Source organism: Solanum stenotomum, chromosome 3, assembly GCF_019186545.1.
Source record: "Solanum stenotomum isolate F172 chromosome 3, ASM1918654v1, whole genome shotgun sequence".
Taxonomy (NCBI): Eukaryota; Viridiplantae; Streptophyta; class Magnoliopsida; order Solanales; family Solanaceae; genus Solanum; species Solanum stenotomum.
Genome location: NC_064284.1, coordinates 61731059 through 61803147, shown reverse-complemented (window position 1 = coordinate 61803147; position 72089 = coordinate 61731059). Strand labels below are relative to the sequence as shown.

The 72089-nt window shown below is 32.4% G+C and overlaps 5 protein-coding genes and 1 pseudogene across 6 annotated transcripts in view; 2 read left to right on the top strand and 4 right to left on the bottom strand.

Moving 5' to 3' along the window:
* LOC125860253 (protein HYPER-SENSITIVITY-RELATED 4-like) overlaps window positions 1-278 on the bottom strand; it is an 889-nt gene extending 611 nt beyond the window's left edge. Inside the window, exon 1 of the mRNA XM_049540182.1 lies at window positions 1-278. This exon is cut by the window's left edge and continues 611 nt beyond it. The gene's annotated coding sequence lies outside the window, so the exon portion shown is untranslated.
* A 3767-nt stretch (window positions 279-4045) lies between these two features.
* On the top strand, window positions 4046-10878 carry LOC125860246 (protein HYPER-SENSITIVITY-RELATED 4-like; annotated as a pseudogene).
* Window positions 10879-23015: 12137 nt separating this feature from the next.
* Window positions 23016-25921, bottom strand: LOC125859141 (protein HYPER-SENSITIVITY-RELATED 4-like). The gene is made up of 3 exons (XM_049538857.1): window positions 25390-25921; window positions 23874-24551; window positions 23016-23453 (listed from the first exon to the last, which is right to left on the bottom strand). The coding sequence occupies exons 1-3, from the start codon at window positions 25732-25734 to the stop codon at window positions 23016-23018; spliced, it is 1461 nt and encodes a 486-aa protein (XP_049394814.1). The 5' UTR covers window positions 25735-25921.
* Window positions 25922-31275: 5354 nt separating this feature from the next.
* LOC125860243 (AAA-ATPase At3g50940-like) lies at window positions 31276-33855 on the bottom strand. The gene is made up of 3 exons (XM_049540171.1): window positions 33511-33855; window positions 32366-33040; window positions 31276-31842 (listed from the first exon to the last, which is right to left on the bottom strand). Exons 1-3 carry the CDS (start codon window positions 33853-33855, stop codon window positions 31360-31362), a joined length of 1503 nt encoding a protein of 500 aa, XP_049396128.1. The 3' UTR covers window positions 31276-31359.
* Window positions 33856-44610: 10755 nt separating this feature from the next.
* LOC125860249 (syntaxin-81-like) lies at window positions 44611-56818 on the top strand. 2 transcript variants are annotated; one of them, XM_049540179.1, is made up of 8 exons: window positions 44611-44758; window positions 48129-48208; window positions 48633-48716; window positions 48825-48929; window positions 54328-54471; window positions 55465-55731; window positions 55846-55977; window positions 56657-56818. In XM_049540179.1, exons 2-8 carry the CDS (start codon window positions 48131-48133, stop codon window positions 56798-56800), a joined length of 954 nt encoding a protein of 317 aa, XP_049396136.1. In that variant the 5' UTR covers window positions 44611-44758; window positions 48129-48130; the 3' UTR covers window positions 56801-56818. The 2 variants fall into 2 exon arrangements, with proteins under 2 accessions (XP_049396136.1, XP_049396135.1); XM_049540178.1 differs by having other exon boundaries at window positions 48008-48208.
* Window positions 56819-61638: 4820 nt separating this feature from the next.
* On the bottom strand, window positions 61639-62418 carry LOC125859140 (uncharacterized). Its single transcript, XM_049538856.1, has one exon. The coding sequence runs from the start codon at window positions 62416-62418 to the stop codon at window positions 61639-61641; it is 780 nt and encodes a 259-aa protein (XP_049394813.1).
* Between the last annotated feature and the right edge of the window lie 9671 nt (window positions 62419-72089).

Below are 72089 nucleotides of genomic sequence, written 5' to 3'. Positions count from 1 at the left end.
CTGGGGTTGTAGAAGTGTTTAGACTCTGTTTGTCTATAGAGCCAAATCCACTTGAATGTCTGTCCATTATAAACATCTATCACCTATTGGAATAGAACCGCAAGATTAAAGAAAAAACATCATCTTCACAAGATCTATTATGTTAAATTATTACGAAGGTAAATTAAATGTGGAAACTTACCTGAGCACTCATGAATATAGAACAATTTTTCAAATCAAGACTTTGATTTTAAGAAAAGTGATTTTCACTTTTCTAATGGTGGACTATTAGAAAAATGTCATAGGTCTGATATGGAGACCATAACCTTATTTATAATTACACATAGTTTGTTTCTATTTTTTCTTGTTTATCATTAAATCAGATGTTGTATGTCTGATCTGGAAACCACAACCCTATTTATAATTACACTTAGTTTGTTTGTTTCTAATTTGTCTAGTTTGTCATTAAATTAGAAGTTGTATCAGCATATCTAAACACAATAACACATATTTTATGATGTTTTTTACGAACATTTAACTTTAAGCATTAAGTTGACTGCCTGCCTACTTCTATTCTATGTTGCTTGGACCCTCAAAAATGTGTTCATACACGTGTCAGATTCTTCAAAAGTGCATAGCTTTAGAAGAATCCGACATACACACGACAATCAACTTAAATTTGCTGGAAATTTTATTGCTAAATAGCTCATAGCTAACACAATATTTTTTATAATCTGTAGTGACAAATATTTTTGTTTACCCATAAAATTAGTCCACTCTAGTCTATGTATTCTTAGTGGTAAATATATTTGAAGAGTCCAAGCAATACAACTTTTAGTTTGGTCTTAAACTTTTATGATAACAAATACCATAACATGCAATTACCATTATATATATAGATGTGTGTGCACACACAAAACATTACCTCTTCATTACGCTCCATGGCGATGTTGAAATTTTTCTCCTTCTCAGTCTTATTGATTTTAAGTCTATGGATGTGAGGGGACAACTTGTTGGCCAAATAGATTGCTGCAACTTCATAAATTTTGTTGTTGACCAGGCCATCAAATTCGTCAATCACCATCGTTAGCTGTTTTGAGAACTTGGTGAACATGTTTTTGAGTCCAAAGAAGAGATATGCATGGAGTTCCCTGGGAATGTAGTTCTGGATTATCGTCTGAACCAACATGCCTGTTGCAACAATTGAGCCTACTCTCGATAAAACCCTCTTTGCTAGAGCCATTTTCAACTTTGCTGATGAAGAGAACGTGCTACTTAAGGGCTTTTTGGCTAGTGGGTGTGTAACAACTAATTTTTTGTTCCTGAAAAAAGAATAATCAACACAAGAAAATAGCGACAAGTATTTAATATTTGATTCCAATAATGTGCGGGGATTACAATGCTAATGAAATCTTATATAGAAAGTTGTAATCCTCTAATTCTTATCATCACGACCATCAACTATTGGTCTTTGGTTGTTCTTGAGTTGATGAATCATTTGTTATTGATTTTAACACGAATATGGAGCTAGGGTTTGATCATATATATGAAGGTATAGAAATTTACGACTCACCACCAAAGATGAAGAACTTGCAGACCACCCCTAGAGTATGTAGTTCTCTCCTATTCTTCAGATGATCTTCCGATTGCAGATGCCTTCTCTCCAATTCCTTGAATGTCCCCCTTGAGAGGTATGTAACACCCCTATTTATAGTTGTAGAAGTTAGATAATTTAAGTGTAGATGAACACTCTTGCTTGATTTTGATTGGCTCATTTGATAAGGTCACATTTAACTGGCCAAGACATGTCAGTTGGAACATTTGTCTACATTTGATTGGTGTTTATTATGACTAGGAGTGCCACGTCATTTGAATACGTAATATCATTTTATTTGTTCTGTTATTTAACTTGGTGCGTCATATCATTTGACACGTGGAATGGGCCTTGGGCTAATCGAGCGGGCTCATTATTTGAAGACCAACTCAATGGACTAGCTCATGTGAAATTGAACTTTTCTTTAAATCCATATCTTGGAATTAAATAATTTGATCTTAATTTGGATATCATATTCTTGAATTATCCAAATTTAATCTAGATTTAATTCCATAAACTCGTAAGTCTACTAATGCTACAAAATTTGCTTTAATGTTATGTGCCTAACGTGTGATAAAATAGTAACCAATATATTGATTATCAATTTTTTTTTGCGATCTACAAGAAGGTAAGGGGAAATAGGGGGTGGAAAACAAGAGGGGGTGGACTACGAAGATCTAACCACCACTCTGCAAAACTTACCTTTTAAGTTTAGGTAATACCTTCTTATCACACAATACTTTAGCAGCAAGCCTTCATTTCATCCATACTGCCCCAATGTGATGTATGACATCATCCTCGATGTCCCCACTATTCTAGAGTATGAACCCAAGATACTTACAACTCCCTCTTGGAAATAGTGTGTGTGGCAAGCTTCACTTCCATGTCCCTCTGGATTTTGACTCCAAATACTCCATTTTACTCCTGCTCAACTTGAACCCTTTGGGTTCTAAAGTATGTTTCCAAATCTTCAACCTAGCATTAACACTGCCACATGTCTAATCAACGAACAATATGTCATCAACAAATAAAATATACCAAGGAAACTCCTCTTAAATAGACCATGTCAACTCATCCATCACCAAAGCAAATAAGAAAGGGTTAAGAATTGATCCTTGATGTAGCCCCATCTCAACTAGGAAATTCAACAAGTCTCCTTTGATTGTTCTAACCCGAGCTTTAGCTTCATCATTCATGTTCGCCGTAATATATACCATCAGGACACCTTAGCCTTGAAACACCTCCAGAGAACATCCTTTGGGACTTTGTCATAAGCCCTTTTAAGGTCAATGAACACCATATGAAGATTCCTTTTTTTTTCCCTATACTCCATTAGTCTCCGCACAAGGTGGATATTTTAAGTAGTCGAACACCCTAGCATGCATCAAAATTGATTCCAGGAAATGGACACCCTTATCCTCACCCTCATATCTACCACTCTCCCAAACCTTTATTGTGTGGCTAACAATTTGATGCCCCTGTAATTGTTACAATTTTAAATATCACCCTTGTTCTTGTACAATGGAACCATTGTACTCCACCTCCATTCGTTGGGCATTTTTGTCATCTTAAAAATAGCATTAAAAAAATACGAAAATAGTAAACTAATAAAACATTACTAATTCTACTAACTGGAGAAACCAAATGCAAAACTAATTACTTTTATTCTTCTACCTGAATCCTGGCCCTCCACACCCTTCTATCGGGGTCATGTTGAGTTCCTCGATTAGCTGAATGTTTGTCACCTCCCCTAGTACTTATTAACTTACCCTTACCTCTCCTAAGCTCTACAACTCCAATTTCTCACACATCATCACTAGGGCGTTTGTGTATCTCCACTTGACATATCTATCTCACATCTTGTTCACCACGGAGGTCACTTCCACCTTGGCCCAAATGTTTTCATTTATGACCATAACTTTCATTGTAAGCCCACATATCCATCTTAACATCCTCATTTCTGCAACTTTCATCTTCTGGACATATGAGTTCTTGACTAGACAACACTCCACTCCATACAATATAGTCGATTTGACTACTGCTCCATATCACTTATATTTAAGTACAGTGTCACCTTTTTATCACACTCCAGAAGCTAGCCCCCATTTCAACCACCCTGCACCAATACGATGTTTGACTTCCTTGTCAATCTTTCTGTTGTCTTGGATAATAGTCCCCGAGTACTTGAAACTCCCTTTCTTAGAGGTGACTTGAGAATCTAACATGACTTTAACGTTTGCTATATGAGGCACATTATTGAACTTGTGCTCCACGTACTCTCGGGGGGTACCCTTGGCGAAGGGGTGTCAAGTGACACTTGTATGTTCAAGCCCAACTAGCCTTGTTATTATTATTTTTACTATAAATTTAGCATTTTCCTCACTCGTAATTGCATCAACATATTGGTTACTATTTTTGTCACACATTTGGTGCATAACACTAACATCCACTAATCAAAAAGCCCTTAAAAATATGTCCTCTTCATCAGCAAAATCGAAAATGGCTTTATCCATTACTGTTTTATCAACAGTAGGTTCTGTTGCTGCGACAACCATGTTCGTTCATTCGATAATCCATGACTACATCCCCCGAGAACTCCATGAATATCTCTTCTTTGGACTTAGAAACATGTTCACCAAGTTCTCGAATCAGCTAACAACGGTGATTGACGAATTTAATGGCCTTGTCAACAACGAAATTTATGAAGCTGCTGAGACCTATTTTGGAAACAAGTTATCACCTAACATCCATCAACTTAAAATCAGTAAGCCTGAAAAGGAGAAGAATTTCAACATCGCTATGGAACGTTATGAGGAGGTAATGCCTTGCACATATAAAACTGCATGTCATGTTATTTGTTATCATAAAAGGCTTGGTCTAAACTAGAAGTTATGATACATGGACTCTTCAAAAATATTGACTTGTGTGTCAGATCCTTTATGGTTTTTCTAAGGATACAACATAAGTGCAACAACATTTTTGAGGGCCTGTTCCACATAGACTAGAAGTAGTCTGATGTGGAGGCCTCCACATCAGACATATGACTCTTTTTCCTAATAATCCACCATCGGAAAAGTGAAATTAGTCGCCTTTCTTTAAAATTCATACTTCTTGATTTGAAGAACGATTGTATTTACGTGTTCAAGTAAGCCTCCTTCCGCGTTCAAATTTACCTTAGTGATAATTTAATGTAATAGATCGCATGAAGACAATGTTTTTTTTAAAATCTCAAGGTTTTATTCCAACAGGTGACAGATGTTTCTAATGGACAGAATTTCAAGCGGATTTGCCTCTGTAGACAAACAAAGTCTACAAACTTCAATAATTCCAGGGACATGAATTCCACTCTAAAATCTGAAATCAGGCCCTTTGAGGTCACATTTCACAAGAAAAATAGGGACATTAATGTCGTTAAATCATATTTGCCTCACATCATGAAAGAAGCAAAATTACAAAAACACGTAAACAAGACGATCAAGATTCACACTGTGGATTGTGAGAGAATGTAAAATTTACACGAAATGTGGAAGCCGGTGAATCTTAATCATCCGGTCACTTTTGAGACATTCGCAATGGAATCAGATCAAAAAGACATGATCTTGAAGGATTTGGAGAGATTCGTGAAGAGGAAATATTATTATAGGAAAGTTAGCAACGAATGGAAAAGAGGGTATTTGTTGTTTGGTCCTCCAGGGACCGAAAAATCTGGTTTGATTGTTGCAATGGCGAATTATTTGAACTTTGATATATATGATTTGGAATTGACTTCGCTGAGGAGAAACTTGGAGTTACAGAGGTTGTTGGTTGCCACAACCAATAAGTCCATTTTGGTGGTGGAGGACATTGATTGTACCATTGACTTGCAAGATAACTCGGCTAATCGAGCTACTGTTGTTCATTCAATTAATGGTTTTGGTATGCAAGAAAGCAAGGTAAATTAGTCTTTTATTTTCCATTTCCTATCTTACTATTCCTACTAGTTGTATACACAATAAAAAATTTGCGCTATGTATCATATTAAATTAAAAGTAGGAAGCCTCCAAGTCTAAAGTTGAATTACGAAAATGTCCATACAAATTTTTATTAACAATTTTGTTCTACACAAAAAAATATAAAAAAAAAAAAAACAAAACAAAAAACTTCTAAACAGAAAACCATTCATTTTTTACATTAAATTTGAATGTAGAATATTGTTCCATCTTCCCACAATTATTAAATGTTTGAGTTTCTTAGTTATCACCAGCAATTATTTCAATCTTAATGTTTTGTTTCTTTCATCGTCCATGGTAGTAATAAATTTTACATATTCTTTACAACATTCTATAAATTTGCATAGAAACATATATACATTGATCAATCAAATTATCACTCAAACATCTAAGTTCTTCACAAAAATAGTGTTGGAAAAACAATCATAAGACAATTTTATATATTTGTTTCTTTAAGCATAGAGAATTGCTCTTCTCCTTCACTTCTCAGCAATCCTTTTAGATTTGGAATCCTTTTCAGAAGTGTCCGTTTTGGTGCCAAACTCCTTTCCATAGCAAGTCGTTCCAAGTATGAGAACATTGGGGCAAAAAATATTATGCTTCTTCGGGTTTTGATAATTGTATGAAACTTTATTTGGGTATTAGAAATACGCAGGTTGTAATCACATAATTTATGTATTGTTAATTACTTTTTGGGTTTATATGATACTTCTTTTAGGATGGGTTGTAATAATAATTGTGTTCTATACATTTTTTACTAATATTCCTTACAATTGTCTTGCTGAAAGTCCCTTCCTTTTTCCTTTTGTATAACTTAGCCCTTTATTTTCTCACTTTTTATTTTATGATAAATAGATTTGTTAGGTTGCCATGATTTTTATCTTTTGATAGGCTTTTGGTGATAATCTTTTGAATTATCTTTCAAGAGTTTTCCTTTTTGTAATTTTGCACTTTGATAGAGAAGATGTGGGATTAAATTATGAATTAGAAATTCTTTATAGTAGTGTTTCATATGCTTTTAGATATGTTGCGTGAAGGATGATGACTCAAAAATTGTATTCACAGAGTTCTACTATGAAGTAAAGTCGTAAGTCTCACTTTGACTTTGTTGTTTATTTGATACAAATAATCAATAAATAAGAGTAAAACAAGATACAATAATAAATAAGATTAAAATTCCAATGAGTGAAGAAAGTTATTGTTGATACTCTTCTCTTAAGGTCTCTGTAGCTTCTCATGTTAAATTTTTTATTTCATCTTGTTTGAATTGTTAAAACTATGTATGTTAAGTTTCATTATGCTTCAAATTGTAAAATTGGATTATCATTTTACCTCTATGCTAAATTAAATATCTAAATAATTAAACAGTAAACAATATCATATATATTATACTAAAAGTGAAAAGGTGTTAGAGTCAAAAATTGAATCAACCTTTAACTGCAATAAAATGAGAAAAACATTAAGAAAGATGAAAATGAAAAAATCATGGTTTCAGGACTCTTCATTTTTACAAATCAAAATTTTAAAACTCATATCTTTTCATTCTCTCATATTGAAAGAAGGAAAAAGTTGGACTTGCAAACTATAAATTAAGCATTGTACAATATCCTATAAATCATAAGAAATGATAGTAATTAATTATTGATTTCAAAATCTTTTCTTTTATTTGATTCCATCTTCATCTATGTATTACCATATTTAATTGTGTTTATGTGTCATTTTTTCCTTCTCTCAATTTTGATGGCATCATATAAATCATAAATATAGGACAAGATATAGTGTATAACTATAATTATATGTGATAAGTTCAATGATTAACTATATTTGTTTGGTAAGAATCTCTTATTTCTTTATAACAAATTTTTTATGTTGAACAATATCAATTTCTGAACTTTTAAAATTTGTTGATAGCATGAAAAATATGAGATGAATACATTATTGTATGGAATAAATATGCAACACACGTTCCCAGAAACTAGTTTTAGTAAAATAGTGTAATACATACAGGCATATACTCAAATTCAGTTAACAAGTAAGCACTTCAACTTTGGTAGTGCACATTGTCACGCCTTGAGCCTATACCCTGGGCAGGACTGGCACTCGAGAACCATTGTTGTCCCCAAGCGAACCATTTGTCTGGCTTACTTACTCAGCGGAAGACTTTAAGCACTAAGAAAAGAACTCAAATGCAAGATAACTCAACTATCTCAAACTAAACTCATAATGTTTTAGAAATAAACATTTAACTTAGCCAAAGTGACAACTCAATTATGAACAAAAGCCAATAACAAAGTAAAGACAAACGAACTAACTGACTGTCTATTTATCTATGAAGCCTCTAATAACTGAGATGGATGTAGGGACAAGACTCACGACATCCTAATGAACTAAATATATTGAAATCAATAAAAAGGGATCTTCCGAAAAGCAAGGAGTCTCACTACAGATTCTGAGTGCTCAACTGGATCAATGATGTGTTGGATGTTGATCTTAGTTACATGCGTCTGCATCATAATAAGATGCAGGTCAAATGACATTAGTACATTGAATGTACGAGTATGCGAGGGGAATACTAAAACAAGACATAAGCTTGAAAGGAACTGAAGAAACAAACATGGTCTCAACTGAACTGAACTGAACTGATTTCAATCTAAAGCAGTGTAAATAAATGCAGTATAAGAAAAAGCTTTAAAACATGGTTTTCAACTTTGTGTATTTAAAAATACAATAATAACTCTGTATGTATGCAAAGATACAATATGAACTCTATTTGTATATGAAAATACAAATATCTCTAATGTATATGAAAATACAAAATACTGTTGTGGGAGTTTATTTAACCGACAACCATCACTTAAGAGCTATCATGATGATACAACGTTTTGCCTCATGCTGCCAGGGTCGTCCTATACCTTGCCATAAGTATAGAACCTGAACTACTAAGTGGATCCACTAGTCTATGCTAAAAAGCACTAAGAAATCATCTAAAAAGTATGACCCTTTTTCTACCCATGGTGGCTACATGGTTTATGGGGGCTGTGAGTTGTCTGAACTCTCCCCCATATCGGTGCTCAATACTACTCCCAAAATATAATACTAGCTCTTATGTTTAAAACCATACTTCTTTCTGTGATTTGAGATAATTCTCAAAAACTTAGCTCGAAGGCAATCTTGAAAATCAAAGTTTCCTCTATTGCTTAATTGTGAAAACACTTGCTCTTTTTTGAAAACTAGCTCAAAGGCTCTTTGGAAATCACGGTTTCCTTTCTTCTTTAAATGTGAAAACATTTTACTCTTTGGGAATACATTATCCCGATATACTCTTTTGAAGAAATGAACTTCAAACTTTACTCTTTACTCAACTCAAAACTCAAGTCTTAAAACAAAGTTAAAACATTTGTAAAAGACTCTTGGAAGACTCTATGAACTTCTCTTGACTTGACCCTTAGCTTCTCTTAACTTCTCTTGACTTGACTCTTAACTGATCCTTGAATTGAATTATATATTCAAGGATAGAGATTTGTGATAGGAAAGATCTCATGATGTTTGGGAGTGTTTTTAGATAGTTAAAAAGATCAAGAATTCACTGCCTGGAAGCAAGTTCGCAACGCGGAGATGCATTTAATTATTTGGTCGCGAAATAAATTTTGAGGCAGAACGGTCTGTGACCGTTCCGTTTCGCGAAGAAAATTTGGCAATCCTGAGGAACAGGTCCGCGACGCGGACCTGGTACCCAGATTTGCCCAACTTGTTCCTTCTTTGTTTTCTGACCCCAATTCGCCTAAACTCAGTTCTTTTTCTTAAATTCCCTTTAGATTCAGATACCCNTTGAGGCAGAACGGTCTGTGACCGTTCCGTTTCGCGAAGAAAATTTGGCAATCCTGAGGAACAGGTCCGCGACGCGGACCTGGTACCCAGATTTGCCCGACTTGTTCCTTCTTTGTTTTCTGACCCCAATTAGCCTAAACTCGGTTCTTTTTCTTAAATTCCCTTTAGATTCAGATACCCAGCATATGTACATAAGAATCTTATCAAACACAACTCTAAAATCGACCTTAAACTCTCAAGAACTCCTCAATCTCATCTCAAATTCAAGAACGAAAGCATTTCAAGAATACAACTCAAGAACATCAAAGTCTCAATCTTTTAAGACGAAAATCATACTGAAATAAACATGTTTGGCGTGTGGGTGAACGAACCCAACGCTATGTGAACTCACATACCTCGTAGGGATCACCCCTTGACGAAATCCACGATCAAACTAGAACGATCTTGACAAATCTTGCTTCTTCTCCTCTTTTCTCCTCTTCTTTTCTCTTCTCTCAAAACCCTAACTCTTTTTGGAAAAGCGTAAACTGACCAAGTTCAGTTTAGACCCCAATTAAACTCCTAAAAATGAATTAAAATAATTGAGAAAGGAAAAGACTAAAATACCCTTCTAAAATCCAGATTAGATTTTCCTTAATTGAACAACCCAACTTCGAATGGTCATACCTCACTCATACGAACTCGGAATCACGCAAACTTGGCGGCGTTGGAAAGATTATTCCAAGATATTTTATACGATATCTGGAAACACACCTAAATCATCCTGAGCTAGGAGTTATGGTCATTTGAAGTTGATCAAAATCCAACTTAACATACTTAACAAATTTTCCAGATTTTTATATTCTTTCCAAAAATGACTATTTCCACTTTTTAACTTCTTTCTAGTTACGGGGTGTTACACACATCTAGACACTTCAACTTGACACAAATTTCTTGGAGGTGTTTGGATGATGATTTTGTAAGTTGGAGTCTTCTACTTTTATGGTGGAGACAAGTTGAGGCGTCTAGATGTGCATTACTCAATGTTGGAGTATGTACTTATCTTCTAAGGTCACGCTTGGTGTCAGTGTATTGTGATAATTTCCCTTACTAGGCCACTTTGTTTTGCAGGTGACCTTATCAGGCTTACTGAATTTTATTGATGGATTATGGTCGAGTTGCGCAGACGAAAGAATCATAATTTTCACTACAAATCACATAAAGAAACTTGACCCTGCATTGTTGCGACCTGGTAGACTGGACATGCACATTCACATGACATATTGCACACCTTGTGGCTTCAAACTTCTTGCTACCAATTACTTAGGGATTAAAGATCATAAATTGTTCAAAGAAATTGAGGAATTGATTGGCATAACCAATGTGACACCAACAGAAGTGGCAGAGCAATTGTTGAAGGAAGATGAAGTTGACAATTCACTTAAAGGGTTGATTAATTTTTTTCACAAAAAGATTAAAGAGAATGAAGAGGAAAAGGCTAAAAAATGATTGTTTTTTAAAATTTGAAATATTTTCCACAAATATATATATATCTTTTAAAAAAAGTTGACGGGGGCGGCCCTAGATGGGGGTAGTGGGGGTTAAGGGGTGGTTTGGGGGTAGGCAGTTGGTTCGGGGGTAGGGTGAAAATAATATTTGAAATTTAAAAAATAAGATAATTTAATTTATTTTTTTTGGATGGGGAGGGCTGCGTAAGGGGTATGAGGTAGGGTACGAAAAAAACTATTGTAATTTGAGGATGAAATAAATTTTGGAAAATGCTTTCCTTAATTTTCGAAGGGAAGTCATTTTCCTTAAATTTGAAGAAAATGAGTTGATTTGGAAATATCTTTTAAAACATTTAAGCCAACCAAACATGGAAAAATTGGAAAAACATTTTACCAAACACACCCTTAAAGTAAAATCATAAATATGAGCAATTAACTCTCCTGAAATTATCACCTAGAAGATGTAAATGAAGGGTAAAAATGGAAAAAAATTCCAACAACTCTCTTGAACTTTGAACAATTCACTTATTTAGAATTATGAAAAAACTCAACAATTCACTTATTTTAAAATGGAGTGAATAATAATTAGACAATAACCCTAAAGAATATATATATAGGGTAAAAATCAAACTGGACAAATCAAGAGAGAACACGTGATAAAAAAGGACAGGTCGGACAAGATCAACAACAATAACATATTTAGTGAAATTCCTCAAGTGGGGAGGGTAGACTATACATAGCATTTCCAAAGGACCTCGGCTCGAGTATAACACAGAATAATGAAAAGGGGAAATGATGGTGGAGAAACAAAACAACTAATAAAGAAACAAACAACCACAAAATAATGCGGTAATCTAAACACAATCAATAACAAGTAATAGTGGAATCAAAAGCAGGACTCTATAAAAAAAATTGGCAATACCCCTCAAAAATCAAGATAATACATATGGGTCGTTTGGTAGAGTGTGTTAGGAATATAATGCATGCATTAGATGTGTGTATTAACAATACTTTGTGTGGTACACTTTTTCATGCCATGTATAACTAATGCAACCATTAGTTATACACTCTATTGTGTATTAAGTTGTGTATTACTAATACCAAGGAATTCTAGGTATTAGTAATACATAGCATTTTAACACTTGTATTAGATTAAATAATTACAAAACTACCCTTAAAGTCTTTTCATTTTCTTTGTTGTCATAAGTTTTTAATTTTATTTTTATTTGTTTTTTAGTATCTTTTAAATTTATTGGTGTCTTAATAGGCTTTATGGCCTCTTAAATATCTTTTTTTAAAAATATAATTTAATCAAAAATTTTACTATTGTGACGATGAAATTTAAGCAGGCCACTGCCTCAGCCCAACTTATTAACTCAAAAAAACAAAACTTATTCTTTTTTCACATCCATTATGCTTTTCTTAATTAGTAGTACATAAATTCATCCTTAAAATATGATTAAAAAAAATGAAGGTAGAATTTTTTTGTTGCAAAAGAATCTGATCTTAGTTGATTTAGTCATAATTAGATGTGAACAAGTAAATTACTATCTTTTTCTTGAGTTGATTGCATTACTTTCATGTATTTTATTAGTATTTGATGACAACCTAAATGCTTGTTTTTAATGTTGACAAAAAAAAATTCTTTGCCAATTTTTTACAAAAATATTTTGACTCAATAGTATAACTATTTAATATTATTTTTGAAAAAAGAAAAAGAAGAATGAAGAGTTAATGATGTTTTAGCAAAGAAATATTGTTTTGATGTTTTAGCAAATAACTTTGTTGCAAAGGAAGTGTACAAATAAATAAAGTGTGAAGGATATTTTTGTAAACATATATTTTTTAATAGAAATTATGCAAGATTTATTATTTTAAATACATCAAACCAAACAATGTATAAGAAATAATGCTTGCATAACTAATGCAGACATTACTAATGCAAAACACTACTAATGCAAACATTACTAATGCACCATATTTTGCATTATTCTTATACACTCTACCAAACGACCCCTATATTTACTAACTTTTTACCATAATACGAGACCTCCACATCCTTCTATCTAAAGTCATGCCCTCAATAATCTAGAGTTACGTCATGTCCTATCTAATCACCTATTTTTGGCTTACCCTACCTGTCCTCTTAGGCTCTTACCCATTATATACCGCCCTCACATCTCCTCACTAGGCATCTATGCATCTCCTTTTCACATGTCCAAATAATCTTAATCTTGTTTTTTTTCCATCTTGTCCGCCATAGGCACATGATTTTTTTTTTTCAAAAAAAGAAAAATAATACTTGAATAATTTTCTTGGAGGTGCCACATCATAATGGGAAAAGACATAAATTTCTCCCTGAACTTGTATCGAAAAGTCAGTTACACGCTCAAATTATTATGGCGACCTATTACACACCTAATCTTGTTCAAAGTCATATTAATACCCCCTTAGAACGTGACATGGCAAAGAAAGTGTTTTCACCTTTCTTAAGGTGCGTGAGAAGAAAAAAATATATGTTAAAATGATAAATTTGAACACATGACACTAATTTATTGGTCATTATATAATTATGTATTATAATTTTTAATATATTAATTATTTCAATTTTCTTTATTTTTTAATCTTTTTATTGGTGGCCCCAATTTCTTTAAAGCATTTACATTTTTCTTTATTTTGAGTTCTTCTTCTTAAGGAATCACAACATTTGTAACCATTGATTGTTTGATAAATGCACATCCAACACTCTTCCCTTAAAGAGGAACTCTAAAAAGAAATAGAAAGGAGTGAAGAATATGATGACTTCCATAGAAAAGTTAATAATTTTCAACTTGAAATTCATGATTTTTCCGTACGAACTCGCGGAAGGATTCACCGCAGAAGATTATCGAAAAATAATCATGAGAAAGATAATGATTTCTATTGAAAATCCTATAACATTAATGCATAAAATTCTTGATTAGATTGCCTAAATTTATCAAAAGTTCATCGAAGAAAATGATTTCTCCATCTTTGTCTTCTCTATTCTTGTCGGAGCACTACTTACAACCACCAATTTATTTTATGCCACAAATCATCAATAGCATATTTGATTAATCATTACACACAAAGAATACTAATGAAATGCTTGATTTACATACGTAGTTATTAAGATTTTTAAAGAATTTTACAGATCTGAAAATTTTATTTGTTTCACCGGCAACAATGGTGTTGCTCATTGCCTATTGCTGACGCCAACATCTCTATACTTCATAATCGACTTATTGACTCCTATTTTCTCTTCAGATTTTTATATTTTCCTTAAATTTATGAACATTGGAGAAGAAGAAGAAGAAATAGATTTTAAAAAGAGAAATTTATAGTGAGAGGAGGAAGATACCCAATTTTTTAGGGAAAATGCATAAGTACCCCCCAGCCTATGCCCAAAATCCCTGAGACACACCTAACCTTTACAAAGGTCCTATTACCCCCCCCCCCCCACCCCCCCGAACTTATTTATTAATTAATTTTTTACCACTTTTTGACCTACGTGGCAATATAAACCAAATAGGTTGAGAACTTTGTTCAACACGCGCTGGGCCCCACTTTTTCAACTATCACAGTTATATACCATCATATTTGTTGTAGTGAATACAACAACATACAGCCCACCAACAATACAATATTTCTCCAATAAACCCAAACCCATTTACTTTCCAGTGTACAACAACAATAAACCCGATAGCCGACCTATGTCCTTCTTCTCCAACGGGAAAAACTAGAAAAAGAAACATGCCAACCCAGGAACGGGTGCTACTAGAACCAAACGACCCCACCCCCGTACTTGCCCTCGTCTTCTTCACAGGAAATCATCCAGAAAACTCGAAAAAAGTACAACTCCAACCCGTCAACATCAGCAACGGTGCCAACAGTGTCCGCCGTACGCATCGTCCTCCTTTTCTGCAGTAGACACATCCCCATCCCCCTTTCCCCTTTTTTAGAAATTGCTCATCCTTTCACTGTTGGCCTTTGAAAAGAGACAAGAAATTCAAATTTTTCTTTGAATTTTCACTTGATTTCCCCCCCTAATCTGCTCCAATTTTTCCCTATACATACTTCCCTCCTTCAACGTTTAAAGGACACTGATTTATTACCGAAAAATAGTCAAAAGAAAGAGGTTGGGAACAAAAAAAAATACAGTGATATGGATTCATAAAAAGAAATCAATTTCTGTAGTTACTAAGTTAAGAGTTTCGAGTCTAGGAGTCTTGTTTTTGAAACTTTTCGTCGGAACTTTTCAAAGCAAGAAGCAATTTACCTTGAATGATAATGGAGATTTTTTTTCCAAAGTTGAAGAACATTGATAAAGAAGAAGACAACTAGTTAATGTTTATTTTTTTTCAAGTTTATTTTAACACGTGGCCAATTTTTATTGGTCAGTGTTGTCTAAAAATTGCACTCACGCGCCTAACATAGGTGAAGTCACGGACTCAGCCACGTAGGCCAAAAAGGGGTAAAAAATTAATTAAAAAATAAGTTTGGGGGTGTAATAGGACCTTAGTAAAGGTTAGGTGTGTCTCATGGATTTTGGGCATAGGTTGGGGAGGTACTTACGCATTTTCCCAAATTTTTATTTTTTTGTAAAAGTTTAAGAAAATATCAAGAGATAAAGGTTTTTAAAAATTAAAATAATACTCCCTCTGTCCACTTTTATTTGTCATGTTGCGCTTTTCGAAAGTCAATTTGACTAATTTTTAAAGTTAAATTAGATTACATAAATTCGATATTTTTTAAAAAAAAATTAGATATTCAAAAACTATACGAAAAGTACTATAAGTTGCAATTTTTTGCATATCAATATGATGAAAATATACATCGTAAAATGTTGGTCAAAGTTCTTATTGTTTGACTCTAAAAAAGGAAACCATGACAATTAATTGTGGACGGAGGGAGTACTATTTAGATATGAAAACGCGTGTACACACACAAAACTGAGGTTGTCTTCGGAACGAGGTTAATATCACTTTGAATAAAATTAAGTGTGTAATAGATCGCTACAATACTTTGAGCGTATAACTGACTTTTTGACATTAGTTCAAGAGGAGTTTTATGTGTTTATTGATTAGGTTTTTTCTTTCACATTCAAAGGCACACCGGAATTGTTATAGCGAGTTGGATTTGGGCTGCAAATGTAGAATTCCGATTCATTTCCAATTCCGTTGTCCGGCTGGAGTTGATAATTGTCTCCACCGGCGGCGAATTGGCCATTGATGAAACAGAAGACCTGCTAACCGGCAGCACCAGAAAATTGATTAAAAAATGCACAGAATCGGCGGCATCCATTATTGTCCGATTTGGCTCCGTTCAGCTATTGATTTTCCGACCGACTGATTTGAGTGAGGTAATTTTTCCCTAAAACTCCGTCTTATATGATCTGTAAATTGAGTTATAGTGCTTTGACTCTGCTCTCGCACAATAATGATAGCCCTAACTTCAATCTCTCCTTCTCTCTGCGATTTGGTTATCTCAATGGATGTGTGTTTTGATACAAAGGACGGATAGTTTAGGTAAGTAAAGAGAACCATTCACGGTTGAGCCTTGAGGTGTGAAACTTACGAAAAAGTGATGCTTTAGGTGTTTTTTTTTTGCCATTAATTCAATAAAAATGGAGTATTAGTAATCAAAATTTGAAACTTTCTACAATAGTTATCATTTTCAAAGTGCTTGGATTGACATATAGTTGATTCATTGATTTTCCTACTATACAAAGCAGCGTATTTACCGCCCGGGATCTAAGCAATTGAATTCTATTAAGTTTCTAAATCCAAATCAGTCCATCCACAACGGGTAAGAGTAAAGTTAATATCATTTCTTAGAAGAAATAAGGATTAGTATATTAGAGAATTTCTTCCGTATGTTCTTTAATATGTGTTACTTAAGTTGGGGGGTTTTCGGAAACAATCTCTCTACTCCTATGAGGTAAGGGCAAGGTCTGGGTACACTATTCCCTGCCCACACGCCACCTATGAGGTAGGGGCAGGGTCCGTTGTTTATATAAGAGAACGTGACAACTAACATCCCCAACTGTAGGTATAGTTTCTGTTTTCTGATTATAGTTAAGTTGTTAAAGATGAGATTGGCACTTGCTAATTTCATTTTCTTGTAGAGTTTTATTTGGGGAAGAAGAACATCTTTAGTTTTATGCTGGAATATACCAAATATTTATGTACCATTGAAATTGTATCATTTGATTGGGAGAAATCTTCATATTTTTCTCTTGCAATTTGAAGGAATCTCAAAAGTTAGAGACAAAACGGAGATGTTGCATGTTGATTAGCATTGCCATTGTGATCTGATGAGGTACATTAACTTATTCAGCTCATTGCTTTTCGTTATTTTGGACAATTTTATTACATAGCGTGTTTGGTCATCTCAGTTCGTGTGTTGAAATCATGAAACAAAGTAACTTTACTAATTTATAAAATAGTGTCAATATTTTGGGACTCTAAAACCAAAAGATTCATATATGCTCCCTCCGTTCACTTTTACTAGTTTACTTTGGATTTGCATGTCCCTTAAGAAATAATGGTTGATATGCGTATTTTACCACAATGCCAATATTTATTGATGAATACTTTTCGGTCTTGGGAAATGATTTGTGAAATAAGTAACTAATGTTGACGTTAAATATATCTTTTTTTTGTCTATTCTTGATATGTTAACAAGTGATAAGTAAAAGAAATCTACTTTTGGAATAGTAGACAGTTAAAAATCAACAGAGGTAATAAGGTAATAATATATACTGACTAAACTAGCTGTTGATGTCATGCTTAATTAGAAACTAACATCACACATATAGTATAAGAGCAACGTTTATAAGAGTGTGAAGAAGTAATTATGGACATGGTTACAGAAAGCATGAAGAATCCGTAAATAAAATGTAGGAAATTGTTGTAGAATTATTTTCTCCTATTCAAGTTTTAAATGGAATAGGAGATCATTTTCTCATCTGAACTACACATAAACCAAATACAATAATAGCAATACGAAATTCCAGTTAATTCTGTTTGTTCATCAATCAATATAATAGTACTCTTAAGGGGGACATACTACTTGATCGTTTACATCAGATCAACGAATACAAAATTATATAAACTATCGTCTAATCATGATTAATTGAAAATGTAATAATCAAGACAAGAAAATAGCGACAAATATTTAATATTTGATTAATAATGTGTGTGGATCACAATCTTATGAAATCTTAAATAGAAAGACGTAATCCTTTTATTGTTATCATCATGACCAGTATTTTGGATGGCGAAAGACGATATAAGGCGACAAGGGTCTGCCTCGCCATAAGGCGAGGCGAGCGGCGAGCGGCGAGCGGCGAGGTGCTCGCCTTTTTAAAGTGCGGCACCATTTAATATCAAAAAATTTAAATATTTAATTGCATATGTGAATAATCAAAATCTCAATAGCAATAACATATTAGCAAATATGTCAATTCAAAAACTGAAAATAGATAACACATACTAAAATAGAACTTGAATGAGAAAAAAAACATAACAAAAGTCAAAACAAAGGTAGAAGTGACTCTAAAGTCTGAAGAAGAAGGAAAAAGAAACAGAGGAAGAAGAGGAAGAAGAAATATGAAGATGAAGAGAAGAAGTATGTATTGGTTAGACTTTGGAGTCGCCAGAAAAGTCTGGCTAGTCGCCGGAGGAGTCTAGTCAAAAACCCTAAAAGTACCTTTTAACTTTTGAAATCATAAATTGTTCGCCTTTTTTAAGAAAATACAAATTGTGACACTTTTCTCGCCTCTTGCCTCTCGCCTTTTGTCATCATGGCATTGCATTTTGAAGATCGCCTCGCCACAAAGCTAAAAGGATTTTGAAGATCGCCTCGCCTCTCGCCATTGGTGACGAGGCGATCGCCTTGAACAACACTGATCACAACCATCAACTCAAGGTTTTTGCTTGTTCTTGAGTTGATGAATCATTTGTTATTTAAAATTTTGTACGAATATAGAGCTAGACTTTGATCACACATATGGAGTTATAGAAACTTACGGATCACCACCAGAGATGAAGAACTTGTAGATCGCTGCTAGAGAGATGCATGTAGTTCTCTCTTCTTCTTCAGATGATCTGCTGGTTACGGATGCCTTCCCCCAATTCTTTTGAGTGTCTCCCTTGAGAGGTATGTAACACCCCTATTTATAGTTGTAGAAGGTAGACTATTTAAGTGTAGCTTAACTCTCTTGCTTGATTTTGATTGGCTCATTTGATGAGGTCACATTTAATTGGCCTAGACATGTCAATTGGAACATTTGTCTGCCTTTGGTTGGTGTTTAATATGACTAGGAGTGCCACATCATTTGAATACATGTCATCATTTTATTTATCCTTTATTTGACTTGATGCGTCATGTCATTTGACACATGGCATGGGCCTTGGCGTAATCGAGCGGGCTCACTATTTGAAGACCAACTCAATGAACTAGCTCACGTGAAATTGGACTTCGCTTTAAATCCATATCTTGGAATTAAAAAATTTAATCTTGATTTGGGTTTGATATTTATTGAATTTATAAAGTTATCTAAATTTAATCTAGATTTATTTCCATAAACTCCTAAGTCTACTAATTCTTCAAGATTTTGCTCTAGTGTTATGTGCTAGAGCAAGAGTGAACTTGTAGAAAGAAAGAGTGACTTGTAGACATCCTTGACTCATTGGTTTAGATTAGTTTTAAGCTAGAAGAGGTCTTGGGTTCAATACTACTTAACCACAATTTTTTTTTATGAGTATATTGTATTTTTCAAAACAAAGTTTAGTTTGAGGTTTGAACCCCCGACTTCAAACACCAAAAGCGGACAGTAAACCAACATGCAATTAGTTTATCCGTATCAAGTAACATCATTTTGTTTTACATATAGCTTTATACATAGTATTAATAAATATATTTTGTAAAATTTTCGACGAAGCGGTGTCGCTTGACACCCCTCCGCTAAACGTAAGTCTGCCCTGTTGAGCTCCCCTATTCTTCATATTTGCAAAGAAATAAGCAGAACTAGAATCCTCTAATTGGAGCCACCGGACTCTAGATTTCAGCCTATTTATGCTCTCCTCAATCATGCTCCATTTTTCTAGTTTCAATTTCGATGACTTTTCCTGCTCAAACAATATAGGGCCGTGCCTATGATCCCTCATTTGTTCTTGATGATCAGTTAGATCTTTCCTGCATTGGACTACCTTCTTATCTGCTTGAAGGAGTTTATTAGGGGAAATAAGGTGAGTTTCATAGCAATATTGGAACACAAGGTGAAAGATAATAAAGTCAGCAATGTTATAAAGAAGATAGCCCCAGGATGGGAATGTCAAGCAAACTAAGCTCAAAGACTAGAAATAAAATTTGGATTTTGTGGAATCTCCAACTATAGTGAAGTACACTATGCTTAATATAGGAAAGTACCCTTCGGGGTGGCCCAATGGTTTGGGCTTGGGACTTCCATGTTGGAGGTCTCAAGTTCGAAATCCCTTGCCAGTGAAAGCAAGGAGTTAGCCTTCTGGGTCGAACTTTTCGCATCGGGTTCGCCTAGTGCGGGTTACATCTCCTATGTTGTTTGCGAGCTATTGTATAGGAGCGGAGGCTTTACCCTGTGCACACCCAAAGGATAGCGGTTGCGGGTTTCCCTTGTCATAAAAAATATAATATAGGAAAGTTTCAAAGTCATAGTCAATACCAACTATTACTATTGTTAGTCTTAGTACAATTTTTCCTATTTACTTTGGACAATTTCTCACTTTATTTGTTTTTCTTTCTTCACATGATTTTACTATAAATTTACCATTTTCCTCAATTGCAATTGCATCAATATATTGGTTACTATTTTTATTTACACATTTGGTGCATAACACTAACATCCACTAGCCAAAAGAACCCTTAAAAAGTATGTCCTCTTCATCAGCAGAATCAAAAATGGCCTTGGCCAAGATTGTTTTATCAACAGTAGGCTCTATTGTTGTGACAACCATGTTGGTTCGTTCGATAATCCATGACTACATCCCCTTGGAACTCCATGAATATCTCTTCTTTGGACTCAAAAACATGTTCACTAAGTTCTCAAATCAGCTAACGATGGTGATTGCCGAATTTGATGACCTTATCAACAACGAAATTTATTAAGTTGCTGAAATTTATTTGGGCAACAAGTTGTCACCTAACATCCATCGCCTTAAAATTAGTATGCCTGAGAAGGAGAAGAATTTCAACATCACCATGGAACGTAATGAAGAGGTAATGTATTGCACACACAGACACACATCTATGTATATATATAATGACAATTGCATGTTATGGTATTTGTTATCATAAAATTTTTAGACTAAACTAAAAATTATGTTGCTCGACTCTTAAAAGATATTTACTAGTAAGAATACATGGATTAGTGGTGGAAAATTGTTGTAGCTAAACAACAATATCCGTCACTAAATATTATCAGAAAATTGTGCTAGATATGAGTTATTTAGCAACAAATTTCAATTTTTTTTGTAATGATTGTCGAGTTATGTTGGTACTTTCTAAAGCAATGCACTTTTGAAGAATCTGACACACGTATGACCACATTTTTTAGGGTCCGAGCAACATAGAATAAAGTAGTCAAGTGGTCAACTTAATGCTTAAAGTTAAATGTTCGTAAGAAGCATCATAACATCCACTAACCAAAAATAAAAAATATGTCCTCTTCATCAGCAGAATCAAAAATGGTCTTGGCCAAGATTGTTTTATCGACAGTAGGCTCTATTGTTGTGACAACCATGCTGGTTTGTTCGATAATCCACGACTACATCCCCTTGGAACTCCATGAATATCTCTTCTTTGGACTAAAAAACATGTTCACTAAGTTCTCAAATCAGCTAACGATGACGATAGACGAATTTGATGGCCTTGTCAACAACGGAATTTATGAAGCTGCTGAAATTTATTTGGGCAAGAAGTTGTCACCTAACATCCATCAACTTAAAATTAGTAAGCCTGGGAAGGAGAAGAATTTCAACATCGCCATGGAACGTAATGAGGAGGTAATGTCTTACACACATCTCTCTCTCTCTATATATATATATAATGATACATGTTATGGTATTTGTTATCTTAAAATTTTTAGACTAAACTAAAAATTATGTTGCTTGGACTCTTAAAAGATATTTACTACTAAGAATACATGGATTAGTGGTGGAAAAATTTTGTAGCTAAACAACAATATTTGTCACTACATATTGTTAGAAAATTGTGCTAGCTATGAGCTATTTAGCAACAAATTTCAGTTTTTTTGTAATGATTGTCGAGTTATGTCGGTCCCTTCTAAACCTATGCACTTTTGAAGAATCTGACACATGTATGACCACATTTTTAGGGTCCGAGCAACATAGAATAGAAGTAGTCAGGTGGTCAACTTAACGCTTAATGTTAAATGTTCGTAAGAAGCATCATAAAATATGTGTTTTTAATGATAAACAAACAAACTATGTGTAATTATAAATAGGGTTATGGTCTCCAAATCAGACATATGACTTTTTTCTAATAGTCCACCATTAGAAAAGTGAATTAATTCCTGGGTTGTTTCTTGAATTTATCTAAATTTAATTCCATAAACTCCTAATTCTACTAATGCTTCAAGATTTTGCTTTAGTGTTATGCGCCTAATGTGTGATAAAATAGTAACCAATATATTGATTCTTGAATTATTATTTTTCTTCCGATCTACAAGAAGGAAAGGGGAAATAGGGTGCAATGGCAATTGAGGAAAATGCAAAATTTATTGGAAAATCATTTGGAATAGTAGAACAGAGGGAATAATTTATATACAGACTAAACTAGCTGTTTGAGGGCATGCTTGCATAGCTTAGAAACTAACATCACATACAGAGTCTGCGAGAAAAAGTTTATAAGAGCATGAAGAAGCAATTAAATAAAATGCAGGAAATATTCTTATCTGAAGCACTCATAAACCAAATACAGTAATAGCAATACGAAATTCCATCTATCGATATAATAGTACTCTTAAGGGGGGGCATACTACTTGATCGCTTACATCAGATTAACGATAACAAAATTATATAAACTAATCTTCTAATCATGATTAAGTGATATGGATTATTACTCTTTTTCTTTAATCCCATTTCCATTACTTTCTTTCTTCTCATCAACAGACTCCATTTGAGTTATTTCCATGGCCTCTTCCTTCTCTTTCATCTTTTGGTGAAGAAAATTAATAAACCCTTTAAGTGAATCTTCAACTTCATGTTCCTTCAACAACTGCTCTGCCACTTCTGCTGGTGTCACATTGGCTATGTCAATCAATTCCTCAATTTCATTGAAAAGTTTATGATCTTTAATCCCCAAGTAATTTGCAGCAAGAAGTTTGAAGCCGCAAGGTGTGCAATATGCCATGTGAATGTGCACATCCATTCTGCCAGGTCGCAGCAGTGCAGGGTCGAGTTTTTCTATGTGATTTGTTGTGAAAATTATGATTCTTTCGTCTCCACAGCTCGACCATAGCCCGTCAATAAAATTTAGTAAACCTGACAAGGTGATCTGCAATAGTAAGGTAAAGTATTACACACAACACGATACACTAATACCAAATCCAAAATTTCCCAATAATTGACACTTAATTTATTCATGAAAATCACAAATTAATGGAAGGTGAAATTATGGCAAGTAAGAATTAAGGACGCATTATAACAATTGTTCTGAACCCCTTCATGCTCTTGTCATGTCGAAATACTGCACAAGAAAAGGCCAACATATCCTATCCAATTTATGGTAATTAATCAGTTTCCTAAAAACCCATTATCTTCCACTTGATCATTCCCCTGACTACAGATTTCATACTACCCCATAAATTAAAATACATAGCCCCAACTTTTTCTATTTAATCATTTGGTATATATCAGAGTTCGTACCTAGTAGGAATAGTAAAGATAGGAAATAGAAAATAAAAGACTAAGTTACCATGCTTTCTGACTGATGAAAATCATTTGAACGAACATGCATAGCTCGATTAACCAAATTAGCTTTCAAGTTGATGGTACAATCAATGTCCTCAATCACCAAAATTGACTTATTGGTTGTGGCAACCAACAACTTCCTTAAATCTGAATTCCTCGTCACTGCAGTCAACTCCAAATCATATATATCGAAGTTTAAATAATTCGCTATTGCAGCAATCAAACTAGTTTTCCCAGTTCCCGGAGGACCAAACAACAAATACCCTCTTTTCCATGCCTTCCCTACTTTCCTGTAATACTCTTTCCTCCTCATGAATCTCTCCAAATCCTTCAAGATCATGTCTTTCTGGTCTGATTTCATTGCGATTGTCTCAAAAGTGGCGGGATGATCAAAATTCACCGGCTTCCACATGTCATGTAAATTGGACATCCTTTCGTAACCCACAGTATGAATCTTGATCGTCTTGTTTTTGTGTTTTTGCAATATTGCTTCTTCCATGATGTATGGCAAGTAAGAATTAAGGACAAGGTCCTTGTTTTTCTTGTGAAATGTCAGCTCAAAGGACCTTATTACAGATTTCTCAGCGGAATCCATGTCTCTGGGGTTGTAGAAGTGTTTAGACTCTGATTGTCTGCAGAGCCAAATCCACTTGAATGTCTGTCCATTATAAACATCTATCACCTGCTGGAATAAAACCGTAAGATTAAAAAAAAAACATCATCTTCACAAGATCTATTATGTTAAATTATTACGAAGGTAAATTAAATGTGGAAACTTACCTAAGCACTCATGAATATAGAACAATTTTTCAAATCAAGACTTTAATTTCAAGAAAAGTGATTTTCACTTTTCTAATGGTGGACTGTTAGAAAAATGTCATATGTCTGAATCTGATATAGAGACCATAACCCTATTTATAATTACACATAGTTTGTTTGTTTCTAATTTATCTTGTTATCATTAAATTAGATGTTGTATCATCATATGTCTGATCTAGAAACCACAACCCTATTTATAATTACACTTAGTTTGTTTGTTTCTAATTTGCCTGGTTAATAATTAAATTAGAAGTTGTATCAGCATATCTACACATAATAACACATATCTTATGATGCTTCTTATCTTTACATTTAACTTTAAGCATTAAGTTGATTGTTTGACTAATTCTATTTTATGTTGCTCGGACCCTATAAAGGTGGTCATACACATGTCAGATTCTTCAAAAGTGCATAGCTTTAGAAGAATCCGACAATCACTACAAAAACAACTAAAATTTGCTGGAAATTTTATTGCTAAATAGATCATAGCTAACATAATATTTTTTATAATCTATAGTGACAGATATGTTTGTTTACCCACAAAATTAGTCCACTCTAGTCTATGTATTGTTAGTTGTAAATATATTTCAAGAGTCCAAGCAATACAACTTTTAGTTTGGTCTAGAACTTTTATGATAACAAATACCATAACACACAATATCATTATATATATAGATGTGTGTGTGCGCGCAAAACATTACCTCCTCATTACGTTCCATGGTGATGTTGAAATTTTTCTCCTTCTCAGTCCTACTTATTTTAAGTCTACGGATGTGAGGGGACAACTTGTTGGCCAAATAGATTGTTGCAGCTTCATAAATTTTGTTGTTGACCAGGCCATCAAATTCCTCAATCACCATCGTTAGCTGTTTTGAGAACTTGGTGAACATGTTTTTGAACCCAAAGAAGAGATATGCATGGAGTTCCCTGGGGATGTAGTTGTGGATTATCGTATGAACCAACATGACTGTTGCAGCAATTGAGCCTACTCTCGATAAAACCCTCTTGGCTAGGGCCATTTTCAATTTTGTCGATGAAGAGGACATGCTTCTTAAGGGCTTTTTGGCTAGTGGGTGTGTAACAACTAAATTTTTCTTCCTGATAAACAAATAATCAACACAAGAAAATAGTGTCAAGTCTTTAATATTTGATTCCAATGATGTGCGGGGATTACAATGCTTATAAAATCTTATATAGAAAGGCGTAATCCTCTAATTCTTATCATCACGACCATCAGCTTTGCTTGTTCTTGAATTGATGAATTATTTGTTATTGAAATTTTAGCACGAATATGGAGCTAGGGTTTGATCACACATACGAAGGTATAGAAACTTACGACTCACCACAAGAGATGAAGAACTTGCAGATCGCCACTAGAGTATGTAGTTCTCTCCTGTTCTTCGGATGATCTTCCGATTGCAGATGCCTTCTCTCCAATTCCTTGAATGTCCCCCTTGAGAGGTATGTACACCCCTATTTATAGTTGTAGAAGATAGACAATTTAAGTGTAGATGAACTCTCTTGCTTAATTTTGATTGGCTCATTTGAAAAGGTCACATTTAATTGGCCAAGACATGTCAGTTGGAACATTTGTCTGTGTTTGATTGGTGTTTAATATGACTATGAGTGCCACATCATTGGAATACGTGTCATCATTTTATTTGTTGTTTTATTTGACTTGGTGCGTCATATCATTTGACACGTGGAATGGGCCTTGGGCTAATTGATCGGGATCATTATTTGAAGACCAACTCAATGGACTAGCTCACGTGAAATTGAACTTTTCTTTAAATCCATATCTTGGAATTAAATAATTTGATCTTAATTTGGGTATGATATTCTTGAATTAATGAATTTATCTAAATTTAATCTAGATTTAATTCCATAAAGTCGTAAGTCTACTAAAGCTTCAAAATTCTACTTTAATGTTATGTGCCTAACGTGTGATAAAATAGTAATCAATATATTGATTCTCGAATTATTTTAATGTTTTTCCGATCTACAAGAAGGTAAAGGGAAATAGGGGGTGGACAACAAGAGGGGGTGTACTACGAAGATCTAACCACCACTCTGCAAAACTTACCTTTTAAGTTTATGTGATACCTTCTTATCCCACAATACTTTAGCGGCAAGCCTTCATTAAATCCATACCGCCCCAATGTGATGTATGACATCATCCTCGATGTCCCTATTATTCTAGAGTACGGACCCAAGATACTTACAACTACCTCTTGGAAATAGTCTGTGTGGCAAGCTTCACTTCCATGTCCCCAACACTGGATTTGCACTCCAAATACTCCATTTTAGTCCTGCTCAACTTGAACCCTTTGGACTCTAAGTATGTCTTCAAATCTTCAACGTAGCATTAACTTTGTCACATGTCTTATCAACGAACAATATGTCGTCTGCAAACAACATATACCAAGGAACCTCCTTTTGAATAGACCATGTCAACTCATCCATCACCAAAGCAAATAGGAAAGGGTCAAGAATTGATCCCTAATGTAGCCCCATCTCAACTAGAAAGTTCTCCAAGTCTCCTTTGCCCGTTCTAACCCGAGTCTTAGCTCTATCATTCATATCATTTATCGCCCTAATATATACCATCAGGACACCTTAGCCTCGAAACACCTGCAAAGAACATCCCTTGGGACTTTGTCATAAGCCTTTTTAAGGTCAATAAACACCATATGACCTCTTCTTTTTCCTATACTTCTCCAGTAGTCTCTGCACAAGCTGGATATTTTCAGTAGTCGAACACCCTAGCATGCATCCAAATTGCTTCCTAGAAATAGACACCCCTATCCTGCCCTCATCTCTACGACACTCTCCCAAACCTTTATTGTGTGGCTCAACAATTTGATACCCCAGTAATTGTTACAGTTTTGGATTGTTCTTGTACAATAGAACCATTGTACTCCACCTCCATTCGTTGAGCATTTTTGTCATCTTAAAAATAGCATTAAATAAAAAAATATGGAAATAGTAAACTAATAAAACATTATTAATTCTATTGATCGGAGAAACCAAATGCAAAACTAATTACTTCTAGTCTTCTACCCGAATCCTTGACCTCCACACCCTTCTATCGGGGTCATGTCCTCGATTAGTTGAATGCTTGTCACCTCCCCTAGTACTTTTTAACCTACCCTTACCTCTCCTAAGCTCTACAACGCCTATCTCTTATATATCCTCACTAGGGCGTTTGTGTATCTCCTTTTGACATATCCGAACTATCTCACATCTTGTTCACCACGGAGGTCACTTACACCTTGGCCCAAATGTTTTCATTTCTGACCATATTTTTCCTTGTAAGCCCACAAATCTATCTTAACATCCTCATTTCCGCAACTTTCACCTTCTGGATAAAGGAGTTCTTGACTGGCGAACACTCCACCCCATACAATAAAGTCGGTTTGACTATTGCTCTATATCACTTACATTAAAGTATAGTGGCACTTTTTATCACACTCCAGAAGCTAGCCTCCATTTTAACCACCCTGCACCAATGCGATATATGACTTCCTCGTCAATCTTTCTGTTGTCTTGGATAATAGTCCCCGGGTACTTGAAACTCCCTTTCTTAGAGATGACTTGAGAATCCAACCTGACTTTAACATTCGCTATATGAGGCACATCATTGAACTTATGCTCCACGTACTCTTGGGGGGTGGGGGGGGACCTACCCTTGGCGAAGGGGTGTCAAGTGACACTTGCATGTTCAAGCCCTACTAGCCTAGTTAATTTTTTTTTAACTATAACCATTGACACTCCTTAATGAAAATTATGGTTTCGCCATTACGTACTATGTCTTATTCTTACTCAGTTTGAAACCTTTAGACTCTAGGGTCTGTCTCCACACCTTTAGCTTGTTGTTAACTTTGTTACATGTCTCGTTAATCAATATAATGTCATCAACAAATAACATGCACCGAGGCATCTCACCTTAAATGTGTCGCGTCAGAACATCGATCCCTAAGGCAAACAAAAACAGGTTAAGCGTCGATCTCTGATGAAACCCTATTATCACTAGAAAGTGACCTGAGTCACCTCCCCCCGACCTCACCCCGGGTCTAAGATCCACCATACATGTCCTTAGTAACCCTAATGTACATGATTGGAACACCTCTAGTCTCCAAACATCTCCACGGAACCTCTATAACTTTGTCGTATGCTTTTTCAAGGTTAATGAACACCATGTCTAGGTTCCTTTCCCTATACTGCTCCACCTATCTCCTTACGATGTGGATGGCTTCCGTAGTTGATAGCACTAGCATATAACCGAATTGGTTCTCAGAAATAGAAACCCTCCTTCTCACCCGCATCTCTCTCTTCATATATATATATATAACCTTGTGCATGCATAGACACATTATAGTAAATCTTGATTCTTGAGCGCCTAAACATAATTCCTGACTTTACTATTATTGGCATGATATGTTTCATTTGCCAATTCTTAAAGAATAATATGGGGAAAATAATGCAAGTCAATATGAACAGAGACTATTGGAAAATAAGTGGAAGAAACTTGGGGATTGCATGAAATGCTTCTCAAATTTTGTAAATGCTAACTCATTGTAGTCAAGCCCCAGAGGTCTTTTAGTTAAATTGATGGATCTGTTTGAGTTCGAACGTGTTAGAACGAAAAAAAATTCCTGTCTAAAATTTTTTAGGGTCATTATAGATCATTTTGCGCCGGTATTTAACTTTTGTCTTTGTTTGTTCACGAGTCTTACCGAATTGACAAACTTGTGTTGCTCATAAGTCATGTTGGGAAGGGCATGACTTAAAATATAATGTTCATTCTATTTATCTTTAAACTGTTCATAGATTTTGTCAGTAGTGCAAACTTACCTTGTTGACAAGTCATGTTGAGTGAGGCAAAATTCTAGATACAATCTTCACTCTGCCTATCTTTAAACTATTTACAAGTCTTTCCGGATTGGTAAAGTTGTACAACAAGTTAAAGTTTGCGAAGTTTTTAAAGATGGGAACAAAAATTAAATACTTGTACAATTTACTACATATGCTCCTTTATAATTTAGTTTATATAGACCAAATTAAATGGAAAGAAAGGTGGCATATTCTATAATTGGCTCTCTTTTTTCTGTGGTTTTAACTCCCCCAATTGGTAAACCATTTTCTTCCTCCTTTTCTTTTATCCCATTTTCATCACTTTCTTTCTTCTTATGAAGAAAATTTAATCAACCCTTTACCTCTTCTTCATCTTCCACTTAGGGATGACGATGGGGCGGGACGGTTGCAGAAAGGGGCAGGTTATAGTGTTTGTGGGGCGGAGCGGGTTAGAGCTTATGCAGGGACGGGGCGGGTACAAAATATCTTTGAAGAAAAACATGTGGGGCAGGGCGAGTACGTGGGTTGGGGATATATGCATCCAATGATTGTTTTCTAAACCACTCAACTGTAATCCATGCCACATAAATTGTTAATGCTATAGTAAGATAACAAAAATATGTTTACAAGGATCGTTTAAATATTTTTTAAGATAAGATTTTGAATGAGAATAAACCCAACACAATCTAATTACTAGAGATGGTACATGTTTATTATTTGCAGAATTTGCCCTGCCCCAAACTCTATTATAAGCAAAAATTTACAATGCATTCACACGTTGAATAAAATAATACTCATGGTGTTGGGTTTTATTTATCCTGAATTTCTTACCATAAATAGGTTTTCCTTTTAGGAAAAAGTTTTGGATTNCAAGTGATAACGTATCAAGCTTGTGACCCATAAATTCTCCCCCTAACCAAAACTCTCAAAGCCTTTAAGACTACATTGTGAATGCTGATTAAGTTAGAAGGAACAAACCTCTATTTATAGAGTCCTAAACCTTTTCCTACAAGAAAAGGACTAGCCAATCCAAAACTTTTTCCTAAAAGGAAAACCTATTTATGGTAAGAAATTCAGGACAAACAAAACCCAACAAATCTCCCCCTTGGCTTGAATTTCTGACAAAATAAATTTGTCCACCTTCTTCACATAATCTTCAACAGCTTGCTTCTCCTCTCCATAATCTCCTCCATCAAATCTATGTATCAACACAGAGAACTTCTCTGAAACAATTTCTCCAACAAAAATCTTCATTACTGTTAAAAAGGTTGCGGCTAGAACTATGCCCGCCAAGATGAACACCCATCTGTAACCTAGTTCCATCATTGAACCATGGCTCTAATACCACTTGTTGGGACCGCACGTACCACCACCCTAACTCCACATTAGTATGATATTGTCCGCTTTGGGTCAAGCCCTCACGGATTTGTTTTTGGGCACATCCCAAAAGGCCTCATACTAATGGAGTTGGGTGAACACTTATATATTGGTACATTTCTTCTTCTCCATCCGATGTGGGATAGGTTTGTTACCCAACACATGGTATGCCATACTTTTCTGGGCACTGCTGATGACTCTTCCCACATTGTCACAGCAGTTAATAAACTATATATATATATATATATATTCTACAAGTTGGCTTTCAAATGAAGATATATATATTATTATTTCAACACTAATAGTAAATATTGATAACTTGTACATTTCTTTTAATTAAAAAAATTATAAATTATTTGGGTGGGTTTATGTGGGGCGGGGCAAAAACAAAAAATTATGCTATGCAGGGCAAGATGGGACGGGGTAAAGTCTTTGCAGGTTCATGTGGGTTTTCCACAAGTCCCAAGGAGGCAGGTTGGAATGTACTCATCCGCTCCGCCCCGCCCCATTGTCATCCCTACTTCCACTTGTGGTATTTCCACTTGCTTAGGCTTAGCCTCAGCCTCTTCCTTCTCTTTTATCTTTTTGTGAATAAAATTAATCAACCCTTTCAGGGAATCTTCAGCTTCATCTTCCTTCAACAGTTGTTCTGCCACTTCTGCTGGTGTCACATTGGCTGTGTCAATCAAGTCCTCAATTTCTTTAAACAATTTATGATCTTTAATCCCCAAGTAATTGGCAGCAAGAAGTTTGAAGCCACACGGTGTGCAATATGCCATGTGAATGTGCACGTCCATTCTGCCAGGTCGCAACAATGCAGGGTCGAGTTTTTCTATGTGATTTGTTGTGAAAATTATGATTCTTTCATCTCCACAACTTGACCATAATCCATCAATAAAATTCAGTAAACCAGACAAGGTCACCTGCAATAAAAAGTTATATTAGTAAGGTAGAGTATTACAGAATACACTAATACCAAATACAAATTTTCCCAATAATTGACTCTTAATTTATTCAAGAAAACCACAAATTAATGGTACTTGACATTATTGTAGTTTCATATAAGTAGAATTTGTAAAAATATGTCTACTAATCCATAGGCTAGGGCACATTATAACAATTGCTCCGAACCCCTTCACGTTCTTGTCATGTCGAAATACTGCACAGAAAAGAGGCCAACATATCCTATCCAATTTATGGTAATTGATTAGTTATCCTAAAAACTGTAATAGCAGGATCAAAACCTGTTTTCTTTCCCTTGGCCATGCTCTGACTACAAATTTCTTGCTACCCCGTAAACTAAAATGCATGCCCTAACGTACTATTGTGTATACAGACTTTTTCTATTTCATCATTTGGTATTTGAAACACACCGTCCGATTAATCTGAGTTCATACCTAGTAGGAATAGTAAAGATAGGAAATGGAAAATAAAAGACTAATTTACCTTGCTTTCTTGCTGATAACCATTTGAATGAGCAAACGCAGCTCGATTAGCCAAATTATCTTGCAAGTCAATGGTACAATCAATGTCCTCCACCACCAAAATGGACTTATTGGCTGTTGCAACCAACAACTTCTTTAAATCTGAATTCCTCATCAGCACAGTCAACTCCAAATCATATATATCGAAGTTCAAATAATTTGCCATTGCAGCAATCAAACTAGATTTCCCAGTCCCCGGAGGACCAAACAACAAATACCCTCTTTTCCATGCCTTTCCAACTTTCCTATAATAATCTTTCCTCTTCACAAATCTCTCCAAATCCTTCAAGATCATGTCTTTTTGGTCCTGTTCCATCGCGATTGTCCCAAAAGTGGCAGGATGATCGAGATTCACAGGCTTCCACATGTTGTGTAAATTGTACATGTTTTCATAATCCACAGTGTGAATCTTGATCGTCTTGTTTTCGTGTTTTTGCAGTTTTGCTTCTTTCATGATGTATGGCAAGTAAGAATTAATGACAAGGTCCTTGTTTTTCTTGTGAAATGTCAGCTCAAAGGACCTGATTTCAGATTTTAGAGTGGAATTCATGTCTCTGTGATTATAGAAGTGTTCAGCTTGTGTTTGTCTGCAGAGCCAAATCCACTTGAATGTCTGTCCATTATAAACATCTGTCACCTGTTGGAATAAAACCTTAAGCTTAAAAAGATCTATTATCTAAAATTATCAAGTTGTTAAATTAAATGCAGAAGCTTACCTGAACTCATGAATATGGATGATCTTTAAGACATACAAATTTTAATTTTCACTTTACGGAGGGTGGATTATTAGGACAAAAAGTCATATGTCTGATTTGGAAACCATAATCCTACTCATAATTATACATACTTCTCCCTTTCTAATTTACTGTGTCTATCATTAAATTAGAAATTATATAATTAAGCATACATGCACATACCCTCAAAAAATGTTGTGGCACTCGTGTCAGATCTTCCAAAAATACGTAAAGTATCCGACACATATTTTTGAAGAGTCCAAGCAACATAGGCCATCTATAGTTTCTAGTTTAGATCAAAGCTATTAAGATAATAAATACTATAACATAAATAAAAAAAAATTATTATATATCTGTGCAAGACATTAATTACCTCCTCGTTACGTTCCATGGTGATGTTGAAGTTGTTCTCCTTTGCAGGTTTACTGATTTTAAGTCGCCGGATGTTAGGGGACAACTTGTTGCCCAAATAGATGGCAACAGCTTCATAAATTTCATTGTTAACGAGGCCATCAAATTCATCAATCACCATTGTTAGCTGATTCGAGAACTTGATGAACATGTTTTTGAGTCCAATGAAGAGATACTCATGGAGCTCCGGGGGGATGTAGTTGTGAACTATCGTGCGAACCAACATGGCTGTTGCAGCAACAGAGCCTATTGTCGATAAAACCGTTTTGGCCAGGGCCATTTTCGACTCTGCTGATGAAGAGGACATGTTCTTTTTTTGGCTGGCTAGTGTGTGCTCAAGATTTTGCTATTAGTGTTAGTGTTACGTGCCAAATGTGTGATAAAATAGTAACCAATATATTGGTGAGGGGAAACAGGAGGAAAATAATGCCAAATTTATAGGAAAATTATGTCAAGTAAAGAACAAAAATGGAGTGAGAAATTGGCCAATAGGAAATAGAAAAAATTGCACCAACACTAACAATATAGTAGTAGTAGTTGGTATCGACTACGTAGACTTTGAAACTTCCCTACATGTGCCCACTTGCATTTCCTTGCAGGTTACGCCCTTGCCTATATTTCAACTACAGTATTTGTGGGGCTGAGTTATAGCTATCATAATCAGTGGCCAAGTCAAAAATTTCGTCAAGAATATTAAAATTTAATATATATATGAAAAATAATTTGAGGCATATATTTTGTATAGTTTTTCGATAAAGGGTGTCTGATTGACCCGCCATAACTATATGTGGCTAAGTCATAGAATAATCAATTGAACCCCTTTTGTCAGAAACTTATACAGTGCATGTAATTCAAATATTACTCTATGCATGTACAAACACATATTATAGTAAATCTTAAATGCCCCATAGTTAATTGAACCCCTTTTGTCAGAAACTTATACAATGCATGTAGGTCAAATATTACTCTATGCAGTACAAACCAGGGGCGGCTCAATGCTTTATAAATCAATTTTTTATCAAGAATAAATTACGTTAAATTTTTTATATAAAATATTGATTATTTATGATTAAAAGTATAATATTTTAAAAATATTATTTTATCACTTGAACATCTTTTGTACTTTGTTAAAAATAAGAATTAATAGTGAAAAGTGTTGAAAGTGCATTACAAATTCTTTTTTATTTGTTTTTAAATTTTAGTTTCAAGCATTACGTCAAGTATATTAAAATGGGGTATACCAAGTCATCAACTTCTTGAGATTCTATGGCTCTAACTCTTATATTTATTCAATATTTGTCAACTTATTACTTATAGAAATAAAATTTGAATAAATATGTATACGAAGTTTATTTATATTTTAGGCTTTGAATTGAAATTTCACTTTAAATCTCGAATTATATCGAGCGGCCCTGGATACAAACACATATTATAGTAAATCTTAAATGCCCTTCACAAATTTTTTGACTTTACNTCAACTTTTCATCATGTTAACAACTTAAAGGGTATTTCAGATATTTTGATAAAAAAAGTGTTTACCGGCACTTATTTGCCAAATACATCAACAACTTTTTTTTCAACTGCAACACTTTTATCCAAACACATAACTATTTATTTTGAAAATAAGTTTCAGCACTTTGAAAAATTACTTTTTAAAAGTTATTTTTTTTAAGTCAATCCAAACGGGCTCTAAGTCAAGAATAGTCAATTGAAAACCTTTTGTCAGAAACTTATTCGGTGCATGTAGGTCAAATATTACTCTATGCATGTACAAACACATATTATAGTAAATCTTAAATGCCCCATAGTTAATTGAACCCCTTTTGTCAGTAACTTATACAATGCATGTAGGTCAAATATTACTCTATGCATGTACAAACCAGGGGCGGCTCAATGCTTTATAAACCAAATTTTTATCAAGATTTTATAGAAAAAATTGATTATTTATGATTAAAAGTATAATATTTTAAATATATATTATTTACCACTTGAACATTATTTGTACTTTTGTTAAAAATAAGAATTAATAGTGAAAAGTGTTGAACAAAGTGCATTACAAATTCTTTTTTATTTGTTTTTAAATTTAGTTTCAAGCATTAATTGCGTCAAGCATATTAAAATGGGGTATATCAAGTCATCAACTTCTTGAGATTCTAGGGTTCTAACTCTTATTTTTATTTAATATTTGTCAACTTATTACTTGTAGAAATAAAATTTGAATAATTATGTATACGAAGTTTATTTATATTTTAAGCTTTGAATTGAAATTTCACTTTAAATCCCGAATTATGTTGAGCCGCCCCGGGCACAAACACATATTATAGTAAATCTTAAATGCCCTTCACAAATTTTTTGACTTTACGATCATCGACATGACATGTTTCTATTTGTCAATTCATAAAAGATAATATGAGGAAAATGCAAAATCTACATGATAAGAGGTTATTGAAAATTACATGGAAGAAGCTTGGGGATTGACTCTAAATTGATTGAGGCCTTTTGTCTTTTGAAGTGTATATAGGGGTGTGAATAGAACGAAGAATTTTTTTTTGTCTATGTCTATTCAAGTTTTACCATGTTGACAAACTTGCCTTGTTCATAAGTCATGTCCGGCGAGTCATTGTTTTAAACTCTTCCGTTTTAATTTATGTGATACAATTTGATTGGACATGAAAAAATAATTTCATAAAAAATATGAATACTATAATAGAATGTTATTATAAAGGATGATAATTATAAAAATGTGTGACTTAGATACATATCCCAAGAGTCTTGTTAAGATCTCCCATAGCTACATAATAAGTCCTAGTACTAGTTTATATTTCTAGAGCAAAATCTTCCATAATGTTTTTTTCTTAGAAAATTATCCGATGTAGCGGTATTGACTTAATTATAATTTTTTATAGTGGTACTTTTAATAATTATAATTAAAATATAGCGATATTATGTATTTTTATAGCAAATATACAAGATACGTATATTTATGTATCTATAAATCATAATAGTGAGTATTTTTTCAATAAAAATGACTATAAACACTTGACATACGCATATGACATATATACCATATATATATATTCATGTATTGGTTCACACATAGCATACCCTTCACATATCGTTTACCTCCCATATAATTGGGTTACTCATACAGTTTAAAAATATATATATTAGATCTAGTTGGTCGATGGCCTATTGTGTAATTGTCCCTATTTTATAATCTATGTTAAGATTGAAGTTGAAATCTCACTATTATCAATTTATTTTTATGGATCATTAGACCACATTTTAGGTACAAATCTTCCCAAATAAAAATTCTAATTTCATTTGATTTTTTTTATAATATAATTTAATTCACTTTTTTAAAATTATATTATTCTTTTTAATTTCTGGTGATAATCCTTCATAATACGTTACTGAAATGATACAATGGAGGACTGTTTAGTCCATCAGTGACACTTTTCCCAGTCCTTCATGATACCATCACAATATATCTATATATTATCATGGTATAATTGAGGTTTGATTCAATGATATTATTATAGTATGTCTATTTAATTTCATGATATCATTAATGTCTGCTTCAATCCTTCGATAAGACACTCTTCAGCATTCAATTGTACCATCAGGTATGATATCATTGAAGGTTGCTTTATTCCTTTGCGAGTATCTCGTATGTTCTTCGTGATACCAGGACAATATATTTAATATTGTCATGATAGCATTGAAATGTAGAGAGTATATGTTTTGTTTTCATTTGCAAAAACAAAAAATCATATAAATAATAATAATAATAATATATAATAATAAAATCCTATAAAAAATAATCAATAATAAATAATTATTTAAATAAATATTGACACATGTCAATAATTACAATTATATCCATTTAATTCTACGGTAGTTACACAACATTTTAAATAAACAAAAAAAATTATAATTAAATAATATTAAATTTTAAATAATCAATAATCACTAATCACGAATTATTAATTAAATAAATATAGACACATATCAATACTTAGATTTAGATCCATTTAATTCAATGGTAACTAAATAATTTTAAATAATCAATAATAAATTATTATTTAACTATTACATCATCTATCTACAAATGCATAATTTTAAATACAAAATTTTAAATGTTAAATGAATATATACACAGGGATATATAGATAGATGATGAGTATAATTTTTACGTAAGGAGTCTAAATATATCAGTATTTTGTATTTAAAATTTATACCAAATAATAAATATATTTTTACAGATAAATACAAAAAAGGCAGTTTTATAACTCCTCAATATAACTTCTCAATAATCATCCACTAAACAAGAAAACTTAAACTACATTATTCACTGCATCTTTAAATTCACGTACTACATATAGACATCTATCAGTAATAACTTTTAATATTTTGTTTTTAAAAAAAAATAAAAAGAAACTTCAACTACAAATAGTTATCCCTAAAATTCCTCACCCACATACTTAACTTCCTACCCCAAAAAATTCAACCGTATTAATTCAGTAAATTTGAATACGGCAATCTTTTCTTTAGTTTTTTTAGAGAAAAAAATGCATCTCAATAAAGAAAATTCAAAGCAATAATAATTCTTACCATTCATCGAAAGGTAAATTTTTTTTTGTATATTTCCTCTCTTTTTCTTTGGTTTTATGGTCTACATTATCAATAATTATACTTTATTTTAGAAGTTCTAGATGTTGAAGGTGATCAGTTGATGAAGTTAGGATCAAGCAATTTATGTGGTGAATATATGTAGTTGAAGAAGGCGAAACACTTTTAAAACTCTATCTAATAACTATGTCAAGCATGTAATATATTTTAATTTTTTTCATTTTATGTTTTGTTTCAAAATCAAACTATGTTGGATGTATTTACATACAATTTATGATTCTTTGTTTATTGCATATTTCATATTTACAATTTGAAGATATTATATTTAAAAAAAAAAAATTGTTAACTTAATTAAAACTACAAACTCATGATTATAGAATTCTATTCTAAATAAACTATTAATATTTCACAAATTTATCTTTTCAGATGTTATAAATATATTTAATTACATTTAATCTACACATAAATGAAGATAATAGTACTATCTCTCTATATGTAATATAAATGAAAGTTGACTTATATCTGTTTGCAATTCATTTATTTATCCTTACTAACATTTATTTAAAAATCATTTTTTTTCAATTTAACAAATAAATAAAAGAGAATTAAAGAAAGAAACAAAGAAAAGGAGATAAATGGAAAAAAAAAAAAAGGGAAGAAAATAAATGTAGGTAAATGTCACGATCCAAACCGAGTAATGAGTGACACGCACACTTAGCCTCCTAGGTGGGTGAACCAATGAATTCAACCCCAACTTATATTTATCATTCAACTTACAAAATACTAGCCATAATGTGGAAGCTTAAATCTTATTAGTGTAGGAAACACAAACCTATTAAAGTCTACTATATGTCATTCCCAAAACCTAAAAGTCATCACATCAAGGACATCTAATCTTCAAATACTAAGTCTAAGAGTATTAAAGACACCAAAATAAATGAATAAAATAGTTTATGTCCGAAAACTAAGGACATCATGCCATGACCAAGAGAATCCAACACGAGCTTGAATGAATAGCTCAACCTGGAACCTGATATGCTGGAGACTGGCTAGAGCTGAGGGCAAGTCGAAGTCGTTGGTACACTCGTTGCACTCCACAAAAGAAAAACACAAGTAGGGCTCAGTACAGGGCAATATGTACTAAGTAGATATCATCGGCCGACTCAAAATAGTAACTAATATGCATAAAGTAATAGTATGAAATCAACTATAGCACTTTGCAGGTGATAAACAACAAACAACATGAACAAGTGACAAACGAAGCAAGCACATAATCAATCACAATATCAAGCACACTCACGAGGACTCATGCCTCCACACCACGCTCGTTTGGAAAATGGGTTCTTTGAGATTGAGTACATTTAGTTAATTCAATATGTTTTCCTCTTTAATGTTACCGTGTCAGAACGTGACACCCCGATCCAATAATACCGTGTCGGAACATGACACCCCGATCCAATAATACTGTGTCGGAACATGACACCCCGATCCAATAATACCGTGTCGGAACGTGACGTTCCGATCTAATAATATCGTGTCAGAACGTGACACCCCGATCCAATAATATTGTTAATTTATCATTTATTATCACCACCTTTCACTTCATTAACAATAGTTCATCAAGCCTTTTTTATTCAAGGCATCACTTCGATAGAGAGGGTTTCAGATTATAAATTTTACGGTCTCAGGATTTCAGACCAATCACAAACTACACAACCACACAATCAAGTACATAGAAAACTTCACAATATCACTCAATGCATATCAATCACTATTAAGAGTCTATCTATCAAATAGAATAAACCATAACCTACCTCCACGGGAGAACCGAAGTCAAGCAAGCTACTTCTCCAATACTTTTTCTTTCCTCATTGCTTCCAAACCTTTCCAATTTATCAATTATATATGCATAATTTGTAAGTTAACGAGTCTATAAACACTCATATTATTCTATGTCTAGCCTAGACCCAAAAACTCCCCTAATGGTTTGAGTCAAATTTTACATTTTCATTAGATTCTCTAAATAAAATTGTAGTTGTGATACTTCTTTTGATAAAGTAGAGTTAATGAGTAATATTATAAAAATTAACTATAAATTGTAAAATATATACTTTATTAGATTAGTATGTATTATATGTAAAGTGAGATTAGTTTGTATTATATTAATTTTTCTTGGACTTAAGTGGATTTTATCATTATTGAATATTACATTTAAAAAGTTTTACGCGTATTTTCATCTATTATATACACTGTTATTTTATGCGTATTAAATAATGCTAAAATTATTATTAACAAATTTAAATAATGAAAGAATTTAATCAATAGATCGAATGAAAGAGAATAAATAAATAAAATTTTAAATCAAAGAAAAATGTTGAAGAGCATCACATGAAACAACTAAATAAAACTCCAAAAACAAGCAAAAATTTCACCGACATGAAATCTGTTGTCATTAATGGGATCATACTATGCTATACATATTTATATATTTCAGCATAAATATAACGTAGTTATTTTCTTTAATATGATGCACATCGCGCGGGCACATATACTAGTTGATGATTAATCAAATAATTAATATTTGAAAATGTATAATCTTAATTTTGAAATCTTTTAAAGTGAATCACTACGATATTGGTGATTTAGACTATTTTTATAATTTAAAATAATATAAATAGGTAAATATTATACAAATAATAGAATGATTCTATAATTGGGATTAGGGGTGTTCATGGTTCGGATAAAAACCAATCCAAACCGAAAAATCAAACCAAACCGATTAAATGAACCGATTTAATTTGGGTTTTGGTTTGGTTTGGTTTTAGATTATTAAGAACCGATAGTATTTGGTTTGGTTATGGTTTTGTTCGAAAAAAATCGAAGAAATAATCGAACCGAACCAACAAGTTATATACATAAATTTTATTATTATACATACATAATATATTATATTCATAAACAATTTTAAAGATTTTATATATGTTTCATCAAAATTTATTTTTATAATTTACGTATGAAAGAAAAAATGTCCAAGGTTAGAACATTTTTCTTATTGGTTTCTTGTATATGAGTGTCTATGAAAATTCTTTGTGGGACTAAAAATGTCAGTCTCTTCCATCTATGCCAAAATAGTGAATTTTGAAGTTTTATTCAGTAAATTCAATGATCGAAAGTTTTGTAATGCCAGTCATTCTAACTATTTTTTTGTTAGAATGTATTGTTGTCACTTTTTTCACATTTTGAATGAATTGTTTATTTTATTTTTATGTATGGTTAATAACCGAATAACCAAACCAAATCAAACCAAAACCGAAAACAACCAAACTGATAAATGTATATTATATTTGGTTTGGTTTGGTTTTGATAATTTTAAAACCGATTAAGTTGGTTTGATTTTGGTTTTGACCAATAACCGACCCAAACCAAACCGTGAACACCCCTAATTGGGATACTCAATCTGATGAACTCTTAATTCAGTTTTTTAAAATATTTTTACTATTTCTAAAATAAGTTTAATAATCTATATAATAATTGACTCAATTTAAATAATATTCTAAAAAATAAAAAATTAACTAAAATTTAAACAATTATAATATTGTGTGACGTACAATAATCTATATAAGCCTACTAATTTTTATGAAACACAAATTGTCACATTATCAACTAACAAGATTGATCATTAAAATGTAAGGGCTAGGGGTAACGCTAGTGTCCAAAAAAAATTGTTCAGCTAACTAAATATATATATATATATATATTTCGTTAAATAACTATTAATATTGCTACACCCTTGTTTATGATAGACTTTTTCAACTAAAATAATAGTATTAAATATGAATTATTTATTTAACAAAATAAGAATCGCCATTGATAATTGGATAATGACGTTGCAAGTCATCCTTTTGAATTATTAATAAAAAGAAAACATTTTTTTCTTATTGATATGCGAAAACAAATTAAAAGAGCAGTAAGGAATTGTGTTGATTAGAGAAAACTATGAAGCATCTCTGTCACTCTTAGGTTTAACAATTTGATTAGTTACTTATACTTAGTTAGTTATTAACAATTTGATTAGTTAGTCGTAAGTAACTGTCTCGACCTCATACACCATCAAGATGCATAAATACGATATCGATTTATATATCACATCTAAAAATTGAGTCTGCTCGTTTCAGTTAAATCAAAATTATCATTTTATTAAAAGTGTTTGGACCTCAATTTGAGTATCACATCTAAAAATTGAGTCCGCTAGTTCCAATTAAATGCAAGATAATCATTTTATAATAAAACAAAGATTATCATTTTATTAAAAGTATTTAAATTTCGAATGATTTCCAAACACATGATATCTCTTAGGGCATTGATTTCAATACAATAAAAAAGAAAATAACGGAACAACAATGATTAATGACGGATCTATGACAACTTCGGGTGATTCACATGGTGAAATTGATTGTAGCGCTACTTTTCAATCTCAAATTCTATTTTCTTATCATAAATGAATGTGCTTACTATTACTTCTCTATTGAATATATATATATATATATTCTATTTTCTTTCTTATCGTGAATGAATGAATATGCTTATAACTATTGTTTCTCTGCCGAAGATAAGAACATTAACATAAACTTAAAATTTATTTAAGACATTAACATAAACTTAAGAATTTATTTAAGTTCATTCTCTAGATCAAAAAACTTTAACGCAAGATGAAAAAGATTAAAGAACTTTAACATAAGATAAAAAGGATTAAATTATAAGAGACAATATGAGGGGTTTACGATCAAACTACAGAAAGATAGATAGGATCACCATTAGTGTATACTATTAATAGGAAAAGTCAGAATAAAGAACTACATGAATGTCTAAGCATATATACAAGGATGTATTATTAACAAAACTTCCTATCAATTGGTTAGTATGATCTTTTGTCTTTTTTAAGAAAAAAATAATGAGAGATAAAGGAACCAATTCTGATAGGACAGGGTACCCAACCCGTTTAAAATGGGTTAATTTGAATAGATAGCCATATAAATTACTCATTCAGTCAATCCTAATTTCTACTATAATTTGAGTATTCATATTTATCCATATTATTTATTGAAAAACTCATTTTTATCTGTTTAAAATATATAAATCAAGTTGAATATTTTATCTCATATTATTTAGCACATTTTTATTCAACTCATATTTGTTTGGGCTATTAAAACAATTTTAAAAAGTTAATTTTTTTTAAAAAAAATCAAAATATTTGACTGGGCTCACTCATTTGTCACTCTACAAAGGGATAAATCCAAACAGGTATTAGCGTTCCATTTTCTGCAAATTAAAAAAAAGAGAAGCACTGTTGTTACTCCAATTATGAAAAAGAATCAGAAATCTAATTCTCAATCAAATTATTACCATTAGCGATAGACAAGAAGAAACTCAAAAGATTAGGGTTTTCAATGCCCAATCCATTGCAGGGAAGTGCATTGTGGAGCCGTATAATAACACAAAGCAGATAGATGTTTATCAGGTGAGTTTTAATTTCAATTGTTGTTGCTTGGATTTTCACAATTCCCTCCAACTCATGTTTGAATTGACTTATTTCAAGTGTTTTTAACCACTTTTGATGTGTTTCTTTTAATAGACCACACGAATTGAATTCAAGGATGATATAATTATGGAGATCCTTAGCAAGTTACCTGTCTTGTATCTTGTAGAGTATAAAATGCGACGAAAGGATAGAAGTAATACATGAGAAAAGAACAAAAACAAAATAATAATAAAAAAAAGAATGAAACAATAATAAAAAAAAAGAACAAAAGAGATACACTTTCAATTTGGGTCTATTTTTTTTGGGATAATTGTACATAATAACAAATTATTAATTCAAATTAAATGCTATAAATATATTTTGATTTAATAGTACCCTATAACAAACAAATTGTATACACTGCGCTTCTGTTTGTATAAAGCGAGAGAAAATTGTATATACACATGCAAATACATATATCTTCGTCCTATACACTTATAATTATACAATACAAATATTTCTATGCCCAGTTTTCTTTTGTCTTTCTCTCTTTCTCGTTTTATACATAGACAGATTATACAATTGATCTTTTGTATACAAATGCTTTCTTTTGTATATGTATTACGAATTATACAACTATTTTTTTTATATATGTATAGCGAATTATACATATATATGTTTGCTATGGAGCGCAATTATGCAAATTTTGTTATAACATACAAATATGAATTTTATGTTTACTATATGTGAAAGTTGCTCTTTTTTTTTCCCTAATGATTTTCCCCAATTTAACTAAAATATTATTTAATTTTAATTGAAATTACCCATTTTGAAACGAATCCCATTTAAACCCGACCCGGCTCATATGAACTTGAACACAGTTGCCTCTCTTTTCTTTTCTTCTTCATCGTATAATAATTACAGAAAAAAAGTGATAATTGCCGGCGGAATCATATTACCGGCGGCGAAGTCCCCGGGCTTGGTGGAATCGGCGGCACTCAAAATTGCCTGATTGGTTGCGTGAGCGAATTGATTTTACGGTCAACTGATTTTGAGGAAGGTAAATTTTTCCTAGAACTCGGTCTTATATGATCTATGATTGGGTTACAATGCTTTTACTCTGTTCTCACTTCATAATGATAACCCTAGCTTCAGTTTCTAGTTCTCTGTGCGTTTTTTTCGCAAGAGCATAAATGATCCATTTTTTGGTTTACACTCTGATTTGTGAGTATTAGTAATCAAATTGTGGAACTTTCTACTTGAGAAGAGAGAAAACACAGTAAGAACACAGGAGAGTAAATATTTATCATTTTGTACTTGAGGTGTTGGTCCTTGACATGAAATATAATAGTAAAATGGAATTTGAGAGGAAAAAAGCTATAAACTAAGCTAAGCTAAAGCTATTCTAAAGAAATGAGAGGGATAATGAATGTCTTCCAAAATTTACTTGAACTCCAGCAAGCATCCATGAGTTTATGCTTCCAAAATTCATGCTTAACAAAGTCATACTGCAAGTAGAAAACAAGCACAGGGGCAATGGTTTTTAACCCAATTTCAACAAACTTTCTGTCAGAAGCTTTAGGGACCAATAGAGTGACTGCATTGAGTCTTCTCCTCATATCTCTACGGTGTTTTCCTGATGCCTTGTCAACTGCCTCACCACGAAAGAAGTAAATATTCTTGAGAAACTCCTCCAGGATTTGACTTAAAATAGAACCTTTGAAATGTTTTAATCTTCCACTACAATGCGAGTGCTCCTTTCCCATTAGGGTATTTCAAAGCAAGTCACAAGGTAGAATCACATCCATGATGCCATATCTTTTCTTCATTTGAGTCATCAAATCTAAGCCTGCAATATATGTTGTCCCCACGGTTTGACTCCAAGAGCCATGTCATCCTACTAACAAAAGTAGTTTTGTTTTGTATCATTTTCACTGAGAAATGCAAATGTTAACCCATCTGGTAGGCTATGAATCTTCATCATCATTAGTAACTTTTGTTGCATCTCCAGAATGAACCATGTAAAAGAGACAATGTTGAAAACTGGAAGTGCAACAATTGTCCTCAAAATGCTGCCAAGATTAGTAGTCCAACTTTAGACTCTAGAATTATCTTCACAAGACCATGTTGAAATTGAAGAGAGGCATTCGATGCAATATTACCACTAAGTGATATTCTTAACAACTGAGCTTGCTGCCTTTCCATATTAATAGTATTGCAAATATGCTTCGGCTGCCCCAATTTACTCCTCCAGTCTACGAGACAACTATATTGCTTCTCATTGGGTGAAACTACAGTGTGATTATGAACTTGAGAGAAAATGCTATCCAGAGACTTGTATAAGTCACACTTAAGAGGCAGAAAAACCTGGCACAGTAGTAAATGCTACTAGCTCCAACCAACAGTGAAGAAATGTCCAAATAAGAATCATAAGAATTAATAATCTGTCTATTAGGGATATGGTCAGCTGAGTACTGAAAATACTAAGTAGGGAGACAATATCCTTTTCGAGCACCGGAAAGTATTGTCGGCGGTAGTCTTTTTCCACCTTTTCTCACCTTTCAAAATTAGAAATGTAAGACATTGATTGTTCTATGCTCAGAATGTTTAAAATGGTATTGTTGTATATAGCAAGAGTAAGCATGAAAAAGAGGAAATTTCCATGGAATAATATGACCAACAACCCCAATTATTTTGTGCAAAACACCAAGAGCAAATGCAGATCCTTATCTAATAGCCACATTAGAACCAGTCAGTTTTTCAAGGTATCTTGATGTAATGGCATGAGAATCTTTACCTTCCAATGCTGCAAGGTAAGCAGGCATGAAGCTTTTCAAGGCTGCTACATCTCCTTGTATCTGAAGATTAGGATCTCTAAATTCTCATGGAGGACATCAAGCAGTCTCCATTTGATTTTATCTGTTAATGGAGCATGGACCAATGAAATGCCCGCATTGTAACAGGGAACTCCAGAACACATTATTTCTCCTCCATATCCACAATCCAACAGTGTTCTCTCAGCTGCAGGAATCCCACTCGCTAATTGATTCAGCGGAGCTGGGGAAAGAATATTGTCACACTCATGAAGAGCCAAACCAACTTTCTCTATAGCTAAGGTTATACCATGACATACACACAAATCAGAGGACAATGTGCAAGTCAATAATTTGCCAACAACATTACTAGTAAATGTCCCGGACCATACTTTGTAAGAGAAGGAAGTACATTTGCACTCAACTCAGAATGAATTTCAAATATTTTTCATCAGCAACAAATGTCCCATGGTCAACATAACAAGACTCATAATCGGAAAAACCATCGAACATGCCAATTAGCAAAACAGTTAGTTCCCCCCGGTGCTCGAAAATTGACAGAGGGAATGACATGTTGAGATATCAGAGCTTCTCAGTTTCCGTTATATCTTCAGAAAGAAGAATCAATTCGTCAAAAGATCCGATATATTGGTGTACCCGAGGAAGACTTGAAGTGTGGGTCTACTTGTTCCCTTATCACTTCCCAAGAATCTTTGATTTCCCTTAGTTGAAATGTGCTAGAGAGTTGCAGAGCAAGCTTCTGCACCTTTTCTCTATTCTTCTCCATTTCGGAAGCCATTGATGAATACCCACAGTTGCGAGGATGATGCTCTGATACCAAATGATGTAGAGTAGAATTTAAGAGGAAACTAAGCTGTAATCTAGCTAAGCTAAAGCTATTCTAAAGAGAGCTAAAAGTTGATTTTCATTAATATTTCCCAAATGAGTACGTACAAGGTATTTGTATAATGCAAAAGAGAACCCTAGACAAATAGAAATGACAACATTATCCTAATAAGCTGACTTAGGTTGCTAAAGAAATAGGAACAGAAAATTGGGACTAAATTGTAATTATGTAAATACACTACTTTTGAGATCTCTTGGTATGGTCGGCAACAAATGACTTATTGAAGTCATTTCGTAAGTGTTTCTGTATAGACGACCTAAGCTGATCTTGGATTGAGAAGTAGTTGATTCATTGATTTTCTAAGTGTTTCTAACTATTAAAAACAATCAATTTCATTCTCTAATTGTCTAGGATCTAAGCATTTGAAATCCATTAGTTGAAATATCCCTTAAATCCAAATTAGGCCATCTACATGGGCCACGACTAAGGTTAGTATCATGTTCTTTAATCAGGATTAGTATATAGAGAACTCGACTGCTAATATCTCCAACTATGAGTATGGTTTATGTTTTCTGATTATAAGTTGTTACAGCTGGGATTGTAGTTGTCTAGTTGATGAATTGGAACTTGGTAACTTCATTTTCTGTAGAGTTTTACGTGGAAGGAAGAATATCTTCGGTCTTCTGCTGGGATATACCAAACCATTATATACCATTGAAACTGCATCATTTGATAAGGAGAAATCTTCTTATTTTCTCCTGCAATTGAAGGAATGTCAAAAGTTAGAGATAGAACGGAAGATTTTAAAGATGTTGCACGTCGATCAGCATTGTCTTTGGGATATGATGAGGTACATTAACTTATTCAGTTCATTGCTTTTCTCTATTTTTGGTCGACAGAATAATGTAGCGTGCTGTGAAATGCCTTGAAGAATCTTCATATGGATCCTAATTCCTTTGCCTATTACGTAGAGTCTGATTGTGCATATAGCTTCATTAATTTCCTCACGTATCAATTGTTCATACCATCCATGGATCAGATGCTCGGTTCTATAATTAAACTGATCAAAAATTTGTGTGGTTGCAAATGTCTGGCAGTTTTGTTTTCATTGCAGATGATTTATAATTCTCTTATTTGTGTGGGAACTAGTATTCCATTTAATTAAATTTCAGCACTCTCTTTCCCCAACCCCCACTCCACCCCTTTGTTAAGCCTATGTGATACTACCATCAGATCTTAGAATATGTCCTCTTAAGTTAGATTTTTGCTGACAGTCTAAAACAGCTGCTTTATTGGCATCTTTTATCATGCATAAACCCCGGCAAAGGTCAGAATTCATCAGAGCTGCACTTAAAACGGTATATTTTTCTTACACATAATGCTGTCCTTGTGCTTTGGATTTTATATCCTTTTGCTCATACACAATCGCAAACTGAAAATCCTTTTCATAAAATTTCATTAATCAGCTGGAGAGCATTGGGACCCTAGAGCAATTTTTGATGAAACACAAGAAGGATTATGTTGATTTGCACCGTACAACTGAACAAGAGAGGGATGGCATTGAGCATGAAGTAAGGTTACATACTTCCATATTTGTTTCCTTTCTTCCCTTTTTGTACTTATTTCCCTTTTTTCGTGTATGGATTTAAGAACAGGACGATTAGCTAGACTATCTTCTTCTTGCTGCTATGCTGATGTACATAGATATATTTTGTTATTTCTGCATGATGGTCTCTTATCAAATATATGTTGATGAAAACAAAGGGGTATTTCAGTTTGCAAATAGGATTAGGCCATATCGCAAGGGTGAGGTTGGAATCATGATTACATATTCGAGACAATTATACTGTTTTGCCTCTATTTGGTGGTGATTTGCAATTTTTTTTAAAAAGAAAATATCAATCTACTTCCAATTTAAAACAAGTTGGGATGGCTATAGGTATTTTTTATATCTATTCCTGCTATATTTGGATCCATTTTATTTAAATTAAATGTTCAAAAAGTCTCACACTTACCTCGACCTGGTCAAATGCAAGTGTAAGAACAACTATACCTTAGTCCCAATCAATTGGTATCGTCCATATGGTTTTTTTTTCTTCCATTGCTTTATATGCTTTTAGAACTTTTAACACCATAGTATCACATCTTTAAAGAAGTACTTTCAGGGGTTTATGTAGGACATTCCCTAATAATCTCAGATAATATTGTCTTATGTTATCCTCTATCTATGCTATTAAGTCTTTCTAAAAAAATAGAAGAGAAGTCATAAAAGTAATATACAAATCACTATTCCTTATTTTGTATTTCCTAAAAGATTCATTCAGTAACTTCAAGAAACATCTGATGTTTCTTGTACTTCGATTATCATAATATTTTGTTGTAGTTACTGTTCAGAATCCTTTGTTATGGTTCCACATCCATTTATTCTCTTTCTGGACTGTTTTTCTTGAGCTGAAGGTCTATTGGCAAGAACCTCTCTACCTCTGAGGTAGGGGGAAGACAGACCTCACTTTGTGGGATTACTCCGGGTATGTTGTTGTAGTAGTAGTAACTTTCAGAACAGTTGAATTTTGACCTCCAGGGCCCTTGCTACTTACTCTTTCTATCTGATGAGGTTATTTACAATCTTGTCTATTTGTATATGGCGTGCATTAATCTTAACTTTTATGTTCATACAACACTCATCGTTTATTTTCTTGATTGTTAAAGGTAAGTAAATTAACTTCAGCAATTAGATATTGCTATTAAATAAGTACAAAAGGAGGCTGCATTACAATTGTGCAATGAGCTCAGGAAGTCAATCATGGGATCTAAGTCATTTGCAATAGCCATGTTGCACCCCAAAAAGAAGAAGAGAGGATATACACTAGTATTTGATACTAATTACAGATGCAGATTTGCTCTCAAAAACTCTCGCATTCCTTTCTTTCCACATAGTCCACTAAATCACCGCAGGGATGGTATTCCAAGTTCCCTCTTCACCTTGCCAAGACCTTTCAAGTGCCAGCATTCTAGTAGTTCCTTTGTTGTTCTTGGCATTACCCATTTAATTCCAGTAAAACGAGAAAGAGTCTCCATATCTGAGATGTGAACTTACTATGAAGAAATAAATGGTTGATATCTTCAGCTTCATTGTTACAAACAAACATCTGCTACATAAATTAATTCCCCTTTTCTGAAGGTTTTCATGTGTGAAACAGGCTCCTTTCGCCACTAACCATGCTAAACATTCCACTATATAGGAATTTTGTTTTCCCAAATACACTTCCAAGGTCAATTTTCAGTTGGGGGAAGACTTAACTGCTTGTAGCATGATATAACAGAGAAACATCCCTTAGTGTCACATTTCTAGAGTAAAGAGTCGTCTCTGGACTACCCTTTGGGGTGGCCCAGTGGTTTGGGCTTGGGACTTCCATGTTCGTCTCAAGTTCGAAACCCCTTGCCAGCAAAAGCAAGGAGTTTGCCTTTTGGGTCGAGCTCCTCACATTGGGCTTGCCTAGTGCGGGTTACCTCTCCTATGTAGTTTGCGAGCTATTGCATAGGAGCGGGGGTTTTACCCTGTGTGCACCCAAAGGGTAGCGGCTGCGGGTTTCCCTTGTCATAAAAAAAAAAAAAAGAGTTGTTTCTGGACAGAAGAGGAGGCAGACTGTGTAGCTGAGACAACAAAGATCAAAGGTTGTACTCTTCCCAGTTATTCATATTACGTCTGGATGTAATATCCCAGCCAGAGTTGGACCAATATTTTGATATTAATGCTTCAAGATTCTGTGCAACTGTACATAGGAAAGGACATTGATCCTTCAAAGATGAAGAGCCCAACCAAGTGTGTCCAGAATCTTTTTTTTTTTTATGAAGTAAGTAGATTCATTTCAAGGCATCAAGAAGATGCAAGCTTTACAAGGATAGATCAGTTAAGCTCACAAAAAAAGGATTCGTAGCGTCTTTCTAAGCTATAGAGCTAACAAATCCAAGAAGAGTTCTAAATTATTTACAGGGGGTCAGTCTAATCCAAGTCTGTCCAGAATCTTACTTTCGCACCATTCTCAGTTTCTACTGTAGTGTTTGAAAAATGTCCCAGTGAGTTCTCAGATGCTTCTGTATACCACATGTTTTGGAGAGATATGGTTGTTTGGTTATCCATGGATTGAGAAATCCATATTTTGTCACAATGACATCTCTCCACAATGCTCCCACCTCCTTCCTGAACCTCCAAGTCCAAAGCCACTTAAACTGTAAACTTTTACTTTGAATCTTTTAAGTCTCTAATAACCAAGCCTCCTGACTTCTTGTCTGTTGACACCGCACTCCATCTAACCAAAATAAAGGTTGCATTCTCTCTATTACCCCGCCACATAAAGTCTTAAGTATTTTGTCTATTTTATGCACCACTGCTATTGGCAAAGGGAACAACAACATAGTATAGGTGGGTAATGAGTCTAGTACACTCTTGATAAGCAATAACTTCCCACAAGAGAAAGATACTTTCTCTTCCAGCAAGAGAGTTTCCTTTCACACTTCTCCATGATGTCATCCCAAATTGCTACGGATTTAGATTTTCCCCCTAAAGGGAGTCCCAAGTATTTTGCAGGAAAAGAACCTACTGTACATCCCAAAGTTCCTGAAATTTCCAGTAGGTTAGGAACATCATTTACCGGGTAGAGAATGCTCATGGAGTAATTAATATGAAGGTCCAATACTGCTTTAAAGAACAAAAGAACCATGCACGGATAAAAAAAATCAGTCTGCATACAAAAGGTGGGTGATACGCTTCCCTCCCTGGTTCCTCAAACTTGGATTGAAGCCTTTAATCCACCCGTGAACTTCTGCCGCTCCAAGCATTCTACTTAGGCCTTCCATAACCAAGGTGAAAAGAGAAGGGGAGAGAGGGTCTCTTGCCTTAGGCCTTTTTGTGTAGTAAAGAAACCTTTGGTGATCATTGATGATAATGGACATCTTGACTGTGGGAATGCAGAAATGGATCCATCTGACCCATTTTTCCCTGAGGCCCATCAACTTTTATATGTTAATCTAGAAGTCCCAGTGCATATGGTCAAAAGCTTTTTCGATATCTAGTTTGAATAAAATACCAACCTTTTTCTGCTTCAATCTGGAGTCTATACATTCATTTGCAATGAGTGAGGCATATACAATCTGTCTACCTCTTACAAAAGCTATTTGAGAAGGGGAGATCAGCTTGCACATGGCAGATTTGAGTCTGTTAGCCAATAACTTGGACAGCACTTTGTAGAAACTGCCAATTAGATTCATACTACAATCATCTTGTGAACATGTTGACTTTGAGACCCAACATTTACTCCAATATAATATTATTGGTCTCAAAATCATTCTATAGCACTTGCCTTTCTCTTTGTTAATTATCATCCGCATAGACCTCTTGTAGCATTCCTCTATTGCAACCATCAAACTTTCTTCTATCATGCCATTCTTTTAGAAAATTGGGTCTGTACATCTGAGTATGCATTTGGATACCGTAGTTGTGTCCAATCTTACATCACATGCGTTTTTATTATTGGGGCTAATCTTGCAGTGCATGATTTCTCTAAGAATTATTGAAAATGAAGTCAATTGGTATGAAAGACATAATCATATGACAAAGGGCATATTTTCCCTAGTTTTAGGTATGGATCTAGTAAAAGAGTAAATCATCTAACATAATAACATCTCTCTCTTTAGTTTCTTTTTTTTTTTTTTTTTTTTTTTTTTNNGGCAGGGATGACTAAGGGGTAGTGGATGGGGAAAGTGACTCCTGATCGCAAATTTCATTTCATGGAAACATAATCCCGAACTCCTCCTGGACCTTGAATAAGTGCTAAGTAGCTCACTGCTCTACCAAGTGCGTTAGGGATAGCCCACATTTGTGGTATTTAAAAACAGGAGAAGAATCGTGTGCATGATAGAATAAATTGATCCTGATACACATCTTGAACATTTTTCAAAAGTTTGATCTTGTATAGTAATGATCTTCTTGTTTTCTTATATTCATTTTTTATATTGCTTAACTAATTCTTAATATTCTGTAAACAGTATTAAGTTCAGTCCAGGCAATAATATAAATCCTGGAAAATTACTAAGAAAATTGAAGGATGAAAGCCAATGGAAGTTGAATTGGTGGTTACAGTACTCTTAACTCCAAGTTTGACTATAAACTACTTTGACTTACTGAANTGGGTGGCAGGGATGACTAAGGGGTAGTGGATGGGGAAAGTGAGTCCTGATCGCAAATTCCATTTCATGGAAACATAATCCCGAACTCCTTCTCCTGGACCTTGAATAAGTGCTAAGTAGCTCACTGCTCTACCAAGTGCTTTAGGGATAGCCCACATTTGTGGTTTTTAAAATCAGGAGAAGAACCGGGTGCATGATGGAATAAATTGATCCTGATACACATCTTGAACTTTTTTCAAAAGTTTGATCTTGTATAGTAATGATCTTCTTGTTTTCTTATATTCATTTTTTATATTGCTCAACTAATTCTTAATATTCTGTAAACAGTATTAAGTTCAGTCCAGGCAATAATATAAATCCTGGAAAATTACTAATAAAATTGAAGGATGAATGCCAATAGAAGTTGAATTGGTGGTTACAGTACTCTTGACTCCAAGTTTGACTATAAACTACTTTGACCTACTGAATTGGCACTTCTGCACCAAGGTGCTGTGTTTGATTTATTTTCCTGCCATTTACTATGGTCAATTTCTTGTGAAAGTTGAAAACTAGATCTTTGTTTACTCCCTTGAAATATTTGATAGTATTGCGTCTTCTTTTCATGCTTTGTCAAGTTTGATGTCCTTATTAACTTTTGAGTCTGAAGAAAGAGATCCTTGTCCACCTTTATGGTTTTGACTTTTTCCTGTGCAGCTTTGTTTTGAATGCTAATGCACTTAATCGAGATTGTGAAGTTTTGAGTTAAATTTGTTGGAATGATCTTACGAACACTACTTTCTGTAGGTTACTATTTTTGTAAAATCTTGCAAAGAGCAGATAGATGTTCTCAGAAATAGTATAAATGAGGAAGATGCAAATTCAAAAGGATGGCTTGGATTGAAGGGTGACAATCTGAATGCTGATACTATAGCACACAAGCATGGAGTGGTATGGTTGCTACATACAATATAGTCATCAAATATTCTATAATTTGATTAGTACTGCTTCCTGATACATTGCTTCCCACTTTCTGCTGGTATTTGGAAATTCTGAAGTTACTTTATCGATACTGTTTGAATTAACGATATTACTAGATGACCTGTGACGTTAGAGGAGTTGATGGTGTGTCCTTGTCCTTGATATCACTCTGTTAGTAGAATACTCTTATATCCATGTGACTATTCTTTTTATAACGTTCCATATGCCTATGTTAGATACCTCAACTTAAAGATTGTTTTTATTTTACTATTTGGGAAGTCGATGTTTGTGTAATATTCTACAATCAGCAGACACTGTCATATCACTGTTATTTTGTCCCCCATTCTCTGCTGATGTTTCATATTTTCGACGAATAGCCTGTTTTAAATAGAGAATTTTTAAATGATCTCTGATGTTAGTGGTAATACTTCAAAATTGTCGTCTTTGTTTGGATTCTAGTAATACTTTAAATTTGGATCTCTTACTTCCGCAGATTTCTTTCCCTGAATTTTGCTTCTTAGAAAGTGGATGTAATATGTGGTTGCTCTGTGATTTGCACAACATATCACTGACTCATTGACATACACCTGCAACTGTAGATGGAGTAATTGAAGCCACTAGAATGTGGTGATTATTAATACTTCTTGATGATGTAAACATAATTTTCAACCTAAACTACGGTGTGTAATCAGATGGAAGTAGGTCTAAAGCTGTTTCTTCTACTTGTTTTCAAACTGCCTTGTGTTACGCTAAGAGTGAAGCTGAGGATGTAAAAGAAAAAAAAAGATCCTTTAGAAAAGAGTACCGAGGCATTTGAAAGCATATTTCTTCTGGTTTATCATGAGATTCACCATAGGTGAAAATCCTTTAGTAGTATATACACCTAATGGTGCACTGCTGTGCTTGTTATTCTTGGAGTGTGGATGCATATCCCCATATTCATTGTTTCCTTTTATACTGCAGGTTCTAATTTTAAGTGAAAAGCTTCACTCTGTTACATCACAGTTTGATCAGTTGCGGGCAATACACTTTCAAGATGCTATTAACCGAGTTACACCAAGAAGGAAGCGTAAGAGCACTACCAAATCAAATGCTGCAGAGGCCTCTGCTTCTAGTAGTTTGGATCCCGACATGAAAAGGGACTCTGAGGTCAGGGACAGTGATGTATCACAAGCAGCGCCTTTAAGAGTCCAAGAACAACTTTTGGACGATGAAACACGTGCCCTCCAGGTAAGTTGGAAGTTTTCTTATAGAGGATTTAGTTCTAGCAAGCAACTTCTTAAAGCTAGAATCACGTGCACTATTCCTGTACTCTTGACTACTATGATCACTCACATGATGCAGGTAGAACTGAACAGTCTCCTGGATTCTGTTCAAGAAACAGAAACAAAGATGGTGGAAATGTCTGCGCTAAACCACCTTATGTCTACTCATGTTTTGCAACAAGCCCAACAGATAGAGCTTTTATATGAGCAGGTTAGTGGTATTGTTGCTATTTTACTTTCTAGTTGGATAGAGCTTCTATCTTGTTAACATGACAAGTAAATCATTTTCTCTCTCTTTGTTTAACTAATTCAGACAATCTCTGCATTTCTTCTATTAACTTCACCATTTGTAACCATTTCCTAGTTAGAACTAACAAACATCACAATTCACGGATCTATGCGGTTATACTTTTATTAATTTGTTCTTTAAAGCATTTAGAAGAATATCAAGCATTCTAAGCCCCTATATACCTCTTGAGTTTAACAGTTGTCAGTAATCGACATACATGCATGACAAGAAAAGAACAAAGAAAGATTAAAAACAATGAAACAATGGAATATGTGTTTGTAGATGATCAACCAGGCTACATGTTTCTTTGAAGTGCACTGAACAGAATTCAGAATGATATTCTTCCATTGGCAGATATGAAATGAGATTAAACGAAGAACTGGGGATTCATATAGTCGAACCCCAACTTGTTTGGACTGAGGCATAGTTGTTGTTATTCTTCCATTGGCAAATCATTTCATTATATATTGTATCCTGCTGTATTATCTGTAGTATGAGTTTTGATCACTGTATACTTCACAGAAGCTCTCGTTGAAGTCTATACCTTCTGTAATTAGTTTCGAGCTTCAGTTGGTATGAATTTTATGGTTTATCATTTCAGGCAGTTGAAGCTACCCAAAATGTGGAACTTGGTAACAAAGAACTGTCACAAGCCATTCAACGGAACAGCAGTAGCAGAACTTTTCTTTTGCTCTTTCTGTTTGTACTTACATTTTCAATCCTCTTCCTAGATTGGTACAGTTAATTCTCAGTTTTTTGCACTCTTAAAGTCTTACAATTAACAGGAGTATAGAGCCTATTTCGTCAACTAAAGGTGTGTATCGTTACTAGAAGACATAATACATACACGTGTTCTTTCGTCTTAGTTGACATCTACGTCTCCCAACTTTGAGCGTGTACATGTTCACATTTAAACTTATATAAAGTTGATTAAGTAGACAGATATATCTTACATGACATTATACAAAAAAAAATTGTAGGGTATACATATATATTTTTGTGTCCTGACAAGTTATGTTGAAGTTTGCCCGTAAAGAATTTATACTTCATTAGGCATAAGTTCGATTGCTAAAGGATAAAAATTAAATATCAATTTATTTGAACAGGATTGTGCAATTTCAATGAATAAAACTACTCAATTTTAAATTGTACAGAGACTAGATAAATTTAGAGCTCGTTTGGATTGACTTTAAAAAAGTAGCTTTTAAGTCAAAAATAAATAAAAAGTGGGGAAGACCTACTTTTGGTTTAAAACTTTTTTTTAAGTCATTTTAAACTTATTTAAAGTTATTTTTAACCTTATCAAACACTTCCAAAAGTTAAAAATGATTCAAAAATAGATTTGATCAATTTTTAAGCTAATCCAAATAGACTCTTAACCATTTTTTCCAAAAATAAAAATAAAAATAAGGATTGGATACCCACCAATAAATATCTTTATTTCATTTGTTTTCTAGAAAACAGACAGATACAAAAGATGAAGAGAGGGGATAACATGCATGCAAATAAAAGAAGAACAATGTTAGGCAAGACTCCTAAAACAATATGATTGCAAATATGCAACAAAAATAAAAAAACCTAAAGACAAAGTATTGACCCCTTTAGTTGGGGGAGTATAATTGCTATTTTAAATGCTTAAAAAGGAAAATCCTCATTCTCCATAGTTGCCTTCTTGGTGGAATTACAAATGATGGTGTTTCCCCTATAAAACTAGAGGCCAGCAAAAATAAAATACAAAGTTGAGGAAGATAAGAGTAAAGAAATGTTGAGTAAGAAATCCAACTAACATAGGTCGTGATGAAATGATTGGGATCCTTCAACCTTAACAAGAAATCTCGAATTGGTACGTTGCCCATAAAAATAAGTCATACCAATCGTGAATGTAAATTAAGTCGAATCCCAATGAATAGTGGAAACACAAAAAGAGAGAGAAAGGGGAAGAAATCCAAAATTTTTTCCTCTTAATAATTGAAAATCTTTTAAGTCAATGCTATAGAAATTTGATGAATAATAATATGTCCATCTTCTTATCCTATTCTACTTAAATACTACTCCACTATCTTTTATCTATAAAAAAAAGTTTGAATTCATAATGTGCGTCTAATTTAGCTATCACGTCTTACACTTTTACATAAAACTAAACCAAAGTCTATATAGCGAAGTCTAAGTTTAAGTCAGTTCTTTTTCTTTCTTTTTTTCTTGGGATTGAGGTAAAATAACTGAGAATCAAAATATCACAAATAAAATGATTATTCAGATAGTCAATTAATTGAACTACAAAGATTTTCACTTCAATCCATAACTTTTCAAATGAAGATTGAATGAATTCTTTTTGGAGATTAGACATAGTGAAAGTAAGGAGACATCATATCAGACATGCCTGTATTTCTTTTACTAGCAATTTGGTTATATCTGTTTTATTTATCCACCACTAGAAACACCATTGATATTATCATTATTTTTCCTTTTTGTGGAATTCTCATTCTGGGGAAAGTTAAAAAGCACACCTTCTTCAAGTGGGGTACCTCTACTTATGGGTGAAAGTCTTGGTCCAGTAATACTCTCTTTGTCCACTTTTAATTATTATGATTTCTCTTTTTAGAGTCAAACAATAAAAAATTTAACTAATATTTTATAATATATTTTTCATCACATTGTTATGCAAAATATTATAATTTATAGTACTTCCCGTACAGTTTTTGAATATCTAAATTTTTTATTTAAAATATCAAATTAATATAATCTAATTGAACTTTAAAAATTAATCAAATTGACTTTAAAAAAGCATAACATGACAAATAAAAGTAGACGGAGGGAATATCATTTGATTACCTAGGGGATACTTTTTCTTTTCTAAACATAATACTGATAACTTTTTAAATTTATTACTATAGTATATTTTATTTTTGATGTTTAAATTATTACATGTTTTAATGGAGTATTTAAAAACATAATAATATGTTTCTATTAAATACTTTATATTCAATTATATTTTAAAAAATATATGTATTATTAATCATTTATTTCGTAGATAAATTAATTATATATAAAATGTCACCATCTTTAATTATATATATTAGCCTCAATAGGGACATGTATATAAGTTTATAACTTATTGAGACCAACTTGTATAATTAAAAGAACTAATAGATTTTTAAATAGTTAACTTATCTATGTAATAAACATTTGAGGATACGCACAGAAAAATGGAAAGAGAACACATATGTGATCTTTTTTCCCGTAAAATTGAAGTCGAAAGTCTCTAACTAAAAGAATTATTTTATCATATATTTGTGTATTCAATCAAAATATAAAATCATAGTGTGATTGTCTAAATAAAATATTCTACTAAGTTTAAGGAATTATTAATACATCATCGTTTATTTTATTTTATATTTACTATAGCAATGATGAGTCTTTAATAACAAGAATGGACTTGAGTTTGTTATTATTTCATCAACTAATTCTAATTATAGTGTGGTAAAAACAATAAAAATGTCATGTCATTTCTTAATCTTGTAACAAATCATTATTAAGATTGTTAATACTTTATCAAGCATGTGTATTAATTACCAATGGATTAGACTTGATCCATATATATAATTATTCTCAAATGCCCATGCTTCCTTTTAGAGCTAAAATCTCATAATTTCATCTGTCTTTTCGAAACATCAAATGTCTTTTGCAACCTGCAACACTAGTAATTATTATTCTTGAGAGAGCAAACTACACTTGTTCTTTCTGTATAATACTCCTAAAATAATCTAATTTGACTTGGAACGGAATTTAAGAAAAGAAAGTAAATTTTTTAATCTTGTGGTTCTAAATTACTTTAAGTTATGTCAAATATATCAAAATATTCTTTAATTCTGTGGCCTTAAACATGCCACGTGAAAAGTTAAATTAAAGTGTTACCAAAAAAAGAAAGATGTCATTCTTTCTTAAACAGACTAAAAAGAAAACTAGATCATTCTTTTTTAAACGGAGGGAGTAATATTATATCTCATCTAATATGTTTCGATGGATCGGAAGTGGTAAGTAATTCTTCATCTTTAACCATTGATTCGAAGTGGAAAATACATTTTTAATTAGAGGTTTCAAGTTCGAGTCTCCATGAATGTGGAGTCTCTTTTATTAAGAAGTGTTTTAGCCTTTACCCCTTAATATAGGACTTTCCAACGAATCCGAATTTTATCGGGTTCAATGTGGGTACCAGACACAGAATTAAAAAAAAGGCTAAAATAAATAACGTTCAATGAGTTGACTATAGTTTTTTGAAATTTTTTCTGAAATATCAAAATAGTTCATAATTTAAAATATAATAAAAATAAATATTACCTAGATGCCCAAATAGTAACTAAAATAATAAATAAAAATAATACGTGTAATTAATAATATGGCATGCTATATTTTCATGTGATGTATTCCAAAATCCAAAGTCATCCAAATTGGAAAAGGTAAAAGGGAGAAGATCTTTTTACAAAATCACTTTCATATCCCATTACATGAAAGGCAACTTATCTCGATATATGCGTATATACAATATATATTTTATATATCAATTTATGTAATATATTTTTGTTTTTTTGAAATTCAAAATATGTGAAATATTTTGAATTTCAAATTAATAAGTACCTTTTGTACATATTTTGATTAAGCTAATCTAATTTAGGTTCAAAGAAGCTTTTTGCCTAATAAGTTTTATGTTACATCAATTCAAATTTACTCTATTAGCTTAATTGAGATCATATAATGCAATTATATTCTCTAATCCACTTGCTGTTTTTCTTTCTCTGTATTTTATTTGTCTAGTAGGTCAATTGCATGAATCTTCTAAAAATATAGTACTCCTTATGTCCAAAGTAATGTACATTTTACATTTTTTGAGAGTAAAATCGTTTAAGTTTGACAGAGAATTTGCGCATAGAATCTTTAATATTTTTGAAATAAAATTTTTATATTTGTAAACTACATAAAAAATATTATAAGTCACAATAATTGATAATTCAAAATATTTAAAGGATTTATGAAAAAATTACGGTCAAAGATAGATTTTCTCAAAATTTAAAAAGTGTCATATAAAATAAAACAGAGAAAACACTATTAAAAAAATTCAATACACACCTAATAATATTTTTAAAAAATCCTAACAACGCTAGGTGATTTGCCCGTACTCTTTGACATCAAAAGAATGGTATATCCAAGACACACGATATATAGGTACAATTTTTGGAGGTCTTTATTTTATATTATCAAGATTACGATAGAATGACAAAGTTTGGATTACAAAAATAAAATTGGTTAACTATAGTAAAATAAAATTTCTCCTTTGACAATAAGTAGTGGAAATTTAATACGAGAATACAAACGTAGAAAACTAATCAATAGAACCTTTCTAATTAATCTCTGAAGCTAAAAACCAGCGATCAACCACTGCATGCATGTTAATATGGAACTTTCTGGAATCTTCATCTTCCTAATTATCAACGGCTCAGATCAACCAGTACTCCCTTCTTCGATACCAAATCAACGGCTCCTGTTGTTTATGAATAAAACTAATTTTCTGCAAAATTATTGAAGTTGTTAAGCTTGGCTATGGAGGACAATGGCCAATTGTTCTTGTAGATGAAATTTGGTTTGCTTTGCAATGAAGTTTTCTATGGCTTTCTGAAACTCTTCGTTGCTTAATTCGTCTACTTCATGAGCTGTCTCCGGCGATACAGAATCGCCGGGATTTGTGACTTTCCGGCATTTCTCTGTCTCCGATCTCCGGAATTTGACGGAAATTTCCTCCACGGTTTCCTTATTCAGCTTCTCCGATTGAGTTCTCCTCGGTGCTTTCGGTTTCGTCAATACCTTGTTCACAACCGTTTCCAGTTCTTCGGAACCGCATGATTCCTGATTTGTCACTATGCTCTCTTCAAAAATCGTCTGTTTGTCTTCATACACAATATCTCGAGCTTCAATTCCCGGAACCAGAGAAGAGTTTCCGGACGAGAAATCAGCCGAAAACTCGGTGTTTTTGAGAAACGAGTCATAGAGAACTTCAGCTCCGGCGACATTCCGGAAAATCGAAGAGTCTCTGGAGTGGAGGCCGGACTTCAAGAGGAGAATGAGGACAATGAAGTTGCATAGGATGAAAATGAAAACAGGACTAAGTAGTAAACCGACAATTTGACGGAAATACTCGCCGGAAATCCTCACCGCAAAAGGCAAACGAGTGGAAATCCACAACAACAGAAGAACCACAAAGCAAAACTCAACAACACGAAAAACCTTCGCAACGCATTTCAAACTCCAGAGTTTCACAATCACCGCATTATCCTCCACTTTCACACCGCCAACAAAATCGCAAACGTCCATCGACAAAAAAAAAAAGCAACAAAAATATGAAAAAAATAAAAATAGAACAATCCAGCACTAAAATTTCAAAAAATCCGATTCTCCGAGAACATACAGCATCATTCACAAGGTAACCAAACTGAAGAATCTAGAGTTTGAACCTCAAATACTGAAATTTTCCGAGAAAATACAACATCTACACAACGTGACGAAGCTGAAGAAACTTAAATTTGAATCTTCAAACAATGAATTTTTCCGAGAAAATTTGAAAGGAAAATTGGAAAAAGCTGTAAAATTGATATGATACTTTTGGTTTTATTACTGAAAGAGGAGAGAAAAAGACTGAGGGTTTTTTGGATTTATTTGCAGTGCTGTAGGAAACGTTTCAGAAGAAAAGGATTTGGCGTTTTCTTATACAGTACGAGTCAAATGAGGAACAAAAGAATAGTACGGAGTTAAGAGTAACAACAAATATTATTTGATATTCGAAATTCACTAGTCCTATTAATATTGATTGGTTATGTTATATGCTATGTTACACAGGAGTAGATTTTTTTTCAATGGCTTTTTATATTTGGATTTATTATACTTGAGCTGAGGGTCTTTTGAATAATTTCTCTAGCTATCTTCATAGGTGAGATAGTAATAAAGTTTGCGTACCTTCTATCCTCTCAAAATTTTACTCATACGATTTTAGTGAATGTGTATATATTGTTGTTGTTGTAATGAGTTTTTTGATGAGAGATAGTAATAACAAATAGATGGATATGTTTGTTTTGATCGTATTGAAAATGAATTTGATTGTAATCCACTTAGATAAATATAAGTAAAAATATAAATTGCATAAGACATGAATCAAACAAAATGGTCCTAATCCATTTTAATCTAAAGTACTTCCTTTTCCTCTGTCTCTAATTACTTGTTTACTTTTTCTTTTTTAGTTGCCCTTAATTACTTGTCTATTTTAATAAATCAAGAAAGAATAATTTTTTTTACCTATTATACCATTATTTACTTTAGAAAAGGTAAAACTTTTTAAAATCTTAAAATTTTAATTTATCTATTTCATAATTAATAGTGGTAAAATGGTAAATTCACTATATCAATCGTTGTTTTCTTAATAAATGTGTCAATTTAAAAGTGGACAAGTAATTAGAGATATAGGGGAGTATTTGATCTTTTGTTAATTGAGTTAGCTTTGCAAAATCTTTTGATTCTATAAATTGTGTTAGTTTTAATTTCAATTTATCAACTACTTATTTTTATGGGTTTTATTTGAGCTGAAATTTTCTCTCTGAACACAAAAATACTATTCAGATTGAAATTCAAGATCTTTTACTCCCTCTGTTTAAAAAAGAATGACCTATTTTCCTATTTAGCTAGTTTAAAAAAGAATGGCTTCTTTCTTTTTTTGTAACATTTTTTTAATGTGGCATGTTTAAGGCCACAAAATTAAAGGACAATACATAACTCTAATTTTGAACCACAAGATTCAAAAGTTTTTTTTATTTTCTTAAACTTCGTACCAAGTCAAACTAGGTCACTCTTTTTGAAATGAAGGGAGTATTAAAGATGAAAGAATTCTAATCGTCCCATCATTTCTTTGATGCTAACTAAACACTAACATTAGGAGTACTAAAATATGTGAAAATGCTACCAAATAACTATTGATCATTTTCCTAATTACCTAATGTTGAATATTGTGAAATATTTAGTTTACCATTGGGTTACGTCAAGTATAACAACATGGAATGTTTGTTATTAAATTAAATATCCAAGAGGAAAATTTTCACATTATGGTGTTAATTTTTATTTTTGGGTATTAATCTACTTCATTGTGAGGTTTTATAGCCTTCCTCTAATCAAGGAATTATGAACTAATTCAGTTCATCTCCCTAGCTTTTTCAAACCTTTTGTATACCATTCATGCATGAAATAAAAGAGTATGGTATTCATGTCATAACTAGTTTCATCAAATATAAATTCAATAATGATTTTCGAGTTTAAACTTTACATATTATAAATTCTAAGATAGTGATAATCAATGTCAGTTTCTACTATGAATATTTAAACTACAACTATCGAGTTCGAAAGAATTAACTCATAATAAGTAATTTTCTTTTTGACCTTATAGAAACAGGTGATTTATAAGAATGATCTTAAGATCATGAGCCGTCTGGTATTTTTGACCTTATTACTTTATGGATAAAACTTTAAATTTAACAAATTTTATTTTATAAGCAACACTTTTGACTTTGAAAATTTGTCCATGAGACAAAGGCACAACGGGGGTCAAAAGTTGAAGAGCATTATCAAGATCATTGGGCGTAATTGAAGTGTATACATTAATATTGTTCTCTCAATCTTAATTTATATGATACAATTTAATACACATTAATATTGTTTCAACCTCAACTTATATGATATAATTTAAATTTAAATATCCTAGAAAATGTCACTCCCACCCCAAGTGCAGAGTGCTGACTGTCTTGCACAGTCCAATATCCATGGGATTTGGTCGGCTTGGGTCTTGTGTTGTGTGAGTTGCTTGTTACTCATATTTCCATATTATAAAATAATGTTATAAATTAGTATTATTTTGGTTAATTTTATGTAGCATATATTTTACTCTTTGATTTATTAAACTTATTTTTGTTTTACTTTTAATATAGCGATTATAATTATAAATATTAATAGGCATGTTTGGAGATGAAATCAAACTTTAAAATATATGGTTCAGAATTCTAGTATTTCTTAGTTATTGAATTCTAAAATAAGTAATTTATATGTATCAAGTTGATTTCTTAAGATAAAATAGTGTTTGGGCGAAAATTATTGGGATCAACCGATCAAACTCATACCATGATTTCTAGCTCTGCTCTACATATTTAGACAGTAAAATTTCAAAATAGTAATTCTTTTTTTTTCAAAAAATAAATCATGCATAATCAAATATCATTACCTAAATTGAGATGGAAGCGATATATCTTTAAAATCTTTTTGCACAATTTGTCTCTCAATTACAAAAAGAGAAAAATACTTTATTAGACATACATTCATATCATATATACTAATTTTACCTGCACTTTCAAATAATTATGTATCTTACTATACTAATTAAGAGTTTCCTATCATATATTGAGGAATATACACCTAGCTACATATATTTTTGTTACCAGATACACTAAAATAGGGAGAGAAGTGAGCGAGATGGGGAGGGAGGTGAGCGAGATAGAGAGGGAGATAGTCATGCAGTGTCCCAGATATATGTGAATCACACTAAATACGTGTATCTGTATGTATCTAGTGTGATTCGTATGTATCTAGAAAACTAGATACATAGAAGAGTAGCAAGCGAGATGGGAGATTGAGAGGGAATCGAATGAGATATGTCTATGCATCTCAAATACATGTAAATTCACTTGAATATAATATATCTGGAACACCTACTAAAAAAACAAATAATCAACTATCTCTATCACTCAACATGCCAACTGTGAAACCTTTTTTTATCCTTAATGAAAAAACAAAAACAAAGAGATAAGAGAATTATTTATAAAAATTGAGAGGCCAAATTGGAAGAAAAGATGTAGAATGTTGAGGTGTGGGCAGACAAAATAACAAGAATACATTGGTCCCAACGCAACACTTAGTATAAATTATCACTTTCCAACAATACAAAGAATTGCAAGGACTCTGACCATTCGCCCCCACTACACAAATAAAGCAACAAATCATAGTTTTTATATATTTAGGAATTCATAGTTTAATGACTTTTTTTTTAACATTTTGGTGTCACGAAATATGAATTCAAAATTTTAAGTGTTTTTTATGCATATTTTCATTGATTTTTTGAAAGTTAATCAATCGATTCCATTGAACCCCAAATTTAGTTAGGTCGGGTCTCACAGGCTTAGTGAGTGGCATTCGTTGCATTTTTACGAATAACATTTCTTTTTTCAGCATTTCAATGTCACGAACAAGTGAAGATTTTAAGCATTTTTTTCATGTGTGTTTCAGTCCATTGTTTTTTCAAAAGTTAAACGATAGACCCTGTTGGCTCCAAACTTATATATATATAGTATTAATTGGTTTATTCTTGTAGTTTTTACGTTTCATGTTTTTCGATTTTTGTGCTTCTATCACATTAATTCGATGTAATATATATATATATATATATATATATATAATAAAATCGCATCAATATGCTGATGTAATTTGCTTCTTTTAGAATTCAGTGTAACTCGATTTGTTACCAGTTGTCTTATCTTCTTCATTGTTGCTTTTCCTTATTTAAATACTTTTTTTAGTTGATAGTTTATCAGAAACATTCTCTATCTCCATGAGTAGGATTATAGGGTAAAATTTGAGTATACTTGATCCTTGGATATTTAATACAGTTCGAATGTGACACCTTTTCTTTTGATCAATCTGATAAGATGTTATTAGTGAATCTCCACTCTTTTCTTTATTTGATATAAAGATATGTCAATTTATTTCGCCACAATTTTTGAGTCAATATATATATACCTCGAAATCAACGTCTTTGCATTTGCTGCGGGGAAAAGGAAGAGACTAATCAATTTATACTATAATGGTCGATAGAGAATAATAATTATACTAGTGGATTATGTCTAGCCAATATTCTTTGAACTTTGGTTATTGATAAGATTTTATAATTATAAAAATATTATAATATATTTAAAATTATGAATTTTAACAGATCGTTTGATGATTAGCATGTTAAAATTATAATTAATTAGGAATAAATTATTAAATTATATTATCCCATATTTGGTGTGTATAATTTTTTGACATAGAGATTAACAATTACGAGATTGATTATACCGAGATTGTGATCTTTATTTTGTACCGCACCCTACATGAAATAGCAATCCTTATATTAAACAACAAAATATTTGTTATACAGAAGAAATTGATACTAACAAAAATTAAATGATCAAACTGATGAATCGCAGTCTAGGTGGAGTTTATCAATATATATAAGGAGTCTAAGTTTCTAAAAAAGGGATATCTCAAAATTTGGTCTCAAATACTGAGTGGTGGAGCTTAGAGAATTTGATGAGAAATATTCAATAAAAAATTCTCAGCTAAGTTACAAATATAAAAAAACTGAATATATATTTATAGTAAGTAATATTTAACCTCTAGATATATGACATGATTTTTTGACAAAAAATATACACCAAATCACTCTTTGCCTAAGATGGCTATGTCCATACTTTGTATAAATGACCTTTGAAAAAGTACGATGACTCAAAGAATGCACAGCCTATAATATAAAGCAATGAATTATCTCAGGTGTTGCCATGTGGCTTAAATTTTATTTGTCCCAATTTATGTATGTAATATTATTTAATTTAAAATAAAAATAAAAAATTTATTTTTGAAATTTGTTATTTATAATAAAGTTTAGATATTTGTGTCTGCTATACATTATCTTCTCAAGAAAAAAAAGTAATAATTTAAAGTTAAATTATTTATAATTATCAAAGATTGAGATTTTATTTTTAAATAAATTAGAAAAGAAAAAATATCATATCATTTGGGACAACGAGTAATGGAGAACCACCTTATATTAAGGAGTGTCAAATGGCTTTTTTCATAGACAAATTATATTATTTAACTAAATCAAAAATTTAATTTATGTTAATACACTTTATATTAATTTTTATTTTTTTATATTAATTTCCCTTCATGACAATGTGGCTATATTAATTATATGTCCAAATCTAAAATTTACAATTTTCTCAAATATATAAGNTAAACACAACACATATACCATAACGAATCATCTACAAAAATTAGTGGGTGTTCTAATCGAGGTTCAGTCAAGATTTTGCGGTATTCAACTTTTCCCTATCTCTTTAATTTATTTATGGAATTTGATGTAATTTTATGACAAGTTTTCTTATATGTTGTTTTATTCATTAGTTTGATTGAAATGATTAATTTGTTAGTTGTTATATCTCTCTATTTAATGTATGAAGGTAGATTTAATCGATAATTATTTTTATTTATCTAATTCCCATTGTTAGTTGTGATCTCTTAAAAATAAACGAGTCATAACATTGTTTTTATCTTGATTCAGATAATAATGATAAAGTAGGTATAGTTAGGATAAAAAACAAATAAATAAATAAATAAATTATTGTTGTTTAATTTTATCAAACAAAAAATTATATTTATTTTTAACAATTCCTTATTGTTTTATTTGATTTGAAAGTGTATACTTAATTTTGATATTAACTTTAAGAGTAATAAAAAATATAAATATTAAAATATAAAAAATAAAAGATATAGAAATGATGCCAGAATTATATATTGTATCATCAACATTTAGATTTATTTTACTTTATTTAGTTTTATGTATAAAGGAAGAATATCTGTTTTCTAATGACTAGATGAGTTTTAGGCGTATTAATAAATATTTGTTTCAATTAAGAATGTGGTTACACATCTTTTTTGAGACAGTAAAAGAAACTCAAGGATGCGGTGACGCACCTTGTTCAAAAAGATAAATAATTTTTATTAATTTAAAGTAAGACTTATAGACAATTATTAGATGAGATGCGAAGAAGACAGTTATGTATCTAAATGTCAAGACCAAGAATGCGGTTATGCATCTAGGTTGAGACCAAATAAAAGTTCAACAATAAAGATATGAGTGAAACTGTAGCATATAAAATATATCCAAAATAATTTAAAAGTAAATAGAAGTCAATAAAAGCAACCATGCTAGAATCACGGGACTCGAGGGATGCCTAATACCTTCCCCTTGGTCAACAGAANGCTTTTTTCATAGACAAATTATATTATTTAACTAAATCAAAAATTTAATTTATGTTAATACACTTTATATTAATTTTTATTTTTTTATATTAATTTCCCTTCATGACAATGTGGCTATATTAATTATATGTCCAAATCTAAAATTTACAATTTTCTCAAATATATAAGAAGCCATAAACACCTAACTAGTGGACGACATATGTTAGATGATTATATTACAAATTTATTGTTTATGCAATACCTATAGAAAATTGATTTATACTATATTTTATTTTCACTAGAAAAAATATTTTCTTTAATTTAAAGAAATTTATTTTTTTAAAAACAATATGTTTTAAAAAAGAAAATTGATCTACTAAATATGAATAAATTTTAAAAACATTTTCGAATTTTAAAATTGATCTACTAAAATGACATTTATGAAATTTGTCTTCCTACTTTGGTCAGAGAAGTTATTTTTCTATTTTTGAAAGTTCTTTTAAGTATATTCTTTTGAAGTATGATTTTCAAGAAAAAGTGTTTTTTGAAAATATATATTTTTTCTAAAATAAACTAGAACACTTTGTTTTTCTAAATAAACACTTCTAGTAGGAAAAATAAGAAGAAACATTTTTCACCTTTCAAAAGCTTGATCAAACAAGCTATCAAATTGAAATTCATTTCGTATAGTGATTTTGTAGACTAGCAATTCATTTGATTATCAATTTGATTTTTTTTTTTAAATATTGGACAATAGTTTGAGTTGAACCAAGGTTCCAAAAGTGCTCTTTTGAGAAAATTATTCTCTTCAACTTCTGGAAAATAAATTTTGCTACTATTCAAAAATTCATATTTTCTTCTTAATATCTTAGCCAAACACCTCAATCTATAAAGTAGGCACTTTTGAAATAAGTATTATTAAATTTCTAGTTGTTTGGCTAAACGAACTTTAGTAATAACAATTATATATATACCCATACCACTTTACTCCGATAAACATTATACATTTATAATAAAATGATTATATATATATATATATATATATATATATATAGGAATATATAGATGGTGAATTTTTTGAACTATTTGAAATAAGGCTTGAAAATTTAAGATTTTTCTTTATATATCGTGATAGAACTCTTTTGGCATAAAGAAATAAGTTATTTGTATTTGGGTCCTCATCATTCACACATATCACTTGCCTTTATTTTTTTAAATAACTACTTAATTTAACATGAAATACTTCAAATATATTCTATGACATATTGAAAAATTGATATGTTGTAGTGCGTGTAATTCAAACTCATAATTTAATGGATTCGGAACCTAAATAAGCCATAAAAACATAAAAGTGACCAAAATAAGCCACTACTTTATTAAGTAACTAAAATAGGCTTAGTGGAAGAAAAAATTCCACTTTATTTAATATTCTAAACGTTTTTCGTTAGTCTATTTTAATAAATAACGGAACTATTTTCTACATTTTATAAAATGGAACTATTTCTTACACTTTATAAAGTGTAAGTTTTTCTTACATTTTGTAAATTGGAACTTTTCTTACACTTTATAAAGTGGAAGAAAATGTTTTATTTTACCAAGAGGAATATTTTTCACGTTTTTATCTCTTTATAAAATTTTTGCAGTGTTTGTCATACAATTATATTGATTTGACATATTATAAAAATGGAAAAAATTATTACATTATGTATTTTTATTTTTTTATTCTGAAAAATCTTCCAATCTCTATTTAAGGACGATCAAACATAGTTGATAGCACCTACAACATAAAGTCTTCTATATTTGTTCATTTCAATCTCAAAAAAATAAAATCTTCTAAATCAAAAGTTAGAGTTTCGATTTATTGGGATGACGAAATTATACATGACGAAAATACCGTTTATTATAATTGTCCTCCTAAACACAATGCTAAATATTCAATTAATGTCCGATATCATAAATTTATAAAAGAATAGGTATAAACAGTATTGATTATAATTTGATTATAGTCGGAAAATACCCTACTTCATTTTTATCACAAGGACAAGTAAATTTTGGAGAGTGGATTATCTATAATGACGAATCGTTGACCGACTTTTTGAGGGTTCCAAATGACTACGTAGATCAAATCAAGTTAACAATACTTGAAATCTATGTTAGGAAGGAGCCTAAGACTAGTCAACAATGTTCTCCTTATCGGTCGGTGTCCATCCCCGATTAGAAAATCATAATAGCATTGATGGATTTCCGATAACTCAATCTACTGATTTTCCTAACATGACTCATTATGAAAATATTCTTACCGGTCGATATGATTTTGATTTGAACGAAACTATCAATGAAAGTGATTGGTAATGCTCAATAATTATATTTCAATTATTATTTGTTGATTTTGTCAATTATTTATTAATTTATATGATTTGTTATTCTTATTATTATTATTATTATTATTATTATTATTATTATTATTATTATTATATATTTTGTAGCGGTTTACCTCAGCAAGATAGGAATATTGCTCCAAGTTATGGACTAGATAATTATTTTGGCCAGTCCTCACACTTTGAAATGACAGAAAATGTTGGGACATCCTCAAATTTCCATGTCTCACCTACTTTTGATGCAAATGATTATCGGTATGTCCAACACTTGATTTTTTTATTTAAGTAAGTTAATTGCATGAGACAAATATTTATACTTTTTTACATACATAGGGAAAATATCACACAAGATGAGCCCATTGATCCTGTGAATATCGATGATCGTGACCTTCCAAATTACGGCTCATCTTCAGCTAGTGATAGTGATGATTTGCCTAATGCCGAGGAATGAAGAGATAATGTTCCATTTGAGGCATCATCTAGTGATGATGATTTTTTAAATGCCCAATCGATCGTCAAGAC

Excerpts from the sequence above, each read along its gene's own strand:
- LOC125859141 (XM_049538857.1), bottom strand. The coding sequence starts at position 25,734 with ATGTCCTCTTCATCGACAAAATTGAAAATGGCCCTAGCCAAGAGGGTT. Across the intron at positions 24,552-25,389 it reads CCATGGAACGTAATGAGGAG|GTGATAGATGTTTATAATGG; the intron begins GTAATGTTTTGC and ends TTATTCCAGCAG. Across the intron at positions 23,454-23,873 it reads TTCATCAGTCAGAAAGCATG|ATCACCTTGTCAGGTTTACT; the intron begins GTAACTTAGTCT and ends TTACTATTGCAG.
- LOC125859140 (XM_049538856.1), bottom strand. The coding sequence starts at position 62,418 with ATGGACGTTTGCGATTTTGTTGGCGGTGTGAAAGTGGAGGATAATGCG.
- LOC125860243 (XM_049540171.1), bottom strand. The coding sequence starts at position 33,855 with ATGTCCTCTTCATCAGCAGAGTCGAAAATGGCCCTGGCCAAAACGGTT. Across the intron at positions 33,041-33,510 it reads CCATGGAACGTAACGAGGAG|GTGACAGATGTTTATAATGG; the intron begins GTAATTAATGTC and ends TTATTCCAACAG. Across the intron at positions 31,843-32,365 it reads GTTATCAGCAAGAAAGCAAG|GTGACCTTGTCTGGTTTACT; the intron begins GTAAATTAGTCT and ends TTTTTATTGCAG.
- LOC125860249 (XM_049540179.1), top strand. The coding sequence starts at position 48,131 with ATGTCAAAAGTTAGAGATAGAACGGAAGATTTTAAAGATGTTGCACGT. Across the intron at positions 54,472-55,464 it reads TAGCACACAAGCATGGAGTG|GTTCTAATTTTAAGTGAAAA; the intron begins GTATGGTTGCTA and ends TTTATACTGCAG. Across the intron at positions 55,978-56,656 it reads TAGAGCTTTTATATGAGCAG|GCAGTTGAAGCTACCCAAAA; the intron begins GTTAGTGGTATT and ends TTATCATTTCAG.